Source organism: Ovis aries, chromosome 1 (genome assembly GCF_016772045.2).
Source record: "Ovis aries strain OAR_USU_Benz2616 breed Rambouillet chromosome 1, ARS-UI_Ramb_v3.0, whole genome shotgun sequence".
NCBI lineage: Eukaryota > Metazoa > Chordata > Mammalia > Artiodactyla > Bovidae > Ovis > Ovis aries.
This window is the reverse complement of record NC_056054.1, coordinates 237,121,253-237,193,341: the sequence shown is the minus strand read 5'-3', so window position 1 is coordinate 237,193,341 and position 72,089 is coordinate 237,121,253. Positions and strand designations below refer to the sequence as shown.

General features: G+C 38.7%; 1 protein-coding gene and 1 long non-coding RNA gene across 2 annotated transcripts; both read right to left on the bottom strand.

Moving 5' to 3' along the window:
• Positions 1–1,437: 1,437 nt before the first annotated feature.
• Positions 1,438–4,307, bottom strand: LOC114109980 (U3 small nucleolar RNA-associated protein 6 homolog). The gene has a single exon (XM_042235551.2). The coding sequence runs from the start codon at positions 4,138–4,140 to the stop codon at positions 2,518–2,520; it is 1,623 nt and encodes a 540-aa protein (XP_042091485.1). The 5' UTR covers positions 4,141–4,307; the 3' UTR covers positions 1,438–2,517.
• Positions 4,308–17,565: 13,258 nt separating this feature from the next.
• On the bottom strand, positions 17,566–61,277 carry LOC132657702 (uncharacterized). The gene is made up of 3 exons (XR_009596229.1): positions 61,042–61,277; positions 28,496–28,552; positions 17,566–17,883 (listed from the first exon to the last, which is right to left on the bottom strand). It is a non-coding gene; the product is annotated as an uncharacterized LOC132657702 (long non-coding RNA).
• Between the last annotated feature and the right edge of the window lie 10,812 nt (positions 61,278–72,089).

Here is a 72,089-nt window from a genome sequence, read left to right as displayed (position 1 = left end):
TGAGCCGCAGTCAGCTCCTAGTCTTATTTTTGCTGACTAAATAGAGATTCTCCATCTTTGGCGGCAAAGAATATAATCAGTCTTATTTTGGTATTGACCATCTGGTGACATCCATGTACAGAGTCTTCTCTTGTGTTGTTGGAAGAGGGTGTTTGCTATGACCAGTGCATTGTTTTAGCAAAACGCTATTAGCCTTTGCCCTGCTTCATTCTTTACTTGAAGGCCAAATTTTCCTGTTACTTCAGGTGTTTCTTGACTTCCTACTCTTGCATTCCAATCCTCTATAATGAAAAGGACATCTTTTTTGGGTGTTAGTTCTAAAAGGTCTTGTAGGTCTTCATAGAACCGTTCAACCTCAGCTTCTTTAGCATTACTGGTTGGGGCATAGACTTGTATTACCATGATATTGAATGGTTTGCCTTGGAAACGAACAGAGATCATTCTGTTGTTTTTGAGATTGCATCCAAGCACTGCATTTCAGAATCTTTTGTTGACCATGATGGCTACTTCATTTCTTCTAAGGGATTCCTGCCCACAGTAGTATATACAATGATCATCTGAGTTAAATTCACCCACTCCAGTCCATCTTAGTTCGCTGATTCCTAGAATGTCAACGTCCACTCTTGCCATCTCCTGTTTGACCACTTTCAATTCACCTTGTTTCATGGAGCTATATTTCCAGGTTCCTATGCAATATTGCTCTTTATAGCATTGGACCTTGCTTCTATCACCAGTCACATCCACAACTGCCTGTTGTTTTTGCTTTGGTTCTGTCCTTTCATTCTTTCTGGAGTTATTTCTCCACTGATCTCCAGTAGCATATTGGGCACCTACTGACCTGGGGAGTTCATTTTTCAGTGTCCTATCTTTTTGCCTTTTCATACTGTTCATGGGGTTCTCAAGGCAAGAATACTGAAATGGGTTCCCATTCCCTTCTTGGCATTCCTTGCTATAAATACAACCCTGAGAAATGGCTTGCATAATGGGTTGTTGGGGTTTCCTAGGTGGCTAGTGGTAAAGAATCTTCCTGCCAATGCAGGAGACACAGGTTCGGTCCCTGGGTCATGAAGATCCCTTGGAGAAGGAAATGCCAACCCACTCCAGTATCTTGACTGGGAAATCTCATGGACAGTGCAGCTTGGCGGGCTACAGTCCACAGGGTCACAAAAGAGTCCTATGTGATTTAGTGACTAAACAACAAACAAATGGGCTACTAAGACCTTACATTATTAATATCCCTGGCAAGACATATAAGGGCATGAGAAATTCTTGAAGGATTCTCTCTCTCAACTGTATAAGAAATTAAGAATAGTGCTATTCACATATTAAAAATTCTTGAGTAAACAACATGGACCTACTATATAGCACAGGGAAACATATATATAATTGAGTCACTGTGCTAGTAACCTGAAACTAACACATTGTAAATCAACTATGTTTTTTTTTTTTTTTCAATGGAATGCTATGGATTTATTTCACGTTTTCAAGGCTACTTATAACATGGACATAACATGGAAAACAACATAATATTAAGTGAAACACTGTAAGTAAAACTGTACTGAATCCTTCTCCCAGTATCATGTTACGCTGAAGGATATACAACTCAAACAACCGCTTCTTCTTCTCCAAGAATGCCCGTCTCTGCTGTAAGCTACCCTCCATCCTTGCCTCTGAAGCCCTTCTCTTTCTAAGCTACTCCCTACCCCTGCCTTTCCTTGTTACTGGGTCTCTCCAGTGCAAACATTTCTCTCCAGATCAGTCCCAGAGACAAAAACACTTTTGTAATTTCTTAAAATCTTCTTAAAGGATAACTTTCCCCCTAATACCTAGCATCCTACTCTGCTGCTTCAACCAACTCAGGACATCAGCTCTACGCCTTTAACCCCCACTTCCATCCCAAAAGCTTGTCTTCTTTCTTGCCCATGACAGGGACTCAATGAATGAATGATCTAACAGTGTAAATCCAATTCTAACAAAGGAAATCATACCAGTGAGTTTAAGTCCAGATGACAAGACTGCAAAATTACTCTGTCCCCTCCATACTTTCACACTAAATGCATACCACATATACTTTTATAAGGAGAAAATAAACAGAACTGTATTTTCGTCTCCATTTTAACTGAACCTGAGGTCTAGATTAGAGCTACTCAAGCCTGACAAGGTGTAGTAAAACAAGATCAGTTACATCGTTTCCATGTATTCTGAAAAACATTTAGGATCTACACAGGTCTGGCCTCAACAACTGGCTTCTGGCCATTAAGCAGCACTTCTCTTTTCTGGAATTCAAGATTAACACGTCAACAAAATTAAAGCAGGCCTCAAAATGAGACACCATCTCAGCAAACTGCAGATGACTGCATAAAACAAATCTGCCCGGAGGGCTTACAGCACTATTTGACAAAGGTGACTGTGCTCTTCCTCTTTTCACAAATGGCTGGCCTGATGCAGAGCATGTTTAGCCATAAACTGCTCTACTGCCTCTCCCTGCAACATTTTCATGGCTCGCCAGTAGAGCTGTCAGCAGTTCTCAGGTCTACCAAGCGGGTGGTTCAATTCTTCTTTGATGTAATCCATCCAGAGATCAGAATCATCAGTTCCAAATTCTCTCAAAGCCCTCTCATAATACTCTCTTAAGTTCTCCATCTTACAGGATTCTTGCTCCTTCTCAAACTGGATCATCTTCCTGAAAAAATCAACTGAAAATGGACGGTTTTCCTGTAAACTTTTAAACACATCTCTAGCCTTTTTGTAACCACCACTTCGGTAAGCCCAATTCAGATACTTTTCCTTCACAGGGACTGAGTCAGCTCCTGAGAGACGGAAGATAGCTCTCTTATAGATTCCTTCAGTTTCTTCTTGCTTTCCGGCATCTTCACTCCACTGGGCCCAAGTAAGCCACAATGGAAGACACATCTGAGGTTTCAGGTACGCAAAGGCTTGGTCAAAACCCTTGGCCATCTCGTGGTTCTCTGACGAAATCAGGGCCTCCAGCTTCACCTGCCACATCTCCACTGATTTCCTGAACAATTTCACCCCAGCATCTGCCACCTCCAGGGATTCCTTTAACAACTGGCGATGCAGCAACAACGTGCTCAGCTGCCTGTACTGGAGTTCTGGTAAAAGTTTGAGCTCATGTGCCTTCCGGAATGCAGCCATGGTTCTTTCCAGCCTCTTCTTTCTGAGGAGGCGACTGCCTGTCTTCTTAGTAAACCTCTCCATGCAGAAGTTCATGTAACACTTCCACATAGCCTCTGTGGGCACAGTTTTTACCGCCTCCTCATACACAGCACAGCACCTCTCCTCCCGGTGGCCCACCTCATTCGCTTTGGCTTGTTTGGTTGCAGGCAGCTCTTCTCCTGGCTGTGACTGAATCACCAATTCTTGCCGGGCTACATAGTCCCAAGTGAGGGGGTCGTCTGTGTGCAGAGCCTTAAGGTCATTGTAAATTTCTCTTTGCAGATCTTTGGCAAAGTCGAACAGCTGTGCAACTGAAAGCAGTGACACATGAAATTTTGCACTTTTAATTACACTTATAGCGTTCTTATAGATGATCCACGCCAACTCGCCCGTAAGGACTTCTTCAGCATGCTCGAGATTCCCCACATCCATGTTGGCTTTTTCAAACTCTTGCTTTTCCTTCCTCAATTTTTCAGCATGCATCAGCTCCATCCTAAAGTATTCTTCATAAAGGTTTGGGCAACGTGGGTGAAAGCGCAGAGCCCGAAGAAATAACTGTCTTGCACTTTCTGAAGACAAGCAGTCTTCCAGTTCCCATTTGGCCGCCAAAATCCACAAACCTGGCTTGTTCGAATGAATGGCCAACAAGGAAGAAAATATCTTGCTAAGGTGAACCTTGGCAGCCCACTTCCTACAAAAGGCTATAAAAGACAGCCAAAGTTGAACATCATCTTTCCACTTAATTGATGCACGTCGGAAGACACTCTGTATCCGATGTATTATAGGATCCTCAATCTCATCCTTCTTAAATGTATATCCAACGCGAGTTCTCCATTTCTCGATCAGCTCCAAAAGATGAATTTCATACTGAACGTATCTGATAAAGTCATCCTTTAAAAGACTCCTTCGCTGTATCCTGTATTCTAGTTCTAAAGCCTTCCTAATGATTGCCCTAATCTCCATTTGACTGAAGAGTCCAGTGCGCTCTAGCTGCTGTAATTCGGGAAGTCGATCCTCTACACGTTCCTGAATTATTTCCGCCCTGATAGCCGAACTTCACAACCCACCACAGCTCGTCTCACCGACGACACGCGAAGGAAATGGCCACCCTCTAATCCCGAGAACCGGCCAATCAACTATGTTTTAATGAAAATAATTTAAAATAGACTCAATGAGTGTGTGTTCAGTCATGTCTGACTCTTTGTGAGCCCATGGATTGTAGCCCATCAGGCTCCTCTGTCCATGGGATTCTCCAGGTAAGAATACTGGAGTGGGTAGCCATTCCCTCCTCTAGGGGATCTTCCCGATCCAAGGATGGAACTTGCATGTCCTGTGGCTTCTGCACTGGCAGCTGGATCTTCATCACTGAGACACCTGGAAAGCCCAATGTGTAGCATATATTCAGGTAAAAAGAGTTACAGGGAAGTATGTTTATATTAACAGATATTTCTCAGAGATAAACTTGGGGAAATTTGAAATTTTGTTTCTGATCAGTAGCACTTAACTACTTTGGGTCCATGGGTCATTTTAACAGAAGTTTAAACACTTTGTCAATATTTTATTAATTAACCCAAAGTATAACAATTAGAATGTACAAATGATCCTAAGTAATGTTATGATAGCTTTCTGTGAGGGAGTGAGTGGCTGTTACTACCTTTTATGCACAGCAGCCAGTGTCTGTTTTTTTTTTTTCTTTTGATTATTATGTTGCTTAGGACTTGAGATTTTTGCACTATTTCACAAATGCCGGCACATATGTAGATATGGAAAAGTATCAGGAAAAAATGAAAATTTCCGACAATAGGACAAAGACATTTCCAACAAATACTCAGAAAGAAAAAAGTCAGAGACCACTTAGGATAGATGAAAGAAATAGCATAGAGATAGATGGATGGTAGCAAATAGATAAATGATAGATAGGTAGGAAATAGATAAATAGGAAATAGATAAATAGATGATAGGAAAAAAATGGCAAGTATTACATAATATTGGTAAAGGAAGAATTTTAGAATGTTATTTCAGCCATTAAATGCAAGAAAGGGATGATATAAGGGAGATATTAATAGAAAAGACATCTAAAAGTTAAAAACTGTAACTGAAAAAGACTATTAAAATGCTTCTTAGGGTGAACTTGGCTTTTTTAAAAGAAAATTAGAAGAGGAAGGGAAAAGCAGTGTATTTGTACAAACTTCAATGAAAACATTGATAATACTCACAATAAATAGAAATTCTGGATAGATTTCATCTCAGAAAAAAAAAAAGACTGAGGAATCGGTTGAAGGAATTGATTTGGTAGATCAGAGAGGAATCGGTTGAAGGAATTGATTTGGTAGATCAGAAGAGACTTTTATTGCAGGCTACCTTCAAACTGGGTCAAGTATACTTTGCCTCTAGCCTGCTCTCTGGTTTCAGTTCTTTCCTGCTGTTAAATTTAAGTGGCTTCTCTTAATATGTGGTTTGTACCACTTCTGTTTTGAGCTGACTCATCATTAATAACACTATTTGGAAGCTTTGTACTGGAACTCAAAATCCTGAGAAGAAACATGTCCAGATCGAGTCTGTCTTTCTGGCTGAACAGGAAACAGTCCTTGAGTATAATGCCACACAGATTATTTTTTAAAGGGAACTGAGTTGGGTTTCTAAGTTTCCATTATGTAACTAAGTAAAAAACTCCATTTGCTGTTTCCGTGTACACTTGAGAGGCATTATGAGCAACAAACTAAAGAACTGAACATTCAAACCATGGGGTTACATCCATGGTTTAAAGGCTTTTACTCAGGACTTGTTTTTTCAGTTTTGTTTTTAGTGCCATTCTGCTTTAACTGGCTGAGCCATGAGTGACAATGAGCTTACTATAGTCAGTTATTAAAAACAGTGCCATTAATCAATAGACAAACAATGTTTTTTTGGGAGTGGGTATGCCATTGAATACCCATTTATGTGACTCAGATGGTAAAGCATCTGTCTACAATGCAGGAGATCCCAGTTCAATCCCTGGGTTGGGAAGATCCCCTGGAGAAGGAAATAGCAGCCCAGTCCAGTACTCTTGCCTGGTAAATCCCATGGATGGAGGAGCCTGAAAGCAGTCCATGGAGTTGCAAAGAGTCAGACACAACTGAGCGACTTCACTTTCACTTTGGTAGCCCCTATGTGTGATATTTTCTTATCATATTTGTTTACTTATTTTTTGGATACAATCTGCACTCTTGACAGACTGAAGAATAAACAAAAGGCAAAATGATGAACAAAAAATGTTTCTCGTATAATGAGGCCCAGACTAAATTAATTTAAAACAGAGATTGTGTGTGCACACGCACGCGTGTGTTTTCTATGCACGCCCACAGTTGCCTATGCATTTCTCATGCATCTATATCCTCTTTCACATTAGTGCATTCTTAGAAGGCATACACTCACAACCTTTAGGGTACCTTGTATTATACTTCTCCCTCAGGCCACATCTATCTAGGACAGAAATACAACAGGTTTTCTTTCAGTTTCAAGAATAGAAATGGACCTCTGAGAAGCTGACAGTGAAATAACATTAAACATGAAAACTAAATGGACATATTAGAGTGAGGACTGGTATAAATTACATGATATGCAAGCCAGATAAGATGGGGATTTTGAAACCGTAAGTAAGATTTGAAACTGCGAGTAAGATTTGAAATCATGAGGATTAGGAAGAACATCCAAGGCACAAGGTCCAGCTTTGGTAAAGGCCATGGAACTCCTTAACAATAATGATCAGAAAATATAATCACTAGGAAATTTTTATTGCATGCTATTTTATTGTAGGTGGAACATAGAAACCCAAACTGATGGGAAATACTTTGGAATATCATAGTCCCCCAAATTATACACAGCAGTGACTATCTATATGAAAACACAGATTAAAATATTTTGATGAAAAGCTCTTCCTGGAACCCCTAGAACAATAGCAATGACAGAAAATTTAACTTGTGCAAATGAGTAGTGATTCTTTTCTTGAGTGTGGATGAATTCTTTACTACTTTAAAAAGACTTATTCACAAAAGAATGGAACTAGACCACAGTTTTACACCATAGACAGCAATTAATCCCTAATGCATTAAAGTGTTGAATGTAAGACCTAACACTATAAAACTCCTAGAAGAAAACATAGGTGGTAAACCACTTGACATCAGTCTCAGCGATGAAGTTTGGAATCTGGCTCCAAAAGCAAAGGTAACAAAAATAAATATAAACAAGTTAGACTACATCAAACTAAAAAGCTTCTATACAGCAAACAGAACTATCAACAAAATGAAACAAATGAAAAGACAATCTACTGAGTGGGAAAAACATTTGCAAGTTATATATCTGTTTTATATCCAAAATATATAAAGAACTCATACAACTGAACAGCAAACTGATGCAACTCATACAAACTCATACAACTGAACAACAAAGCAAACATCTGATGAAAAATGGGCTGAGGATCTGAAGAGTAATTTTTCTAAAGTAGACATATGGGTGACCAAGAGACACATGTAAGTATGTTCACCATCACTAATTAATAGAGAAATGCATGTAAAAGCTACAATGAAATAGCTCATACCTGTTAGAAGGGCTATTATCAAAAGATAATAACAAATATTAGCAAGGATGTTGGAAAAGGGGACACTTGTGCACTGTTGGTGGGAATGTAAATTGGTGCAGCCACTATGGAAAACAGTATGGAGATTCCTCAAAAATATTAAAAGTAGAATTATCATAAGTGAAAGTGAAGTCGCTCAGTCGTGTCTGACTGTGACCCATGGACTGTAGCTCACCAAGCTACTCCGTCCATGGGATTCTCCAGGCAAGAATACTGGAGTGGGTTGCCATTTCCTTCTCCAGGGGATCTTCCTGACCCAGCGATTGAACCCAGGTCTCCTATATTGCAGGCAGACGCTTTAACCTCTGCACCACCAGGGAAGCCCTTAAATAAAAGATTTCAAGGGAGGAAAGGAAGCCAGGTTGAAAGAAGAAGGGGGAGGAGGTGGGAGAGCAGGGGCAAAAGGGGTGGCCTTACAGACATCTCCTGCCACCTACAGATACCCAGGCGTTATGGGACTTTTCCCTGGGCCTCCAGAGAAGGGAGGACTGGAACTCGGCCTTACCAGAAATCAGACCAGACCAGAATCAGAATTCGAGTTCTCTGCCAAGAGAAGGTGATCAGTCTCCAATCCTCAGCTCAGGCTGAGGGCCCTTTGACCAGATTCCTGTGTCCAGGACCAGGGGACTAGAAAAACAGGGAAGGATAGGAAGGGTTAAGGAGAGGAAAGACAGAGGGAAGGGGAGAGAGGTCGATAAAGTCTCTTGCTCCTCACCGGCCCAGCAATTCCACTTCTGGATATTTATCTGAAGAAAATGAAAACACTAATTTAAAAATATATATGCACACCTATGTTCATTGCAGTATTATTTACAATAACCAAGATAAAGAAAGAACCAAAGTGTCCATCAATGGATGGATGGATAAAGAACTTGTCCTATATACCTACATCTGTATATATCTCATATATTCACATATATATGAAAAGCCATAGAAAGAATGAAATCATGCCATTTACAACAGCATGAGTGTACCTTGGAGGAATTACACCAAGTGAAATAAGTCAGACAGAGAAAGACAAACACTGGATGGATAATCTCACTTATATGTGGAATCTAAAATAACAAATGAAAACACAGTCAAAATCACAGATGCAGAGAACAAAATCAGGGTCTTTGGATGGTGGTATCAGTGAGCACAGATTCAAGGAGTGTCATGCAAAGATCTGGTTGATTTAGTGACTCACTCGCTTAGTGTTTAGAGGATTGAGAGCTACTTCGATACATCGGGGTGATCCCTGTATGTTTTGGACGGCCACACTGCCATGACATGTGCTCTCCTAGAGGAAGCTTGGGGTATTTTTCTGTGGAAGCAGTGACAGACTTTTTTTCCCCCTTGGGCTCCAAAATCACCACGGACAGTGGCAGCAGCCATGAAATTAAAAGACGCTTGCTGTTTGGAAGAAAAAGCTACGACAAACCTAGATAGCATATTAAAAAACAATGACATCACTTTTCCAACAAAGGTCCGTATAGTCAAAACTATGGTTTTTTCAGTAGTCATGTATGGATGTGACAGTTGGACCATAAAAAATGTTGACTGCTGTAGAATTGATGCTTTCACACTGTGGTGCTGGAGAAGACTCTTGAGAGTCCCTTGGACAGCAAGGAGATCCAATCAGCCCATCCTAAGGGAAATCAGTACTGAATATTCATTGGAAGGACTGATGCTGAAACTCTAGTACTTTGACTACCTGATGCAAAGAAACGACTCATTGGAAAAGACCCTGATGCTGGGAAAGACTGTGGGCAGGAGGAGAAGGGGGTGACAGAGGATGGGATGGTTGGATGGCATTACATATTCAATGGACATGAGTCTGAGCAAGCTGGGAGACAGTGAAGGACAGGGAAGCCTGCTGTGCTTCAGTTCATGGGATTGCAAAGAGTTGGAACACAACTTAGCAACTGAATAAGTGGGTGGATGGAGGTTGTATTGTCAGTTGTATTCACCACCATAATTGCTTTGTAATTGATAATATCTCAGTTTACCAAAAATTATTGAGAAACTATTGTGTGCTAGGCATATTCTAGAGGCTAGCAATGATAAATCAGAGATAGGAAAGGCAATAGAAATCTACCACTAATAAAAACAATAAATTTATCCATTCAAGAATGGAAGTTCAGGCAAACTACAGAAGTAGTGAAATTGTTATTTTGCTGTGGATAGGGTAGAGAGAGGAGCAGCCAGTCTTCCCAGAGGGGTGAGTGGTGAGCACTCTGTGACTGGGAGCCCATCAAGGGAAGGAAGGGAAGACTCCAGGCAGTGAGGCAGCAAGTATGAGGTTGTAAAATAGCATGCGATGTGCTGGAAAGTAGTTCAGAGTTAGCAAAATGTGTTGGTATGTCTGGGATGAGAGCAGGGCTGATGGCTGGAAAGGAAGAAGATGAGGATGAGATTAGGCAAAGAGTGTGCTTGGAGGACCTAGCATGATGGGCCAAATGCTCAAGCTTTGTTTTCTAGTCTGAGTGGTGGGAAATTATTGCAATATTTCAGCAGAAGTGTGGGTGGCCACAGTAGAGGTTAGCATATCTTTGAGGCAGATTGGATCCACTTGTCAAAATACTAGCAACAGAAAGGTAGATTGGTAGGTGAAGACATTGGTCTTAAAATTAGGAGTGGAAAACTACAGCCCTTGGGCCCAAACTGACTTACTACCTCTTTTTATTTGGCTCAGGAGATAAGACAGGTTTTTATAAATAAACATTTTCAATTAACTTGATAGGGAACACTAACCTTGAACTCCAATTAAGCAAAATTCATCTCCCTGAAAAAAATTCTATTTTTCTCATTAGTAGGCCTACAGTACAATTTTTTTCTCAATTACTACATTTTTAATTTATTCAATAAAAAAGTAGAGAAATTTGTTTTCTCTTTTGTAGTATAAACACATAGATAAACCCTCAATTTTTCTCTTGGCCCACGAAGCCTAGAGTGTTTAATTTCTGGTTCTCTACAGAAAAAGCTAGCCAGGTACTGATACACATGGGAAATAATGAGGAGAGTATGAAAGGACAGGAGGAAACAAACCAGATGGTCAGGCCTATTCTGATGTAGGAGGATGTGAATTTCCTGACTATGCATGGATGTGGAAAACACAGGGGTGTAACAAACATGTTTTTGCCATGCAGACAAAGCAGTAAGTTGTCTAAATCATTTTTTATCTGTTGTAGTATCATAAAGTATAACTCAAAATCATTAATATGCATTTTCAAAGGATTTTATATCACCATTATCAAATTATAGCAGGTAAATAGAACTCCTTTATATGTACTGGCATTTTTTGTTTTTATTTTACACACCATCATGTAGCTAAGGGCATAAGTTTTCACTTTTTAAAAATGCTATTTAAAAAAAAATACAAGTATAGTGCTGATGGGTTTTTAAAAAATCCAACAGGAGAAAAAGACACACACTAAAGTGAGTTTCCATTCACTTTAGTCTCCTGGCTTCTCAATTTGGCAGTCCACTCGAGAGGTCATTTATTTTACCAGTTCATTATACTTCACATCCACACATAAGTAACATGTATATGTATATAGCACCATTTTCTTTTACTCACCCAGGAACGCACTCCACAAACTGCACTGTATCTTACTTTTGCTAGTTCATAAAACTTGAAGTTGATTTCATATCAATTTCTATAGCTTTCCCTTATTAATAGCTCCATAGTATTCCAACACATGGATGCTATAACAAGTAACTGTGTACAAACATCTCTATGTATGCATGACAGGGTTTCTATAAGAAAAATTTCTAGGAGTAAAATTTCAGTGCAGTGGACATTTGCATATTTAACTGATGAATATTGTTAAATTGACTTTCAAAAGTTTCAATAATTTATACCATCACAACCATATATCATAATATATGTTTTATCTTTTCCTCAAAACAAAGTAATAGCTAAATATCAATAACCTCACATATACAGATGACACCACCCTTATGGCAGAAAATGAAGAGGAACTAAAAAGCCGCTTGATGAAAGTGAAAGAAGAGAGTGAAAAAGTTGGCTTAAAGGTCAACATTCAGAAAACTAAGATCATGGCATCTGGTCCCATCAGTTCATGGGAAATAGATGGGGAAACAGTGGAAACAATGGCTGACTTTATTTTTTGGGGGCTCCAAAATCACTGCAGATGGTGATTGCAGCCCTGAAATTAAAAGATGCTTACTCCTTGGAAGGAAAGTCATGACCAACCTAGATAGCACATTAAAAAGCAGAGAACTTACTTTGCCAACAAAGGTCCATCTAGTCAAGGCTATGGTTTTACCAGTGGTCATGTATGGATGTGAGAGCTGGACTGTGAAGAAAGCTGAGCACCAAAGAATTGATGCTTTTGAACAGTGGTGCTGGAGAAGACTCTTGAGAGCCCCTTGGACTACAAGGAGATCCAACCAGTCAATCCTAAAGGAGACCAGTCTTGGGTGTTCATTGGAAGGACTGATGCTGAGGCTAAAACTCCAATACTTTGGCCACCTCATGCGAAGATTTGACTTATTGGAAAAGACCCTGATGCTGGGAGAGACTGGGGGCAGGAGGAGAAGGGGACAACAAAGGATGAGATGGCTGGATGGCATCACCGACTCGATGGACATGAGTTTGGGTGAACTCTGGGAGTTGGTGATGAACAGGGAGGCCTGGCGTGCTGCAATTCATGGGGTTGCAAAGAGTTGGACACGACTGAGTGACTGAACTGAACTGAACTGAAACTTGTAAATCTTTTCCAGACTGATAGATTAAAAAATGAGGCATTCCATTATAATATTTAAGTACATTTCTCATATAATCATGAACTTGAACATCTTTTCATCTTTTTAAAGGCCATTTCCTTTTCTTTGAATTGTCTGATCATAGTCTTGGCTTATTGTTCTATTGGGATCATGTTCTGTTTTATAAATAGAATAATTCTTGAAAGTATTTTTTCAAGGAAAGAAATCCTAGTCAAACCAAGTTTCACAAATGGAAAAAAGAAAGCCTTACAGTTCAAAGATTTCAATTACTTTACCAGAAAATAAGAATTGTCCCACTTAGCTCACTTTAACACAACATCCTGTGAGTCACACAAATCTATTTGATCTATAATCAATATTTTTTGTGACCTTACTTCCCTATTAAATAATGTCATTGACTCAAGGTGTAAATGAACAAGTTCAGAGTTGCAGATCCAGGGTAAAGAAAAAATAAAGTAAAATCCTTTTAATGTAACTAAGCCAATCCCAAGAGGACTGGAATAGTAATCAGAAGAGAAGAAAAAAACAGCCAATTTAAATTCATGCAGAATATCTCAAAGTTATGCAAAAACTACATTTGAAAGGAGAATGAAATTTGGAATAAAATAACACATTTTTATTTGAGTAAATTTTAAAGTCATGTTTCATATTGCGTTAGAAAAAGATGCTTACCAAATAAAATGCTGTTGCTTTGGCTCAAAAAACCTGTTTTAAATGAAAGAGAGGCTTAATGATCAGGCTGTTTGTCTTGTGTTCTTGTGTTCTCTGCCCATGTATGAAATGTCACGAGGTTTAGCACATAGGCTAACATCCAAAGTAAAGTTCCTCAGGGGCGTGAGTCTGAGCTCAGTACCCTTGTGCTTCTGTCAGTAAGTTGTTGAAAACCTATACGTGTATGTTCATAGACACAGAACCAGTAATGGACACACAAGAACGCAAGGGCATTGAACTAACTGCTCTAGATTCTGTGCTTATATGAAAAGGACACTTAAGGAAAGCTGAATCCAAGCTCCGACATATGTCCCCTTGGGGCAGTTAGTCACAGTCTTCAGAAACTTTCTTCCTATAGAAAAAGGCAGCTAAATACCTCCTCAGGTATCTCTTTTGAGGGATCATGGATGTCAAACACACTCGAGGAGCATTGCTATAAATCAAGATAAAGCCTTGCCAAGAATTTCCTACTTTTATCAGTAGTATTTAACTAGCAATCCTTAAAAATGCAAATAAAACTGCAAACAGTCTAGGGGCATATTTATTGTGACTTTCTCTAAGGCAAGGTTTGCTGTGGACCTTTTGATGTGTAGAGTTAAGAACAGGACTGGCTATTCTGGTATTTGTCCCATGATAGAACATTTGTTACCATTAACTACATATGGAGAATTTATTGGATTTTAAAATAAATTCCAATATGCATTTTAAAGTAAAAAACATATCTGTTGAGACTCCTTTAATGGTTTATATATGATGCTCATGTAAAATTTGGCTTCAATCCACTGTTTGGTTTCCTGAGCTTAATCATTGTATGTTGAATCTAAGAAGCTGAACTTTCCCTTGGAAAATTGCTATTCCAAATGGCCCAGTGCTACATGTGTGGCCTTTGGAACATTTCTGGATCAGCTGTAGACAGTGATGAAATTCTATCAAATTTAAATTATATTTAAATTTCTAAATAAGAGATCTATATTAGTTGGCTCATACATTTATACAACAGTTTCCTTTTATGATCTCCTATTTCTTTTTTCTTCATCCTTCATCATCCTCTGACCTGCTAGTCTTGATCAAGGTTGTCCCCTAACACTCTCCTGCATATCTCTTGTCTTCCTCACATACCTTCATACATCATTTTGCCTCATCTTTGCTCTTTTGAGTGACCAGGAACTTCTGAACATTCTTGGAACAGTACCCTGAGGTAACTAAAGGGAATGGTATCATAATTACCCTTTTAAGAAGACATGATATTAAAGATTTTCATATTGTATGAGTTTCTGCTTTGATATTTTCTGGAGTAATTTTTTTATTGAATGAAAAATTATTTAAATTCTACAATGTTTATAATTTTTGAAAGTTTTACACACATGATTTCATCTAATCCCTTAATATGGATTTTCTGGAGTAATTTAAACTATTCTTAAATATTCAATTAAAAGTGATTAAAAGAGAAAATCTTGTATCAAAGAAAAATCGCCTTGGACTTCCCTGGTGGACCAGTGGTTAAGAACCTGCCAGTGCAAAGGACACAGGTTTGATCCCTGGTCCAGGAAAAGTCCACATTCCTCAGGGCAAGTAAGCCTGCATGTTGCAACTACTGAGCCTGCCATGCACTATATGAGAGCCGCAACTACTGAGCTCCTGTGCTACAACTACTGAAGCATACACAGCCTAGAGCCTGTGCTCTGCAACAAGAGAAGCTACCACCATGAGAAGCCCGTGAATCACAAGTAAGGAGTAGCACCTGCTCACCACACCAGACAAAGCTGGAGCACAGCAGCAACAAAGACCCAGCACAGTCATAAACAGTAAATTAACAAATTACCCATCTTGCTACCTCCCCCATTCCATTTGCCTCCTGTGATTATTTCATGTCTTAAAGTCTGATCTGTCACTCTTCTGCTTTAAACCTTTCTTTCTGTGGTTCCCATTGCTTTTAGGACAAAGCTCAAGGCTTCCAAGTTTCCCTATGGCCTGGCATTTCTCTTTACTGCTTCCTCATTCTCCTCAGCCCCAGACAGAAGTGAAGGAGTCATAGTTAAGAGTTTGGACTCTGGAGATAGAACATTTGCCCATGTACCTTGGTCTTCCTGTTCCATCTCTGTGACCTTGAGCAAGTAATTTAAACTTTCTGTACTTCAATTTTCTCATTTGCCCTTTGAGATAATAACTGAATCTACTTCATAAGGTTGTTTTGAGGATTAAGTGAGGTAACATATGAAGGGAACTTAAAACAAGATCTGACGTACAGTAAATATTAAGTAATTATTTGTTGATGTAATTTTTATTTAAATTGTTTTAAGATGCTATACCTTCTGCTTCCAGATTTCTGTACCCATTTTTCTTTTTTCCTAGAAATTTCTCTCTTTAATTCTTATCATTACTTGTATAATTTCCACTTTTCCTTTTTATTAGTCTGAGTTCACAAGAGAAACAGAACTGGTATATATATATTGACTGGCTCACCTGATTATGGAGGCTGGCAAGTCCCAAGATCTGTAGAGTGAGTCAGCAAACTGGAGGCCCAGAAACACTGATTAACAAGTTAATTCCAGTCCGAGTTTAGAGGCCTAAAAACCAGGAGCACTATTAGTTCTATTTCTAGATTTTATTCTTCACCATTGAGAATGGGTATAGTCTACAGTATGAAAATTCAGTCAGTTCAGTTCAGTTCAGTCGCTCAGTCTTGTCCGACTCTTTGCGACCCCATGAATCACAGCACGTCAGGCCTCCCAGTCCATCATCAACTCCCAGAGTTCACTCAGACTCACATCCATCAAGTCAGTGATGCCATCCAGCTATCTCATCCTCTGTCGTCCCCTTCTCTTCCTACCCCCAAATCCCTGCCAGCATCAGAGTCTTTTCCAATAAGTCAACTCTTCACATGAGGTGGCCAAACTACTGGAGTTTCAGCTTTAGCATCATTCCTTCCAAAGAAATCCCACTGATCTCCTTCAGAATGGACTGGCTGGATCTCCTAAAATTGTGGTACAATTATTTTAAAATTTTTGATCACAAAGGCATCATGAATTGCTCCAAATTTGATTTCCAAAAACCTTATTTTCTATTTTAAAGACAAAAAAACTAAGGGCTGGACAGGTTAGGTGACTTGTTCAAGACCATAATACTTCTAGTAAAGATGATACCAGGACATAGCTGGGTTTCCATGACACACCCCATGGTCATTTCTTTGCCTCGCCTTTGTATGGAAAGTTGACGAGCTTATGCCAGGTCAAATTAGTGGCTATGGTCAATAACTTTCTGTTCTACTGTTTACAAAGTTCAGAATAGTCACAATCAACAAGAAGGCTGTTTAAAACAGATTTCTGGGTCCTCCCCACTCCCCACAGAGTTTCTGTATCTGTAGGTCTAAGGTTGGAGCCTGCAAATTTTTAAGTTCCCAGGTAATGCTGACGCTGCTGGTTGGAGACTATTTTCACTTCAGTACTTGAACCAGTTTCACTGAGCAATCTGTCTTGGTGAGGCTGGTGGAAGAACACAGGTTGGACTTACTGTGTTTTTACTAACTTCTGCCACCGGCCTCAGCACGCGTGTCTATTTTCTCTGTGATTGTGCCCTTGATGCCCTTCAGCTTTCAGCTATTTAATTTAAAAAAATTTTTGGAAGTAACAAAAAAATCAGTTTCTGGAATAGAGCTTTCAATATGGGACTGGGCAAGAACTACTGCTGTTAATCTCATGACATAAAATGAGTCAAAGAAAAACAGTTAAGATTTTGTTATGCAAAGTTTGCAAGTTCCATTGTTCTGCTAAGTGAAGTTAAGATTGTTTAGGATTGTGTCAGTAGATACCACATGTCCTATTTCTGAGAATTTCTCCACCAGCAGTAAGGTAATCCTGCGCCCATGTTTGTTTCTGCAACCTGATTTTGCTCTCTGCTCACTCCTGAAAGGGGAATGGGTGGATGCCTGACTAAGAGGGCTGATCAGATTCCTGCTCCTGAGACTTTGAAACAGAGGTATTTGCTAGATTCGTTTTGCTCTAGAAACTGAATGACATTTATATGCAGGAGCAGGAGGGTCAGTTACTTACCTTCATGTGCAAAGCGAGGGGGAAAAAGTGGCCTGAAGACACCCACACCCACACATAGGGTCAGAGAATAGGTGGGTTCTCGCCGCTTTTCCAATTGCAGGTTTCACTTCCTAAGGAGGTTTGACTGGAAATTTGTAAGATGCTCTTGATTCTGAGACTCTCTCATTTTTGAATAGGGTTTTGGTTTTCCCCTCTAAAATAACTTTGGAGTTTGTTGCAGGAAGGGCCACAGAGGGCTCTCATTTAACACTTGGAAAAAAATTGTCTGAGGAAACACATGTACTGACAAAGCAAGGAACTTTATTGGTTAAGGACTCCTGGGCGGAGAGCAACAGTAAGGAAACCAGGAGAAGTGCTCTGCCACATCACTCGGAATCTCAGGTTTAATGGTGATGGGATTCGTTTCTGGGTTGTCTCTGGCCAATCATTCTGACTCAGGGTCCTTCCTTGTAGCACATATATTTCTCAGTCAAGATGGATTCCAGTGAGGAGGATTCTGGGAGGTTGGTAGTCCATATGGACTGGTGTCTCCTTTTGACTTTTCCCAAATTCTCCTGGTTGGTGATGGCTTGTTGGTTCCGTGTTCTTTACTGGACCCTCCTGTCGTAAAATAACGCATGCAAGTGGTTACTATGATGTCTGGCCGAGGTGGGTGATTTCAGTCAGTGTTTCCCTAACAAGCCTGCTACAGACATACCCTTCCTAGAGCACCGCCTTTCCTCAGGGACAGTGTTGTAATTGTCAAGGAGTGGAGAATTAGCTGTGCCACCTATGGGAAAAAGTGGTTGCATGATTTCAGGGACATTACTCTCCTACCTCAAATCTGTCACTTGTAAATAGAGGAGAGTTAATTTAGATTATTTTTAAAGAGCTCTTCCAGCTGTATTGTTGTTATTTAGTTGTTCAAGTCATGTTTGAATCTTTGTGACCCTGTGGACTGTAGTTTGCCAGGCTCCTCTGTCCATGGGATTTCCCAGGTGAGAATACTAGAGTGGATTGCCACTTGGAAAACCAAGAAAATAGAGGTTTCCCATTCTTGGTCTGGAATTTTAAATGGGAGCCTCATAACTGTGGGGCTGTTTGGGTGCAGGCAGCAGAGTTCACATGACAGACCCTAAAGAGAGAACCAAGCTAAGAGGAAGAATCAACAATTGTGGCTTGAACAGTTACCCCTAAAAATAGAGAGCTTGGTTGTTCCAAATTTCTTTATTAAGGTTTTAAACAGGTGCCGGGAGCCAGTGTGAGGAATCCCGCCCGTGACAAGGTCATGAGGAAGGAAGCTGACATACGCAAGGCGTGCTCAGTCTTCAGGGGCCCCTCTGGAAATTCCTAAGCATGTACCCCAACAAAAATCTGCCAGTTTTTGTGCTCTGCTTTTCTACAATTCTGACATTTTCTGGAAAAAGTCAGTTCAGGGCTTTAGTCTTCTGCATTTGAAAGAGTGTTTCAATCCAAATACCCCTCTGATGGCTTTCTAGCCTTCCTGCAGGACTCGTACAGCTGCGCTGTGTGATTGTTTGAGGCCTCCTGACCGCAAGGAGGCACAGGAAGCTTAAAACATCCTAGGAATGTAGGGGCTTCCGAGGAGTCAAAATCTTTAGAATAGGACTGATTAAAGGTTTCATTTGTTGAGTCAATGCTTGCTGCCAAATTTTCATATCCTTTATTTTTAGATATAGTTGGTATATAGAAAAACAAGTAGTAGACCTGGTATTAGCAACATTAGATCTTTGAGTTAAGTACCTTCTTTGTTATAACCCACTGCACCTTTGTTCTATAGAGATGTAACTTTAATGCTTTAAGGAGATGCAGATTAAAGAAAAACACTTCAGGGGAAACAAAATTAACATTCATTAAGGAAGAGAGCCAAAAGTGTTAACAAGCCTCTTGGCCAGAAGATAATGTAAATCACCTGAGACCTTTTGTATAGAAAATGATACACAGAAAGAGTCTGGGCTGCGAATGCTACATAATTTTGTGTTACCCATTGATCTCCATGTTTTATCAAAAATATAAAAGGCCTTCTGAACAATAAAGGATGGGGCCAGCTTCTCGGACCAGTTTCTCGAACTAGTCTCTCGGCCTGGTTTCTTGGAACTCTGGCTCCCCCCCGTGTCTTTCTCTCTCTTTTCTTCTCTCCCTTTCCCTCTCTCTGCTCTTTACTTTAACTTCAGGCTGAATCTCCACCTGGGGCGCGGAGGCTCGCCAGGTATACTTATTTGCCCTGGCTGTTAAGACCCATGTGAAAGGGAGCTTAAGGCGAGGCACCCTTAGATATTCAAGCGGGCGCCGGTGGCCCAACGTAGATGGTGCAAATTCCTTGTCTGGAATTTTCTTGGTCTCCCGCGTAAACCAAGCTATTCAGCCCTCTTCCTCCACTTAATCTTCCTACTATGCTATAGTTTCTTAATCTAATCTTATATCAATCAATAAACAAGTCTTTCCACGCCAACGCCGTCCACCCTTCGAATTCCCTGGATCCACCCGGGCTGGACCCCAGCACACAGGGTTTTCAACGAGGTACATGTTAGAATCGCATGGGAACCAAAGCACAGAATCAAAGCCAAAACACAACTAATGCTCTGGTCTCACTCTTGACCAATTAAATAATAAATTCTCTAGTCTGAAGAGGGAGGCAGGCAGGCAGGCATTTGTGGGTGTTAAAGCTCTCCAAGTAATTACAGTCATAGATTGGAATTTGTATTTGTATTTGTTTATAATGAGTATGATTAACTTTAAAAGGTCACCGCTGAGTATAAGCAAGGTAAGCAATGAGGGCATGTAGGTAAAAGCCGAGCTGCAAACTTAGAAAATATAGAGCTTAAAAAAACTAAAGAGCCATAAAATTTCCCTCTTTCAAACACTTTTTAAAATGATTATATGGTTTATATGTTTAAAGATTTCGTAAGACTATCAAGGAAATATAGATAGCAAAATATCCGGCTTTGAAAATCCTGGATATAGACAATGTAAATTTCCTTCATATATTTTTTTAAAAGGTAAGTAAATGTAATATATTTTTAAGAAGGCTTCTAGTAAAATAGTTTAAATAAAAAGATAAAGCTTTGGATCTAAGATAAGACTTTTCTGTGTTAAAAATAAAAAATGAGATAGCCTTGATCTCAGCGTGTTAACAAAGTAAGCATTATTTGCATGGAACTGAGTTTGTGTGGAACTGAGCCAATTTACTTTCAGGTTTCATTGGAGAAAACAGGGGCCCAAGAGAGCTTTCTATAGTCCATGGTTTATGCTCATCTTTCATTTACATTACTCAGCTTCTCTTTGGTTTCTTCATCTTTTCATTCTTACTCTTATTCTATATCCTCTCTACTTAAATTCTCCATATTGTACTGTCTTTCAGGTGCTTAAAACTTCTCTACTGACTTGAAGGATGGATATTCAATCCTTCCTTTATTGACCTACTATATATGTTGGGCATTGGGAGTACAGCAGGAATTTCCCTGCCCTCATGGAATTAACATTTTAGTGAAAGAAAAAGACAACTGACAGGAAAGCAAGTAAATAAGAATTACATAGGATACATACTAAGAAGCACACTAATAGGTGGATATGATGGGGGAGGAGATGATGAGATTCTTCATTGCTGATTCACAAGTTGGCTGCAATTAGAATCACCTGTAGAGGTCTGGTTTGTTTTAATTCTGCTGCTACGGTCCTACTCAGAATAATTCTTAGTAGTGGGACCCCATCAGCTGAAGTTTTATAAGCTTCCTAGGTAATTTTGATATATGTGTAAGGATTGAGAACTACTATTTTAGAGGAAGACCTCTTGAAGATGTTTGAACTGAGACCTGAAGGAAGAAGTCAGCCTGCTGAAGTGGAGAAGAGATTGCTTCAGAGAGAAAAGAGCAGTTGCAAAGACCTAAGGAGGGAGAGACTTTGGCATGTCCCAGGAAGAGAATGGAGTGTCACAGAGCTGGAGCTCAGTAGGAGAGAGAGAGAATGGGTGTGTGTAGAAGCAGGTAGACAGCAGTTCATGCTATAGTTGGAATATTATATATCTTATATGTTTGACATTTAAACGAAATGAAATCACTGGAGAATTTTAATCAGGTGAGTGAGATGATCTTAATATTTTCTAAAAGAACACCCTGGCTGTTATATGGAAGATGGATTTTTAAGGGGCAATTGTTGCAGAGGAGAAACCAGGTAAGGAGACTATGACTTCAGGCCAATAAAGAAGATGGTCTCTTGGATAGTGTGGTGGCAATGGAGTGGACGGAGTGCATGAACATGGAGAATATTTTAGAAGAGGAACGGGTGGGACTTGCTATGCATCTATTATCCATTCCCTAAGAAAGAAAATCTGAGCAGTGAGCCACTTAGTTGACAAACCCACTCCATTTCCATTGCAGAACATCATGCCATCTTATAGGCTACTAATTTTCCTTGTGTCCATTAATGGATGGTTGTCTTAGTATTTGGAGCTCTAATGAGTCATGGCCCGTGGCTTATATGGGACAAACCAAGTTAATTCATACAGGAGGAAGAGCTTTATTTTGAGAGGGGTTACAGGTATGATAGTTACTCAGTCTTTCTTAGATTCCCCATTAATGATAATTTTTTACAAATTTGTCATTAGTGAATGACATAATGGTCAAATGTATAAATTATGAAAATAGTGAACTTCTCAAAGGTATGTGTAAATGTGTTTTAATTAAACTTAGGTAAGACATGCATGTTTTCAAGGCCAAGATGTTTTTAAAATGAGTTTTTATTCTGCTGGCCTCAGGCTGGCCAGCTAAACTGATTTCATCTTTAAAAAAAAAATATAGTAGGTTGGTTATAAAGGTGGAAGAAACTGTTGTGATTTTTGTTAGACTGTCATAAATCAAGTTTTAGAGAAACAACCAGGAATATATATTTTCTTATGTAGCTTGTCATGTGCAAAAATTTGCAGAGTTTAAAGAAACATTGTAAATGAGAATATCTCTATAAAATTGTTGTAAACATTTCTCAAATTTCTAATGAAAAAGTAACACCTGGAAAAAGTACTTTAATGTTTTCAATGAAAATTCACTAAATGTTTACCTTAAGTTCCCCCAACTTTAAGTATTTGCATTTATTATTTATACATGTTGAATGTAAAGTCTGTTATGTTTGCCTGTGACCAAATGGGCAAAACATGCATTCTGAGCCTAAACATATCCAATATCTTGATTCATTGACCTGTAAAGTAAGAACTTGATTTTGCTTCTATAAAAAGGAAAAGGGAAAACTTGTGTGCCAGAACAAAAATAGTGTCTTAATGTTTCCCTTTCCTCATGGATTTCTCAATTCTCTGTAATGAATACCTCCCATGAGTCCTTAAAAAGGATTTTTGTTAGGCAGAGAAACTTTCCAACAGCTTTCTTGCTTGCCAAAATTATTAAGACCTCCTGACATGCTATGTTAGCCCAACAATAACAAACTCTACCTCTAAAATTTCAGCTGCATGTAGAAAAGCAGCTTAAATCATATGTACATTTTGCCACTTGTATTTTAACCTGAATTCTGAATTCCTTTCTTTTCTAAAGATTTATTACTTGAATAACTATACTAGATACTGTATTGGAGAGGAATATTAAGTAGTTAACAAAAAACTATGCAGGAATTCCCTTCTAGGCTGAGCCACTAACCTTTAAGATAATTATGTTAGTGAATAGGAACATTGGTTGGATGTGAAAAGTTATGAAAGCTCAGATGCTTTGAAAAAATGTTGGTACAGTAGAGAAATCAACAGCATTGACCCTAGGACTATTTCCTTTCTTATCCTCTCTCCTTCAGACTTCTTTCCCTGTCTCCAAATGAACGTCTTATAATTCTTTTGTTCCAAGCTGCATCTTTCATTTTCTTTTTGTTTACTCCTGTACCAAGTATGTAATTCTTATCAAGTTCTCAAAGCATCTTTTTTCTCTTTCACAAACTCCCTGAAATCTCAGCACCCCCAGAGAAGCCCTGGAAATGAATTGGTAAGCATTTTCTTTCTCATTTAATTCCCCTGGATGTGGCCCACACATCGTGTGAATAAGATGCACAGCCTAGCACAATCCTAGGCTGTTCTACTCACATAAGATATCTGATTGTGTGATTCTCACATACCACAGAATCAGTGACTTTAGCATCTTGGGAAATGCTTTTTCAGGTGGCAGCTAACCTTCAAGTTTTTCTCTTCCAAAATGACCCAGAAGGAAAGAGCAACACAAGAGTGTAAAAAGTAGAAAAGAAGGATTCCTTCACTCCCAAAATAAGCCATTCCCAAATAACAATTATTTGCACCCAACCCTTTGCTAATAATTCAATTGAAGGATATACAGAAACAAAAACAATTAGAGATATGGGCATATAGATTCTAAGACCTATAAGGAAAAGACTTAAAATTCTCTTCAATGAATGTTAAAGATTTGCTATAAGGAAACGAGTTCTAGAATAGATCTTGGTGGATCTGTGAATCAAGACCAGTGCAGAATATAATAGAGGATTAGGAAGTCACATCCAACCAATATAAAAGGAAGGAGAACCTGAATTGAACCAAGAAAAATAGATTAGTTTCTCTTTCACATTAATTTCTTATTGCTGGTATAAAAATTATTACACATCTAGTGACAATACAAATTTATCCTACAGTTCTGGAGGCTAGAAGTCAGAAATGGGTCTTCCTTGGCTAAAATCAGGTATTGGAAGGAATTTAGGGCTCCATTCTCCAGACTAGAAAAAAGTCTGTTCTTAACTTTTCTACCTTTTAGAGGTTTTTAGGGACTGCCATCCTTCATTTTACTCCATAGTTTTCATAGTGATTGCAGTATTTGGTGAGAGGGGCCTATGCCAGTGCCTGTCCTGGAATTATTGGAGAACAAGAGTAAATGGAAGTGGTTGTAGAGATTATCAAAGGAGTGTGCTACTGCTAAGTCACTTCAGTCATGTCCAACTCTGTGCGACCCCATAGACAGCAGCCCACCAGGCTCCCCCATCCCTGGGATTCTCCAGGCAAGAACACTGGAGTGGGTTGCCATTTCCTTCTCCAATGCAGGAAAGTGAAAAGTGAAACTGAAAAGTGAAAGTGAAGTCGCTCAGTCGTGTCCGACTCTTCGAGACCCCATGGACTGCAGCCTACCAGGCTCCTTTGTCCATGGGATTTTCCAGGCAAGTGTACTGGAGTGGGGTGCTATCGCTTTCTCAAAGGAGTTTAAGCATTTGCAAATTAAGCATTCGGGGTTTTCACAGAAATACTTGCAAGTCATTCAGCAGAAGATGGATATTATTGTGGAAAATGCAATTTGAGCTGATATTGCAATCTTTGGGTCTTGGTAAAACTTGGGTTACATATAGTCCATTCCTGAGTTTTGAGTTCAGACATTCTTGGCTAACCTTTTTTTTTTTTCAATATCTAAATACTATGATCCAATTATAAATTGCTAAAGATAATTACTTGTACCAGATAAATCTCAATTGAATTTTCTGGTACACTTTGGTATGAAGTTGAGCAATCTCAACACACAGCACCGCTCACAGAAAGGGTCTAGCAATTATTTTTGTTTGGGTGAATTACACATGACATGAATGACTCAAAAGTGTTATGACATAAGAGCCACAATTGTTCCAGTTTGCCAACATAGAAAAAAAAATTCCATACTTGATTTACTGTTCTTTGTGTAATTTCAAATTTGTGCATGTATTCAATTTAGGATATTGTTTCTTTCTATAAAGCTGTCTAATTTTCATTTTAAAGCATATTTATTGCAATAAGGAACTGTACATACTTAACATGTACAATTTGAGCTTGAACATATGCAAACACCTGTGATATCATCGTGACAAGGTAAAAGACATACCTAATACCTAGATAGCATATTAAAAAGCAAAGATATTACTTTGCCAACAAAGGTCCATGTAGTCAAGGCTATGCTTTTTCCAGTGGTCATGTATGAATGTGAGAGTTGGACTGTGAAGAAAGCCGAGCGCCAAAGAATTGATGCTTTTGAACTGTGGTGTTGGGGAAGACTCTTGAGAGTCCCTTGGACTGCAAGGAGATCCAACCAGTCCATCCTAAAGGAGATCAGTCCCGGGTGTTCATTGGAAGGACTAATGCTGAGGCTGAAACTCCAATACTTTGGCCACCTCATGCGAAGAGTTGACTCATTGGAAAAGACCCTGATGCTGGGAGGGATTGGGGGCAGGAGGAGAAGGGGACGACAGAGGATGAGATGGCTGGATGGCATCACCGACTCAATAGACATAAGTTTGGGTAAACTCCGGGAGTTGGTGATGGACAGGGAGACCTGGCATGCTGCGGTTCATGGGGTCACAGATAGTCAGACACGACTGAGTGACTGAACTGAACTGAATACCTCACAAAGTTTCCTTGTGTCCTCTGTTTTTTCTTTTTTTTTTAAATTTATTTATTTTCAATTGGAGGATAATTGCCTTACAATACTGTGTTGGTTTCTGCCATACATCAACATGAATCTGCCATAGGTATACATAAGTCCCCTCCTTCTGAACCTCCTTCCCATTTCTCACCCCATCCCACCCCTCGGGGTTGTCACTGAGTACACATTTGAACTCCCTGCATCGTACAGCAAATTCCCACTGGCTATTTATGTTACTTATGGTAATGTATATATTTCAGTGCTACTCTCTCAATTTGTCCCACCCTCTCCTTTCCCCCACTGTGTCCACAAATCTGTTCTCTATATGTAATCTCTATTGTTTCCCTGAAAGTAAGTTCATCAGTACCATCTTTGTAGATTCCACATATATGCATTAATATATGATACTTGTTTTTCTCTTTCTGACTTTCTTCACTCTCTATGGTAGGCTCTAGGGTCATCCACCTCATTAGAACTGAGTCGATGCATTCCTTTTTATGGTTGAGTAATATTCCATTGCATATATGTACTATAGTTCTTTATCCATTCATCTGTTGATGGACATCTAGGTTGTTTTCATGTTCTGGTATTATAAACTGTGCTGCAATAAACACTGGGGTACATGTGTCTTTTTCAGTTATGGTTTCCTAAGGGTATATACCCAGTAGTGGGATTGTTGGGTCATAGTTTTGCTCCTAGTTTGTTTTAAGGAATTTATATCCTTTTTTTTTGTGGAAAGATGCCCAGCATCATTAATTATTGGGAAATGAAAATTAAAAATACAATATGATATCATCTTACATTGGTTAGTGTTAGTTGCTCAGTCGTGCCTGACTCTTTGTGACCTGTTGGACTGCAGCCCACCAGGCTCATCTGTCCATGAGATTTTCCAGGCAAGGATACTGGAGTGGGTTGCCATTTCCTTCTCCAGGGGATCTTCCCAACCCAGGGATTGAACCCAGGTACCCTGCACTGCAGGCAGATTCTTTACTGACTGAGCTACAAGGCTAGGATGATTATTATTAAAAAAAAAAAAACAACCCAAAGATAACAAGTGGCAAGGATATGGATAAATTGGAACTCTTACACACTGTTCATGGGAATGTAAAATAATGCGATTAAGAAAAAGAATAAACTACCAGGATTCAGCAGTCCTACTTCAGGGTATATATTCAAAAGAGGTGAAATCAATCTTGAAGAGATGTCTACACTTCCATGTTCATTGCAGTACTATTCAATGATAGCTAAGATATGGAAATAATCTAAATGTCATCATTGATGAATAGATACAGAAAATGTATAAACATACAATAGAATATAATTCAGCCTTTACAAAGAAGGAAATCCTGCCATTTGCCACAACATAGATGAATTTGGAGGACATTATAAAAGTGAAATAAGTGTCAAAGAAGAGGAAATATGGCATGATTCCACTTATGAGGTATCTAAATTAGGCAGACTCATAGAGGCAAACCCTTCCCTGTTGGTTCAGTCAGTAAAGCGTCTGCCTGCAATGTAGGAGACCCAGGTTCAATCCCTGGGTTGGAAAGATCCCTTGTAGAAGGAAATGGCAGTCCACTCCAGTATTCTTGCCTAGAGAATCCCAAGGACAGAAGAGCCTGGTGGGCTACAGTCCATGGGATCGCAAATAGTTGGACATAACTGAGTGACTAACACTTTCACTTTCAGAGAGACAGAGAATATTTAATTTTCAATGAAGTGCTCATGGACACAAGGTTAAATTTTGCAAACATGATCCTTAATTTGGTGGGGCAATAAGTTTACTGTCCATCATCTATAATACTCTTAGGTAATCCATTGTTATAGATTCCTTTGTTTTGAGACATTTTCTCTAAAATGTCTTTTTATAATGCATACACTCCTAAGAAAAGTAGCTCATTTTGTTTTCAATAATGATAGGTAATATTCTTGAAGACTTAGTTTCTCAAACAGTAACTACTTTGCAATGAAATTATGAATGAAATGTGAATGTGAATCTTATATTAAGTGGGAATGTACTTATTTAGAGCATTGAAGAAATTCTTTTGGAATCTAGAAGGGCACAATACTTCTTAAAAAGTGGTTGATATTTGAGTTGGAAAAGGATGTTATCTAGAAGAAAAGAAGTATCAGAAAATATCACAGTGGATAGACTCCAAAGACAATCTTTAATTTATAATTTTTTTTTTTTTGAGCATCCCTGTGGGAAGGAGCATACCATAGTATTTTTGAGTATATTCTCAGTATGCTTCTTTAAGAGCCAATGATATAATATTAAAATTTTGTCCTGCGAAAAAGCTAACTATCTTCTGGAAGGGATGTACATTTGGTTTGGTGTTCCCTGGCCCAATGATTAAGGGAATATCCACAAAGACCCTTATAAAATTGTTTAGGTATTCTCTTCAGTATGACTTCTGGCTATTTGCATTCTTTAGTGTTATAATTTTTCAATGCTGAAAAAAATATCTAAACTTCAGACCTGGTTCTGAGAGAACTAAACTTTTCTCGATGTCATTAAGTTGATAGATGATGTTGGAGGCCATTATAAAGTCTATTTGTAAGTGGAGGGAGTTGGGATTGTGGAACACATACAAACAAAATCCGTCTGGTATTTATGTGAGCGTGTGTTTATAAAGGCAGTTTCTACCTTACAAACTGATTGTATTTTAAAAACTCATTCCGTTGCTTAGAATGCAGATACATTTTCTCTTAGAATTAAACGTTTTGTATAGTGGCTAGGTTCCCACACCACCTCTCATGATTTCTGAAGTGTCCATGTATACCAACACCATTAAGGAAATAGCTATTATATACAATACTGCTCTTTGGAAAAATGAACTTACTTGCCAACTCAGGATTCTGGAGACTTCTTTTCTCCTTACCTTCTGTAAGTCATGCAACTGTAGACAGAAAACAAATTAATCAGAAGAGTGCTAAATGCCAGAGCAAAGCAGAGGGCAATTAATTAAAAGAAGAAGAAATAATAGAGCAGTCATAAGAGAAGGAAAATAGAAAGGTTTCTAGAAAAGATACAAGAGAAAAATAACAGAATATCAGAGAAGCAATATAATGGAGAGTATTTCTAGAATTCTTTATATGGAAGAACAAAATGCCAAGAGTTGCTAAAACAACTTTGAAGAAAAATAAGGTAAAATTATGAAACAGTAGTAAATTATAAATGACAAATTTACAAAATAATGATAATCAATGTAATATGGTATTGAAGCAGCCTAGATAAAGGGACCAATCAAATAGAATGAAAAAAATACCTAAGAAATAGATCTACTATATATAAAAATTTGAATTTGATATAATAATGAAATTGCTATTACTTATTAGTAGAAATGATACAATAAATTGTACAGAGTAGCTAATATTGAAAAACATAGTTATATCCCTTCCTAAAACCATATACAAACAATAACTCTAGGCATTATATACTGCTAGTAAACTTATAAATTAGCATGAGCTAACATTGTATGGCAATATAGACATGTACTAATTTTCTATTGGTGCTGTATTAATAATAAGTCAAGTAGCTTAAAACAACACAGAACTATTATCTCACAGTACTGGAGGTCAGAAATCTGAAATGGGTCTCTCTGGATTAAAGTGGGCCAGCAGGGTTGTATTCCTTCCTGGAAACTCTAGGAAAGAGTCTGCTTCCTTGTTTTTTTCTAGCTTCTAGAGGCCCTCTACATTCCCTCCATCTTCATGTCAGAAACATTGAGCTGAGTCCTTCTCATACTACCATCTCTCTGATTCTTCCTCTCACTTTTTTCTTCCTTCTTGTACTTATGAGGACCCTTGTGAGGACACTGGATCTACCTGAATAATCCAAGGTAATCTCATCTCAAGGTCAGTTGGTTAGCAACCTTAATTTCCTTTTGCCATGTAAACAAACATACTCACAAATTCTGGGGATTAAAACATGGACTTCTTTGAGGAGCTATTATTCTGCCTACAATAGGAACTATCTATTAAAACTGAGTCTTTTATGTCTAATGACCTTGCACTTTCATTTCTAGGTTGAGTCCCTTCAGAAAATTTGGTACCTTTTCAAAAGAATTTATATAAGATAGTTGCAGCATTTTTGGTAGTTAAAAATTAACTGTGAGACAAAAGATTTGTGTTGTTTCAACACTTATCATCAACAGCAAGGGAAAACTGGTCCACTGATAGAATAGAATATTATTCAATTGTCAGACATAATGAACTAGAGGCCACAAGTGTCAACATGTGCATCGCATGTTGACGCTTGCGCATTGCTCAAAAGCAAAATGTTGGAAGCTGTTTGTTCTATGGTATCATTTATATAAAGTTTAAAACCTAAAGACAACCATATTTTACTTAGGAACACATGGCATGCAGTGTAAGTAATTTTCACCTAAGCTACAGTGTTTTAGACTCATCCCTTAGCCTTCAATTTTGTGTTTATGCCTACCCTCCTATAGCAGGTGTTGGTAAATTAATGGCACTGTGGGTAGCCCACATTTTCTGTGAATAAAGTTTTATTGAAATATAGCATGTCCACCTTTCTGTAAATAAAATTTTATTGAATGAGAGCCATGCTCATTATAAAAAAACATTTTATTTATGGCTAATTTCCTACTACAGTGGCAGAGTTGAGTAGTTGTGACAGAGATTGGATGGCCCTCAAAAGTCTGAATTATTTACTACTGGCCATTTAAGAAAAAGGTTGATAGTACTGGTTGAGTTAACACCACTTGTTCAGTCTTGGGCATTGAGTTGGTTCCACGAAGATGCTTAGAGGGTCCTGTGCTCAAAGAACTTAGACTGATAGAAAAAAAGATATAAAATAAGTTCAATAAAATGGCTTACTCTCTGGAAGGAAGTTATGTAAAACACAATGAAATGTGAGATTTTTCCTCAGGGATCAAAAGGACAAATAAATGAAGATTAAAATATAGAGAGCCTGGCTCATTATTATGAGGACTTCAGTGCTGTGTGTTTACTATTGGAATTCATAGGCTTGTCACTGTCATCCTCCTATGAAACTGCATGAGTAATAGTATAGAAGTGGAGGAAAGAAAAAAAAGGCAGAAATAGAACATTTAGATGAGAAGAGAATGTTGAAAGGGTGTTAAATAATGAAAGATAGGGACACTAATTTTTGTTTTATTTTTGGCCACAAACCCATTCCCCCTGCATTGGAAGTACAGAATCTTAACCACTGAATCACCAGGGAAATTCCTATTTCTATTTTTAAACAAGTTAACAGTTCAAAATACAGAGTCAATAAAGCTATCATTTATCTTTTTTATATTAACAAAATGCAAATCAGTCATTTTTATAAGAAACATAGCCTTTTGATTTCCCTAGTGCTAACTGTAAATAAAGTGAATAGATTTCTCAAATTATATTGCCTGGGTTTTCATACTAACATTAGATTTAATATACATGCCTATAAAATATGAATGTGGTTCATTTAAAGGATACCAAATAAGTTTTTGAGGTAAATTCTTTCTTGTGAGAGAACACATTTATTTTCTTTATTGGATTCTTAAGGTAATAAAAAAAGTAGATAAGTTGTCATCATGATCATTACGCATTTTTCCTGATGGAGTTCCTAAGGCCTGTTCTGTTCTCTGGAGAGCATGTTTCATTCTGCTGCTTAGTCAATCATGTTTTCCCAAATGGCCATTAAAGTTTATTTTGGCTCATGCCATCTGTTTAGAGAAACCACTTTTATCTGTCTCCAGAATAAGAATAATTTACATGTAATATATTATTCTCTTCTTCAGTTCTGTTTGGTTATTCCGTGGCTCCAAGTATTTGTTCTCTTAGGAGTTCTGCTAAGGAGGAGCTGGGCACTTGTACATATATATTTACAAATGATATTTGAAAAAATGATATTTAATCAATACAAAACTGTTATTACTTGGTTTTCCTTCCTGAATAGTTTTTCAAATTTTCAGTTATCAATGAATGCCTCTTAGCTATGAGATTTTAAGAATTACTTTGATGATAAAGCTTTTTTAAAAGGACATTTTGTTTTTTTTCTCAGGTAGAACCATACTAGGCTATAATTTCTTGCTTAGCTCTGTTATGTATAACATCAAAATGGTATTTCTTTAACAAATAGGGAACAGAACTTTTATTTTTCTCTAATAAAGTTGTTCATTTAAATCGAATTTAATAATACTCCTGTGGTTTTTATTAGACTTCATTCTTTTCTTCAGCTGGCAATGACTTTCTTAAGAAGAGGCAAGAGTGAATTCAATCACAGGAAAGTATTGCTACATTTGGGATGGTAAAGAGATGGGAAACCTAGCTGGTGCTGCTGGTTGAACAGGAATGGAAGTACAGTAATGGCTAAGAATCTTCCTAGTCATGTGTGAATAAAGATCCCTCAAGGCCACAGTTATAACATCAAGGAGATACAGTTTTGAATTAGTGAACTATATGGCTGATTCATGTTGATGTTTGCAAGAAACCAACACAATTATCCTTCCATTAAAAAATAAAATTTAAAAAAGGAAATAGTGACTAGTATAATACTGGGGAGATTATATGTTTATTCTGACTTTGACTTCAGAAACATGTTTCAATTTTCTCTTAAGAAATTTGTTTTGTATTAAAATAATAAAATATATTTAGAATTCTAAAATCTAAAGAAGTGAAATATGTTTAGATTTCAAAATGGTTGTCTTACCATTGGTGCATTTTACAACTATTTATCCATTAATAATATGCTTTATTATTATAATTATACAGTGGAAGTAATAAATAGATTCAAGGGATTAGATCTGATAGAGTGCCTGAAGAACTATGGATGGAGGTTCATGACTTTGGACACCAGGCAGTGATCAAGACCATCCCCAAGAAAAACAAACGCAAAAAGGCAAAATAGTTGTCTGAGGAGGCCTTACAAATAGCTGAGAAAACAACAGAAGCAAAAGGCAAACGAGAAAAGGAAACATATACCCATCTGAATGCAGAGTTCCAAAGAATAGCAAAGAGAGATAAGAAAGCCTTCCTCAGTGATCAATGTAAAGAAATGGAGGAAAACAATAGAATGGGAAAGGCTAGATATCTCTTCAAGAAAATTAGAGATACCAAAGGAATATTTCATGCAAAGATGGGCTCAGTAAAGGACAGAAATAGTATGGACCTAACAGAAACAGAAGATATTAAGAAGAGGTGGCAAGGATACACAGAAGAACTAGACAAAAAGGATCTTCATGACCCAGATAATCATGATGGTGTGGTCACTCACCTAGAGCCAGACATCCTGGAATGTGAAGTCAAGTGGGCCTTAGGAAGCATCACTATGAACAAAGCTAGTGGAGGTGATGGAATTCCAGGTGAGCTATTTCAAGCCCTAAAAGATCATGACGTGAAAGTGATGCACTCAACATGCCAGCAAATTTGGAAAACTCAGCAGTGGCCACAGGACTGGAAAAGGTCAGATTCATTCCAATCCCCAAAAAGGCAATGCCAAAGAATGTTCAAACTACCACACAATTGCACTCATCTCAAAAGTTAGCAAAATAATGCTCAAAACTCTCCAAGCCAGGCTTGGAGTACACGAACTGTGAACTTCTAGATGTTCAAGTTGGATTTAGAAAACAGAGGAGCCAGAGATCACATTGCCAACATCCATTGGATCATTGAGAAAAGCAACAGAATTCCAGAAAAACATCTACTTTATTGACTATGCCAAAGCCTTTGATTGTGTGGATCACAACAAACTGTGGAAAATTCTGAAAGAGATGGGAATACCAGACCACCTGACCTGCCTCCTGAGAAATCTATATACAGGTCAAGAAGCAACAGCTAGAACTGGACATGGAACAACAGACTGGTTCCAAATCGGGAAAGGAGTACATCGAGGCTGTATATTGTCACCCTGCTTATTTAACTTCTATGCAGAGTACATCATGAGAAATGCTGGGCTGGGTGAAGCACAAGCTGGAATCAAGATTGCTGGGAGAAATATCAATAACCTCAGATATGCAGATGACACCACCCTTATGGCAGAAAGTGAAGAAGAACTAAAAAGCCTCTTGATGGAAGTGAAAGAGGAGAGTGAAAAAGTTGGCTTAAAGCACAACATTCAGAAAACGAAGATCATGGCATCCAGTCCCATCACTTCATGGAAATAGATGGGGAAACAATGGAAACAATGACAGACTATTTTTGGGGGCTCAAAAATCACTGCATATGGTGACTGCAGTCATGAAATTGAAAGATGCTGGCTCCTTGGAAGGAAAGCTATGATCAACCTGAACAACATATTGAAAAGCAGAGACATTACTTTGCCAACAAAGGTCTGTCTAAAAGCTATGGTTTTTCCTGTGGTCATGTATGGATGTGAGAGTTGAACTATAAAAAAAAAGCTGAGTGCCGAAGAATTGATGCTTTTGAACTGTGGTGTTGGAGAAGACTCTTGAGAGTACCTTGGACTGCAGGGAGATCCAACCAGTCTATTCTAAAGGAAATCAGTCCTGAATATTCATTGGAAGGACTGATGCTGAAGCTGAAACTCCAATACTTTGGCCACCTGATGCAAAGAACTGACTCATTGGAAAAGACGCTGATTCTGGGAAAGATTGAAGGTGGGAGGAGAAGGGGATGGCAGAGGATGAGATGGTTGGATGGCATTACCGACTTGATGGACATGAGTTTGAGTAAGCTCTAGGAGTTGGTGATGGATGGCTCATGGTAGTCCATGGGGTCGCAAAGAGTCAGACATGACTGAGCGATTGAACTGAATTGAATATATTTTAATGCATAAGCTTTGGCATACAACTTCAAATGCATTGCTCTCTTGGCTGGGGTAGTCCATGTAAGAAAAGATTACATGATACATTTTTGATAATTTTGGATGCGTTGAACAAGTGAGATAAATTTAACATCAGTCTGAATTGAATTAAGAATTTAGAGGAACAAAGTCTGGAAAGTCACTGATTTAAAAATGTCTTGTTGGCCTGTTGAAAATGTAGTAGTTTTGGGGTATGTGTGTTTATAACAGAAATAATGTAGCATGATGGTTAAGGTGGAAATTCTAGACTCAGCTCTGATCTTATTTCTAGTTATTAATCCTATGATCTTATGAAGTCTCTTAATGTTCATAAGAGTCAATATTCTCATTTCTAAATGGGATTGAATATAAAGAGCTTGGCCTAATGTTTGTCAAATAACAAGGACACAATGCGTTACACAATGTGACAGAGTTACAGTGTATTTTAAAATAGGTGGCGAACAACAAAGCAGTATGCAAATGTGAGGTGCTGTTGCCACATAACTCTCTTGAGAAACATGTCGAATCCTGCACAGGGCTGAAATGGGGAAGTTGTCAACCAGACATTGTATTGCCAGTGACTCAATAAGTGGGAGAAAACCTTAGTTACAATTAATAAAATTAAGAATGAAGAATATTAAAAATGAGCTCATTACAAGAGTTTTTGTTGTTTAACCTGAGAGCATGAATAAGCAACCAAGAATCAATATTCTGAAAATGCATCAAGGAGTAAATGAGTCTTAGAGAGTATGATCTTCCTGAAGCAATTCTGGTACAGCTAAGATCTCAGCTACTGTTGGAACATGTATGTGGGCCAGAGAGTGTAAATACAAACTCCTTACCATGATATTCAAGGCCTTCACAGTCTGGTCCCTCACATCTTTCCACTTTTTTGTTTGCCTTATTTCCTTTTAAATTCCATAATCTTCACCATCACTGACAGGGCCACACATTTGCAGACATCTTTGTCTCTGTTTAGCCTAAACTATCTTCTCTTTCTCTCAACTATATTTGACAAAATACTTAATCAGTAACTAGAAAATCCTGAAGGTTTTCCTACTCTTACTTTTGGAGATCATAACCTCTCTTCTTATGTCTCCTATCATATTTCATCTCCATTTGTAAAAATATGACACTTTAATTTGAATTAGTTATTTGTACTTCTTTTACTTGAAGTCTAGGCTTCCCTGATAGCTCAGTTGGTAAAGAATCTGCCTGCAATGCAGGAGACCCCAGTTGACTCCTGGGTCGGGAAGATCTGCTGGAGAAGGGATAGGCTACCCACTCCAGTATTCTTGCCTGGAAAATCCCATGGACGGTCACTTCTTACAAGCAGTTTCTAAAAAATATACTTTTTCCTTTATTTTTACATGCTGTATTTTAATTCTTCTACCTTTTTTTTTTAAAACTCCAAGGAAGTGAAGAAATGTGCATTAAGGGGTAAATAAAAGTTGAAGTTATGCTAAGCATGTACAATAAGCTTAATGAGAATATAGCAATGTGGAATTAATAAAAATTATTTTATAAGATCTTTATGGATCAAATAAACTACAAAGAAAAGCAAATAAGTAATGCTAAAAGGAAACAATAAAGGAAATGGCAAATAAAACATATGGGCTATAAAAATGATTAAAATAGAACAGAAAGGTGGATGGAAATGAATCTTTTGAAGAATAAAAAATAAAGAAATACTGGCAGTCAGTAATTCTTTAAATACTTCAGCAACTGTGGATTCCTGGCATTATATCAATTTATAACCACTCACTTATCTATTTATTTATTTACCAAACATCTATTTTACTATAGTTTTTTTAAAAAAATTTGTTTAATTCATTCAGCATAGATTATAGGTTTCAGAGATGATGACAACTAGTTGTAATTTGATATAGTAAAGCAACTAAAATATATAAAATTTCTATAAACAACATCTTGTAATAGAGTGGTGACAGTGTCTTTTCTTTCTCATGGACATTCATTAGGTTAAAACATTTCCAAAGGAGGCAATGGTTTTATGTCTTGGAAATTCTTTCACAGGAAATGAATATTTCCTGTAAAAAAATACTTGTGTCCTAATAAAGCTGTTAAAAATAAATAAATGGTTATTTTTAAGGTAATACCAGTCATTAAAGTTCAGTATGAAAATATGAGTAAATAATTCTTATCAGAGGAAGCAAGTGAAAAAATTGATAACTTTAGCTGTTATTTTAAAAATGAGCAAAAATATGTTGTTATAAATTACTAAGACCTCCTTATATTTGAGGAGAAGAATAAAATTTAAGGTAAACAACGCAAAAATAGCTTTCCTACCTCAGATCTACTGTTCTTCAAAGCTGGGTATATGTCAAATTCATTTTAAGGTTACTATTGGTTTTTCCAGTGGTCATGTATGGATTTGAGAGTTGGACTGTGAAGAAAGCTGAGAGCCGAAGAATTGACGCTTTTGAAGTGCTGTGTTGGAGAAGACTCTTGAGAGTCCCTTGGACTGCAAGGAGATACAACCAGTCCATTCTGAAGGAGATCAGCCCTGGGATTTCTTTGGAAGGAATGATGCTAAAGCTGAAGCTCCAGTACTTTGGCCACCTCATGTGAAGAGTTGAGATGCTGGGAGCCAGCACAGGAGATCCCACTCATGACAAGGTCATACAGAACTCGAGGGACTCCCTGGGCCATCCCATCCATGACAAGGTCATGTGGAAGAGACCTGATAAGCAAGGCCTCAGGACTCGACGGACCCCCTGGACTCTACTGAGGCTGGACCTCGGCATTGACTCATTGGAAAATACTCTGATGCTGGGAGGGATTGGGGGCAGGAGGAGAAGGGGGAGACCGAGGATGAGATGGCTGGATGGCGTCACTGACTCAATGGACATGAGTCTGAGTGAACTCCGGGAGTTGGTGATGGACAGGGAGGCCTGGCGTGCTGTGATTCATGGGGTCGCAAAGAGTTGGACATGACTGAGCGACTGAACTGAACTGATTGGCCTTTAGCTCGACCCAAAAGACCCCTAGAGACACATGTTGATCAAGCAAATCTGAGTTTGTTTAGAGTTAAGAGAGAACACCAGTGTAATAGATTTTTAGCCAGGTCTCTGAAGGTGGAAAGTATACAGAGCCTCAGGTAATTTTTAAGGCAGATGTTGCAAGGGAGGAAACGGATTGGCAGGATTTATAACAAAGTAACTTTGGTTTGGTGGACACGGAAAGGAGAAGGTCTTGAAGTGAGCTGAGTCTTTGTAAGTAAGGTATTTTGGTTGGTTCAAAGACTTATCTTCCAAAGCAAACATTTACTATAGCAAGCTGCTAAATTGCTTTTGCCCAGTCCCAGTTTTGTTTAGCACAGAAACAGGAAAATATATTTGTCTTCAAAGTTTTTAGCCCAGGAATAGTCGAGTATGATTTTATTTCTCAGAGTGCTTGGTCACTCAGTTGTGTCTGACTCTTTGTGACCCCATGGACTATAGCCTGCCCAGCTCCTCTGTCCATGAAGATTCGCCAGGCAGGAATATTGGAGTTGGTTGCCATGTCCTCCTCCAGGGGATCTTCTAGACCCAGGAATTGAACTGGGGTCTCCTGCATTGCAGGTGGATTCTTTACCAGCTGAGCTACCAGGGAAACCCTTATTTCTCACTGCAATTTACTTAAAATCAATTCAAAGACTGTACACAGCCAGCTCTTTGTCTTTTAGAATAAGCATGCCTCTAGATCTAGTTTATTCATTCCTTCAGCATGAAGGGCTCAAAAAGACTCCTGTGCTTCTCTAGTTCTTTTGGTCCTTACAATATTGTATTCTGCCTCCTTTTTAAATAGTCAGACTCCCATTGTTTTATTCACTTATTTGCTTGACCTCTTTTGTTTTCAATGTTGTGTTAGATGTCAGGAACATAAAGCTGAATGAGTGTAATCATGGATGAGACAAGCATGCAAACAGGTACAAGCAAGAATTGACAGCTTGTGCTGTTGAAACATTTTGCAGAGGCTACACAAAGAGGATGTCATTGGTTGGACAAAGTTTTATACAGGAGATAATCCTTAATCTGAGCTTCAGAGAATGAGGAGGAATAGAAGGAGAGAAAGGAAGGAAATTGTGGATTAAAGGAGAGGAGTGGAAGTTTGGGGAACTGCGAACTAAACAGAATGAAAATTTAAAACATATATAGACATAAGAGATGCAAGTTCAGTCACTGGGTTGGGAAGATCCCCTGCTTGGAAGAGGGCATGGCAACACACTCCAGTATCCTTGCTGGAGAATCCCTTGGACAGAAGAGTCTGGTGGGCTACAGTCCGTAGGGTCACACAGTTGGACACGACTAAAGTGACTTAGCACAGCACAGCATAATTATTACTTTTATAGAGATATTTCATTCTTGGCCACATTTTCTTTCGAATATAGATCTTATTTCCCTAATAAATCTAAAAGAATATTGTTCATGGAAAGTTTTTTTTTTAATATCCCTCATGTCACCTAAATCTATATCTAGAGATTGTACAATAAATATTCTGATTTATTTATATATGGAGAATCTTCTCCTGAGAAGGCTAGTAGGGAAAATATTGTGGGTTGAATTATTTACTTTAACCAGTTTAGCAAATTGCTATTATTTTAACAGGATTTTCAGTGGGTAGAGACACGTGGGTGATTCCTATAGTAACTCAAGCTCTCCTCAGCTCTACAGTTTATGATTGTTCCCAATATGCAGAGCCAGATTAATAACATTAATTATTAATAGTAACTCATATGAATATTTACCTGATACTTATATGCAGTGATTTTGTGTGGAAAGAATGGATGCATGTGTGTATCACATTAAAATTACCAAGCATGAAAGAAAGTCAACCAGGGAGTTGGGGGAAAGCTTTTCTTTATGCATTAAAAAGACAGCCCTGTGAGACGTGCTCTCCTTCTTCCTTGTGGTCTGTGTTGCTAATGTGATATAGTCATGTCTGAAGCTCTGATAGCTGATTTGTGTCATGGAGGTTACAATAGCATAAGCACCAAAAAGCCCCAAAATTGAAGATGGCTGAGTAAGAGGGTATGAATAGGTTGGATTTTTGATGACTTTGAATTGAGGACCAATTCTAGCACCAGACTTCTCCTTATGGAAGATTACTAAATTGCTTAAGGTACTGCTGGTCAGGTCCTAAAAATCTTGAAGGGATAAGCATTCCTTCCTGAAACAATTTTGGTATATCCCTCTTACTAGATTTTCAATGTAAAAAGTGTTACTGAACTCAGAAGGGCTTGTGGGTTTGATTTCTCGAGGTCCCTCTCCTTGCAATGTGGATGGCCACCTTCTTGCTGTGTCCTTATATGTCCTTTCATCTGTACATGAATACCCCTGGTGTCTCTCTGTGTGTCCTAATCTCTTTATAAGGACACCAGTCAGATTGGATTATGGTCCATCCTAGAGGATTCATTTTAACTTCACTGCGATTTTAAAGGTTCTGTCTCCAAATACAGTCACATTCTAAGGCACTATGGATTAAGGCTTCAACCCTATGAACATGAATTTGGGAGGACACAGTTAATTCTATTACATAAATATCATGATTCAGTGACTATTACTGTTTGTTTATTTCTTCATGTGAACTTGTGAATCAGCTTGTTTATTTCCAAAGAAAATATGTTCTTATTTTGTTGGGATGCTTTAGACCTGCTGACTAATTTTAGGAAAATTAGTAACGTTATGCTATGAAACTTGTGTAAGGATAAGTAGGGTTTTTTTTTTTTTTTTTTGACTAAGTGTTTTTTTGTCTCACAGGAGCACTCTAAAGTTTTCTTCTTAGTTTTTCATGTTTTTTGCTAATCATTATGTAAGTATACTATCTTTGTCTAAGCATTGTGTTTTTTATTGAAGGTTATTTATATTTGTACCTAAAACTTCACATAGCTTGTAATAGTTTTGATTTTGAATCTCATGGCCTTTTCTGTACCACAATGGTATCATGTGCAAGCAATGCTAATTTTACCTTTTCCTCTAAGTTTTACAACATGAATTTCTTTCTTTTCTGTCTCTCTTCTTTGTCTAAGTGTGTTAGCTAGAAGCCAGTTTTCATCTTCTAATGTTTTCCTATTAAGCTTGCTGATGGATTTTGTAACTTATAAATAACTAGAAAATATCCATTTGCTATTTCATGAATGGTTTTTAACCCAGAATAGATATTACATTTTATCAAATTTTGTTTCAGCAACTGTGGCAGTTATTCAGAAGCATGGGTACAGATCTCACGCAGTCTTTCTGTACTCAAATGGAATGTGTCTAATTGTAAGTAACCCACTCCAGTATTCTTGCCTGGAAAATCGCACGGACAGAGAAGCCTGGTAGATTACAGTCCATGGGATCACAAAGAGTCGGACACAGCTGAGCAACTTCACTTTGAGCTATTTCAGCTCTTTAAATAGGCAGGCAGAAGTGTCCTGCTTCCTGGGCTCACATTGGTTGCCATTTCCTGTTCCCTGCCATGTGTGTGGCAGGTTTGACTTCTGTACCTACAGTTCCTAAAGTATCATCTCTAATACATATATGTGGTTATACCTCCATTTGGGTTATAATACTTTAATCCCAGCTATTGCTCTGGGCTCCCCCTGCTTCTGCAACATAAAGATTTTCACTTTCTATTTCTGAGTGTAGTCCTATACCTTTTGGGCTTCCCTGACAGCTTAGTTGATAAAGAATCCATCTTCCATGCAGGAGATCCTGGTTTGATTCCTGGGTTGGGAAGATACCCTGAAGAAGGGATAGGCTATCCACTTCAGTATTCTTGGGCTTCCCTGGTGGCTCAGATGGTAAAGAATCTGCCTGCAGTGTGGAAGACCTGGGTTTGATCCCTGGGTTGGGAAGATTGCCTGGAGAAGGGAAAGGCTACCCACTCCAGTATTCTGGCCTAGAGAATTCCATGGACTGTATAATCCATGGGGTCACAAAGAGTTGCACATGACTGAGTGACTTTCACTTTCTATACCTTTTAACACTTAAATATCTTACCCCTTATTTCTCTTTCTTATTAAGTAATTAATAATTGATTGTGCAGGATCTTCATTGCTGCATGCAGGCTTTCTCTAGTTGCGGCGAGTGGGGGCTAACTCTTCACTGCAGTGTGTGGGCTTCTTATTGCTCTGGCTTTAGTTGTAGAGCAAGGGCTCTGGCTACATGGGATCAGCATTTGCAGCACATGGGCTCAGTAGTTGTGGTGCAGAGACTTAGTTGCTCTGTGGCATGTGGAATTTTCCCAGAACAGGGATCGTACACAGGTCCCCTGCACTGGCAGGCAACTGCTATCCACTGTACCACCAAGGAAATCCTATCCCTTATTTCTATTTTAGTAGGAAAGAGAGATCCAAATGGGGAACTTCTCCATGTTGACCCAGGCATTCTGCTCTCTGTGGATTGTCAAGTCATTGAGTTATTAAGTAGCTTTTATCCAAAAGTGGATAACTCTAAACTACCCCAAAATTTTAAGACAAAATTTTCTCTTTAGTCAGATCATATAGAATAGTGAATGGTTCCTAAACTTTGAGGCCAGCAAGACTTTATATTGAATCCCACAATTTGACATTCATCTTCTTTGTAATCTATTTTAGGACAAATCATTTATTTCCCATGATAATAAATTATGAAATAAAAATGATGATAGATACCACTGATTAAAGGACTGAAACAAAAAAAAATGCAAAATGCTTCTCAAATAGTAGAGGTTCAAAAATTTATCATCAACCCTTACTCCCAAAGAAGTATTAATTGGAGTGTATATGATATATAATTTCATTTTAACATATATCCATTTCACATTCTTAGGCAAGGGAAAATATTTCAATTGGGGGATTGATTAAGAATAACATTGATAGTCATAGGTCATAAATCTACTCTTGATAAAGTTTCTTATTTTGGCTAATATCTTTTGGGATGTTTTTTAAATAGAAAGCTTAATTTCATTTCATTTGGAGGAAGGAGTAAGAAGTTACTATAAAAATCTGACTGGAAAGATTAGCAGTAGAATTAGCACATCCAAGAGATGCAGGCCCTTCAGAATTTGTTTCTTCTATAACATAAACATGTTAGACTAAATGAGTGCAAATCTCCTTTAATTCTAACATTCTCTGATGCTCCTGTAACAATAGAATTCATTTGTTTCCTTTTATATAAATAAAAACTGAATCCCAAAGAATGCAGATTGGCCAAGACTGCATGCAGTAGATTTTTTGTACCAGAACCAATATGGAAGGCAGGGGTCTTAATTCCCCAGCACATTTTGAGGTTTCTCAGAGCCAGTTATTCAACTGAAGACAGGAAACCCAAATATTTGTCTTCCAGAGTCAGCTAAACTTTCCACTTTGGCATGGAGACAGTGAACATATTTATTAGAATAGTTAGTTCTCATATTTCTTGATATAGATATACTATAATTTATAATTCTAGGGTCATTTAGTATTTAGGGACAGGTGTATAGATAGATCCCTATTATTTTAGAACTTTCATAGAAAAATCTGAGCTATATAATTTGATTATGAACAAGTTGAAATAGTGGACTAAACCTTAAACTGAAAGCTAACTTTATTTTTATGGAACTTAAGACATGTTAAGTGAAGAGGAACTAAAAGCCTCTTGATGAAAGTAAGAGAGGAGAGTGAAAAAGTTGGCTTAAAGCTCAACATTCAGAAAATGAAGATCATGGCATCCGGTCCCATCACTTCATGGGAAATAGATGGGGAAACAGTGGAAACACTGTCAGACTTTATTTTGGGGGCTCCAAAATCACTGCAGATGGTGACCACAGCCATGAAATTAAAAGATGCTTACTTCTTGGAAGAAAAGTTATGACCAACCTAGATAGCATATTCAAAAGCAGAGACATTACTTTGCCAACAAAGGTCCGTCTAGTCAAAGCTATGATTTTTCCTGTGGTCATGTATGGATGTGAGAGTTGGACTGTGAAGAAGGCTGAGCACTGAAAAATTGATGCATTTGAACTGTGGTGTTAGAGAAGACTCTTGAGAGTCCCTTGGACTGCAAGGAGATCCAACCAGTCTGTTCTAAAGGAGATCAGCCCTGGGATTTCTTTGGAAGGAATGATGCTAAAGCTGAAGCTCCAGTACTCTAGCCACCTCATGCGAAGAGTTGACTCATTGGAAAAGACACTGATGCTGGGAGGGATTGGGGGCAGGAGGAGAAGGGACAACAGAGGATAAGATGGCTGGATGGCATCACGGACTCGATGGACGTGAGTCTGAGTGAACTCCGGGATTTGGTGATGGACAGGGAGGCCTGGCGTGCTGCGATTCATGGGGTCGCAAAGAGTCAGACACAACTGAGCGACTGAACTGAACTGAACTGAACTGAAGACATGTTAAATTATTTTTATATTTATGGATAAATTGTTTTCATAAGATCAAGCCATAGGAAAGTCACAATTGCCTTTCTCCATCTTCTCCCCAAGATGAAGTCAATGGAAGCATATCTATCCAAGTGTTTTCAAACACTGGATAATATTCAATATGGGCCAATATTTTCCTACATCAAGTGTTAGATGTTAACATATTGCCAAAGTACATAACTTTATTAACAATAAGTATAAAACTGAGCAGCAATAATATCTAGTGTTTATATTTTTCAAAATGATTTTATTTTACCCTTTACTTTTACTCTCACAGTATCCCCTTTCCAGAGATAAAGTTTTACAACTTGAGAAACTCAAGCACAAAATTTTAGAGTGATTTCTCTCCATCCTACAGTGTTTTTCCTACATTTTCACACAAAACTACTCTTCCTAAGCTCCAGCATAGAAAGTACCATGTATCTGAATACTCAAGTTGTCACCTCCAGCATCTACTTGAGAGATAATGATAAAAAAAGAAAGGATAAATTTCTTAAGTTATGTTTTCACTTCCAAAACATTCTCCTTTTTCACAGGTTCCCAACTGGGTGAACTGTAGGCATATACATTTAAAAAAAGCAATCTGTGGTTTTATTAAAGATAAGGTTCTGGCCCATAAAAATTATAGGAAGAGCTATTATTGCCTGACATCTCTGGATTTATGGCTTCACTTTTAATAAGACTCCAAGCTTAGATTATTGGCTCACTAACACATTCACTCAAATACTTACTGAATGCCTATATCTGACAAAGTAACTATTCTAGGCATGGGGGATATAGCAGGAAAAAAAATCCTGCCCTCATGGAGCTTGCATTTTAACTGAGGAAATCAGAGAAGCTATAAAATAGTGAAATATGTAGTTTGTCAGCTGGTAATAAATACATTTGAGAAAAGCAAATAAAGCATATGGTAGTTGGAGAAGTGTTACAGTTTTAAATAGGGTTGGGGGTAAGGTGTCATTGGAAAGGTGACTTTTAGGAGAGGCTTGAAGGATGTGAGGCAACCAGGCTTTCAGATTTCTGAGGGGGAAAAATGTTCTCCTTATTTGAACAAAGCAACAACAACAGATATTTCTCTAAACCTCCAGCCTGATTCCCTTTGACAAATATGTTTTTGAGGTGATTACCAAACCATTTGAAGTTAATTTCCTTCTTTCTGAGAGAATTGTCCAAATGAATGAATGCTTATATATCCTGGCACTGAGGCAGACATGAACAATCACTGATGGAGTTTTCACCTGTAGTATTTCCAGAGAGAGAAATTGGGCATATCCTGACATTTAAGGAAGAGTAGTGCTAAATGTTTCTCCAGATTTTCAGACTCCATAATTTTTATTTAATGTAGATTAAAAATTCATCTTGATGGTCTGCTTGTCTGAGACAGTGAATCATAGCCCAAATGTCAGCTCATCAAAAGAGTTCACCCTAATTTTTGATGCTTAAGGATGAAGAATTTGAGACAAATTTATATACATCCTCAAATATATTTGACCAATGAAGGATTAAGCTGTTGGTGCTGTAATCTTATTTATTTCTTCAGGAAACAATGAAAGCTTTTCATTTTGTAGAGGATACTCTGTTAGCGTGGGTTTATTTCCTCCCATTGAAAATGGATATTCAAATAATGCACTTTTGCCATCTTTGAAGCTTTGGTACTTTTACGCTGAGCTTCCAGGGAAAAGAGTAGATACCTATGAACACTAAAGGAAGAAAGGCATATGGAGATTAAATCCAGAAAGAGATCTGCCTTAACCAGAATTTCCCTTAAGAAAAGCTACAGAAGAGACTGAACTGATTTGATGAAGGTAATAAACAAGTTTTGAAACCATAAAGTTACTTTAGTCTTCTTTATCAAATAATTAAGATTAAAAAGATAACATCATCTAGAAGTTTTTGCTGATGCCTAGTCATACTAGGTCTTGCTTCTGTAAGTGGGAGGCCAACCTCAAAGATTGATAAGAATGAGCACCAAAGGAAGTATAAGTCATCACTTTTTCTCATTTCACTAGCAAATTAAAAAAAGAGGTTACCTATTTGCTTCCTGTGAAAGCAAACATCTGACTAATTCAGATGCATCCTGTCATTTACTGATTTTCAACAAGTGAAGTGCTGGAGTCACAGATTTAACTTTCATTTCTTTGGGATGGCTTTCTGGAGGGTAGTGCTACTGACTTAAAACTATATCTGAGCTGTTACAGCACTCAGAATGGTACCAAAACTAGAGTAAGCCAACCACTGGTCTTTAGGACTTTACAGTGGAATGGTAGGTAGGGAGGAGAGGGCATTTGTAGGTTTCATTCCAAAGTACCCTCTTTTCTAACTTGCAATGAGGTTCAAGTTATTCACGAGACTGCCTGTAAGGCACTTGGCATTATGTCCAGAACAAAGTGGGTGATGTTGCCATTGGGAAAGGTGAGGAGGAGGGAAACCTCACAAGCTTGAAGATAAGAGTATCTAGCAATTGGAATTATGAAATCTAGGTTAAGACTGGTCTCTTCTACTAGTGAGTTTGGTGCTAGAGAAACAAACAAACAGCCTAGGTTGGATTTAGTTTGCTGGTAGAGTGCTAGGTGTGGAGAAGGCAATGGCACCCCAGTCCAGTACTCTTGCCTGGAAAACCCCACAGACGGAGGAGCCTGGTGGGCTGCAGTCCATGGGGTCGCTAAGAGTCGGACAAGACTGAGTGACTTCACTTTCACTTTTCACTTTCACGTACTGGTGAAGGAAATGGCAATCCACTCCAGTATTCTTGCCTGGAGAATCCCAGGGACGGTAGAGCCTGGTGGGCTGCCATCTATGGGGTCGCACAGAGTGGGACACTACTGAAGTGACTTAGCAGCAGCAGCAGAGTGCTAGGTGAGTGATAATAATCACTGCCCAGACTCACTGTGATATCATAAGTGTGATTATAAATATGAAAGCACTTGAAGAGGCAAACAGGTGCACAAATCAAGAATACTAGCAGAGAGAAACTTGAAATCCATATTTCCAGGATATATGCACTATAATGTTCATTGCAGCACTGCTCACAATAGCCAAGACATGGAAGAACCTACATGTCCATCAACAGAGGAATGGATAAAGAAGATGTAGCCCATAAATACAACAGAATATTACCCAGTCATTAAGAAGAATGAAATGATGCCATTTACAGCAACATGGATGGACCTAGAGATTATCAAACTGAGTGATGTAAGTCAGAGAGAACTATTATATGATATTGGTTATAAGTGGAATCTAAAAAGAAATGATACAAATGAGCTTACAAAACAGAAACAGATTCACAGACTTAGACAAGGAACTTATGATTGCCAGGGAGAATGATGGAGGAGGGGTAGTTAGGGGTTGACATGTACACATCACTATATTTAAATGGATAACCAACAAGGACCTACTGTATAGTACAGGGAACTCTGCTCAGTATTACATAACACTTAAATGGGAAAATAATTTGAAAAATAGATACATGCGTGTGTATAACTGAATCACTTCCCCATACCCCTGAAACTATCACAACATTGTTAATCAACTATACCCCAAAATAGTTTTTTTGAAGTATATTTTGCATTATATAAAAGTGTATTTTATACTTTTAAAAAAATAAAACATTAAACAAAAGTTTTAAAAAAGAAAAAGGGAAAAACGTATTCAGGTGTGTACAGTAGTGAAATCTATATAATATTTCTCTATTAGGAGACAAGAACTAAAACTTTTGATGAAAAATTAAAGTATCTGAATCAAAGACCACAGGACTAACAAGCAGCAGAGCTGGGATTTGAATTCGGTTTCCTCCCTTGGCAAAGCAAGGACACCTGTTTACCTCTCAGCCTTGGCACTTAACTTTGATACTGAAACAGTTTCCAAAGATGTTGATGTTGTATAAGTCTACAAGGTTTGAATTATGACTGTGAATTTTAAATTCACATTCTACAGGGATTTAGCTTGGATGCAGTCTTTCAGAAAAATGCTGTTATTAAGATTTAAGAGCAAAAATAAATTAGTCTTCATTTAGTAGTTTAGGTAACCTCCCTCCCTGACATTTAATGTTTCATCAAAACTTATTTATAGAGAATAACCTAGGTTATAAATACTTTCTAAAATTATTATTCAAAGCAGTAGTTTTCAAATCAGTGGATAACCATATAATTGATGATGATCAATTAGCATTAACCCCCTCCTTTAGGAGGACTTCCCTTCTTTTTGACAGAAATAGCACCTCCCTCCTTGGTGTTCCTACTGAACTTTGTTCCTCTTCCATTGCAAAGTCACATTGCTTTGTCTTCACCTCTCATTAGGTTATCATTTCCGTCTAGATTGTAAAGTCCACACTAGACCATAAGTTCCTCCACTAGACCATTCTCTTCATTAGTAATATCTTAAAGATGGTAGGTTAGGATGTTAATAAAGGACAGAAATGGTAGAGACCTAACAGAAGCAGATGATATTAAGAAGAGGTGGCAAGAATACACAGAACTGTACAAAAAAGATCTTCGTGACCCAGATAATAATAATAAACAATGGTGTGATCATTTACCTAGAGCCAGACATCCTGGAATGTGAAGTCAAGTGGGCCTTAGGCAGCATCACTGCAAACAATGCTAATGGAGGTGATGGTTTCCAGTAGAGCTATTTCAAATGCTGAAAGATGACTCTATTAAAGTGCTGTACTCAGTATGCCAGCAAATTTGGAAAACTCAGCGGTGGCCACAGGACTGGAAAAGGTCAATTTTCATTCCAATCCCAAAGAAAGGCAATGTCAAAGGATGTTCAAACTACCGCACAATTGCACTTATCTCACACACTAGTAAAGTAATGCTCAAAATTCTCCAAGCCAGGCTTCAGCAATATGTAAACTGTGAACCTCCGTATGTTCAAGTTGCATTTAGAAAAGGCAGAGGAACCAGAGATCAAATTGCCAACATCCGCCGAATCATGGAAAAAGCAAGAGAGTTCCAGAAAACATCTATTTCTGCTTTATTAACTATGCCAAAGCCTTTGACTGTGTGGATCACAATAAACTGTGGAAAATTCTGAAAGAGATGGGAATACCAGACCATGCGACCTGCCTCTTGAGAAACCTGTATGCAGGTCAGGAAGTAACAGTTAGAACTGGATCTGGAACAACAGGGAAGGAGTACATCAAGGTTCCAAATAGGAAAAGGAGTACATCAAGGCTGTATATTGTCACCCTGCTTATCTAACTTATATGCAGAGTACATCATGACAAACGCTGGACTGGAGAAAACACAAGCTAGAATCAAGATTGCAGGAGAAATATCAATAACCTCAGATATGCAGATGACACTACCCTTATGGCAGAAAGCGAAGAATAACTAAAGAGCCTCTTGAGAAAGTGAAAGAGGAGAGTGAAAAAGTTGGCTTAAAGCTCAGCATTCAGAAAACTAAGATCATGGCATCTGGTCCCATCACTTCATGGCAAATAGATGGGGAAACAGTGGAAACAATGGCTGACTTTATTTTTCTGGGTTCAAAAATCACTGCAGATAGTGATTGCAGCCATGAAATTAAAGGACGCTTACTCTTAGGAAGGAAAGTTATGACCAACCTACATAGCATATTAAAAAGCAGAGACATTACTTTGCAAACAAATGTCCATCTAGTCAAGGCTATGGTTTCTCCAGTGGTCATGCATGGATGTGAGAGTTGGACTATAAAGAAAGCTGAGTGCAAAGAATTGATGCTTCTGAACTGTGGTATTGGAGAAAACTCTTGAGAGTCCCTTGGACTGCAGGGAGATCCAACTGGTCCATCCTAAAGGAGATCAGTCCTGGGTGTTCATTGGAAGGACTGATGTTGAAGCTGAAACTCCAATAATTTGGCCACCTAATGCGAAGAGCTGACTCTTGGAAAAGGCACTGATGCTAGGAAAGAATGAGGGGAGGAGGGGAATGGGAGGACAGAGGATGAGATGGCTGGATGACCTCATCAACTAGATGGGCATGGGTTTGGGTGGACTCCGGGATTGGTGATGGACAGGGAGGCCTGACATGCTGCGGTTCATGGGGTCACAAAGAGTCGGACATGACTGAGCGACTGAACTGAACTGAAAGATGGTAGATATTCCGAGTACTTATTAGCTTAATTAAATTCTATGTCAGTATTTTAAAACTGTTTCAGAGGAACTTATTTTTAACCATATCCAGTTTTTTTTTGTCAGATAATTCATGGATAAGAAAGAACATTAAAGCACTAGCCCTCATAATAAATAGACAGAAGGAAAGAATTTAGGGCAGGATCAGAGGGTTAGAAGAGAGAAGAACAAGAATGGAAAGACTTTAGAGGGGCGGCAAATATATTTTGAAGACCTTAATTTGCTGAATGCATTTCTCATATTAGGAATAGGGAAGTGTCAATAATTGAATCACATTGGGGCTTTTGGACAAACTATTAATAATTTGATAAAAATGAATCTCTGACTCATGCCTCCCTTCTCGGCTTGTGTGACCCATAATGGCTAGTAGAATTCATTTCTGTGGGAAAACTTGTAGCTGTGTAGAGCTTGTGATATGATCAATGTATCTTTTTCTTTCTCCCATTTTTGTTGTTGTTGTTGGTTTATTGATCTTATTCTCCATCTACTGAGAATGACCATTGTGACTTTAGGTCTCTGTCTCAGTGGGGGTACATGTGCTACAGTTAAAATTATCTTTAAAGTGCATCAACACCTTCAGTTCAGTTCAGTTCAGTTCAGTTGCTCAGTCGTGTCCAACTCCTTAAGACCCCATGAATCACAGCATGCCAGGCCTCCCTGTCCATCACCAACTCCTGGAGTTCACCCAAACTCATCTCCATACAGTCGGTGATGCCATTCAGCCATCTCATCCCCTGTCATCCCTTTCTCCTCCTGCCCTCAATCCCTCCCAGCATCAGGGTCCTTTCCAGTGAGTCAACTCTTCGTATGAGGTAGCCAAAGTATTGGAGTTTCAGCTTCAGCATCAGTTCTTCCAATGAACACCCAGGACTGATCTCCTTTAGGATGGACTGGTTGGATCTCCTTGCAGTCCAAGGGACTCTCAAGAGTCTTCTCCAATGCCACAGTTCAAAAGCATCAATTCTTCGGTGCTCAGCTATCTTCACAGTCCAACTCTCACATCCATATATGACCACTGGAAAAAGCATAGCCTTGACTATACAGACCTTTGTTGGCAAAGTAATATTTCTGCTTTTAAGTATGTTATCTAGGTTGGTCCTAACTTTCCTTCCAAAGAGTAAGTTTCTTTTGATTTCATGGCTGCAATCACCATCTGCAGTGATTTTGGAGCCCCCTCAAAAGTCTCCCACTGTTTCCACTGTTTCCTCATCTATTTCCCATGAAGTGATGGGATCAGATGCCATGATCTTCGTTTTCTGAATGTTGAGCTTTAAGCCAACTTTTTCACTCTTCTCCACTTTCATCAAGAGGCTTTTTTGTTCTTCTTCACTTTCTGCCATAAAGGTGGTGTCTTCTGCATATCTGAGGTTATTGATATTTCTCCCAGCAATAATGATTCCAGCTTGTGCTTCATCCATCCCAGACTTTCTCATGATGTACTCTGCATAAGTTAAATAAGCAGGGTGACTATATACAGCCTTGATGTACTCCTTTTTCTATTTGGAACCAGTCTGTTGTTCCATGTCCAGTTCTAACTGTTTCTTTCTGAGCTGCATATAGGTTTCTCAAGAGGCAGGTCAGGTGGTCTGGTATGCCCATCTCTTTCAGAATTTTCCACAGTTTATTGTGATCCACACAATCAAAGGCTTTGGCATGGTCAATAAAGCAGAAATAGATGTTTTTCTGGAACTAACATACTTTTTCCATGATCCAGCAGATATTGGCAATTTGATCTCTGGTTCCTCCGCCTTTTCTAAAACCAGCTTGAACATCAGGGAGTTCATGGTTCACATATTGCTGAAGCCTGGCTTGGAGAATTTTGAGCATTACTTTACTAGTGTGTGAGATAAGTGCAGTTTTGCAGTAGTTTGAGTGTTCTTTGGCATTGCCTTTCTTTGGGATTGGAATGAAAATTGACCTTTTCCAGTCCTGTGGCCAGCACTGAGTTTTCCAAATTTGCTGGCGTATTGAGTGCAGCACTTTCATAGAGTCATCTTTCAGGATTTGAAATAGCTCAACTGGAAACCATCATCTCTACTAGCATTGTTTGTAGTGATGCTTCCTAACGCCCACTGAACTTCACATTCCAGTATTTCTGGCTCTAGGCAAGTGATCACACCATCGTGATTATCTGGGTCATGCAGCTCTTTTTTGTACAGGTCTTCTGTGTATTCTTGCCACCTCTTCTTAATATCTTCTGCTTCTATTAGGTCCATACCATTTCTGTCCTTTATCTAGTTCATCTTTAAATGAAATGCTCCCTTGCTGCTGCTGCTGCTAAGTTACTTCAGTTGTGTCCGACTCTGTGCGACCCCATAGATGGCTGTCCACCAGGCTCCCCCATCCTGGGATTCTCCAGGCAAGAACACTGGAGTGGGTTGCCATTTCCTTCTCCAATGCATGTAAGTGAAAAGTGAAAGTGAAGTTGCTTAGTCATGTCCAACCCTCAGAGACCCCATGGACTGCAACCTCCCAGGCTCCTCTGTCCATGGGATTTTCCAGGCAAGAGTACTGGAGTGGGGTGCCATTGTCTTCTCCAGAAATGTTCCCTTGGTATCTCTAATTTTCTTGAAGACATCTCTAGTCTTTCCCATTCTGTTGTTTTCCTCTATTTCTTTGCATTCATTGTTGAGGAAGGCTTTCTTATCTCTCCTTGTTATTCTTTAAAGAATATCAAAACATTTTATTTTTTTGTGGGGGGGCACTATTAATATTTCTAGCAAAGGGAATCAAAGAACATATGGTGAAAACCTGTGCTTTTTTTTTTTTTTCCACAAACTGAGTAGGACTGGACGGGGAGAAATTGTGAGGCAAAAGAAATTGGCCTGAAGATTTTTTTGATTCCCTCACTCCCAGCAGCCCAGATAGTCAGTCATATTCCTTTTACCCCCATCATCTATTCAACCTCCTCTCTTTTGGTCTCAGAAACAGATATAATAAATCTCTTCACTCTGAGGTATCCCTGTTGATTGTAACACTATTACAGATTTTTACACAGACAAAAAGTCTGCAATAGTTTTAAGCCTACAAATGAACATCTAATTGTGGAAGGCATGCCATGAAGAAGTTAGCTGAAGGAGAATTTCTTTAGACCCAGTTTCAGGCTTCCTGCCAAAGTTTGCCTTGACCCTTGAAGATGATGATCTGAACTTTTCTGAAGAAAATATGTAATTTAGAAGATAACTGAAAAACAGTTAATTCAATGTGGGAAAAATTCCAGTTGTTTTAAGTTTTTGGTGTGTCTTTTGATTTAGTATTTTTTCCTTGACAGTATCTTGGAGGATGTTTTGTTTAGAAGAGCACCTTCACTTTTAGGATGCCTAAGAGAAAAATTCTCCTCCATCAGTTAAAATAGCTGCTGTGGTGGGGCTTAGGAAGGGAATGGACTAGCGAGTAAGAAGTAGCTGTTTGGCGAGGGAGGACCAGAAGGTATAGAAGCTCTCAGCTCAGGAGGACAAAGGTTAGCATAAGGAAAAGTCGCACTAAACCAGGTTATTCTCTCCATCTCTCTGTGGCTCCTCCAGTGCCACCACCAGTCATCTGATTCCCACTGACAACCTTACCTTTATGGTTTAGCGAAAGTGCTCTTAACAAAGGCATCCTACTCTCGCTCCCTTCGTTTGAAGAAATAGAGCAGATGTTAAGTTTAAATGCCACACATGGCTACTTTTGGATCTTGAAAAACAATGCTAAATGACATTAGGCATACATTTTTTAGCCTTATTTATAATATAACATTTACCATCTCCTCATTGTCAGTGTTACTTCGAAAGGATTTTGAAGGAGGATCTGACTTAAAGCCATGAAAGCCCCCTTGACTTTGAACATTACACGTATTTTGCATAAGGAAATCAATAGAATTTGGAGTAGATTCAAATAAAATTTTTCATCCTGAAGTAGTGTTTAGATGATTTGAAGTTACTCATTTAAAAATTTTGCAAAGTTACTTGGGTCTGTACTTCTTGGTTTTCTTCTTCATTCATTAACTCAACAAATATTTATTAGGTACTTAGTATGGATCAAGTATGGTGACAAATTGTTGGGGATATAAAGATAGCTTTGAAGAAGTTCATAGTTTGGAGAGCAAGACAGTCTTATGAAATAATAATTAGAAATACAGAGTCATTGTTATATATCAAAAGAGGTATAAACAAAGGGTGACTCCAAAGGATCCTCGGCCTCTGGAGGAAAATGCAGGAGGAATCAGGGAAGGCTTTACTAAAAGGTATTATGAGAGGGACATGGAAATTAGACAAGAGTACAAGAGGTATTCAGGCTGCAGGGCAACACGTGCACAGATTCATGTTGTAACATCATAGCAAATGCATGCAACTGTATTTAGCAGAGTTGTATGTGACAGCTGGTTTTCTTCCATCAGCACTAGATAGTTGTGGTGGCTTTTTTGATACTGCTGGATGTGGGATGGAAACACTGAGGAAGGGCTTGGGCACACAGGTTGGATACATAAAAGACCACTTCCCCCACCATCCTCAGGTGCTATAAACAGTTAAGTGATACCATGGTTGAAATAAACGGGCAAACGATGATGCAAGGACTCAAATGTGGCTCAAGACCAATTGTCAGCCGTGGACCCTATAAGCCCTGAGCCTGGGACATGGCCTGGGAGTGGGGTAAGAATCACTCAAGTCTGCCATTCTTGGGGTCTAGTCTCATGAGATCTAAGGAAAGCCAGAAGGAGTGGTTCACTTGTCCAGCCACTGTCCTGGAACCCACATTTGGGCCAGTCTCTTTTTACCCATAAGTGTCAATTTCTAAGATCCTCAAGATCTAGTTGATCCCAATGTAAGGTAGAGAGTTGGAGAGCACTTAGAAAAGAAGATATAGGTTCAGTATCCATCTGGTTCTCCACCCAGGCTCAGGGCATTTTGCCCAGACAGCAGTGCAGAACCCAATTTGTCGCACTCACTTGAGAGGAAGTTAGCATTTTGAAGGAGGCAAGGCTACCTCAAAAATCACAGGGACTCAAGCAGTGGCCCTCCTTTCTCATATCTGCCCATGTTCATAGTCCCAATTCCATTGCTTACAAACTCTGTGATCTTACAAAAGCTACTCAGCTGAGCCTCAGTTTTATCATGGGTAAAATGGGGATGATGCCTTACAAAGATGTGAAAACTATATAAACTAATTTATGAAGTGCCCCAAATATAGAAAATGCTTGGTAAAATTGACTGTTACTAGCAATTCTTCCTTGGCATGGCTAGGGTCAAACGAAGTTTCTTGAATACAGAAACAACTGGCTGTTATTTAGGAAATTCTTTCTTGCATATAGAAAATAATGTTTTTTTCTGGGTATACAAATGATTATTTTAGAAAATGTGAAAAATATGCAAAAACATTAATTTATTCAACAGATTATTATTAAGCATCTACTGTGAGCTGTAGTGCTGCTTTTAGACACTGGCAATCCCACTGTGAACAAATCCCACATAGAAAAAATAAAGTCCTTCCCTTCTTAGAGGAAAGTGTTAGTTTTTCAGTCATGTCTGACTCTTTGCCACCTCATGGATATAGCTTGCCAGGCTCTTCTGTTCTTGGAATTCTCCAGGCAAGAATACTGGAGTGGGTTACCATTCCCTTCTCCAGGGGATCTTCCTGACCCAGGGATCAAATCCAGGTCTCCCCCATTGCAGGCAGATTCTTTACCATCTGAGCCACCAGGGAAGCCACCTCATAGAGGAGTGATATATAATAAAATAGACATAAACAAGTTATGTGTATACATTTATGTAGACCCACATAAATTATATACAGTATATCATAAAGTCAGATGGCGATAAGTATGAAGTAAAAAATGCTGGATAGAGGGACGTGAAATGCCAAGACGTTCAGAAGTAGCAGTTAAAAATATGGTCAAGAAAGGCCTCACTAAGAAGGTAACATTTGAACAAGCTCATGAAAACATCTTGGAGGAATAGCATTCCAGGCGGACCAACAGTAAGTCCAAGAGTTCTGAACAGGATTGTACCTGGTGTGTGTGAGGAATAGCATGGAGCCCAGTATGACTAAGGTAGGATGATTGGTAGAGATAATTTGCGAAGAAAGAAAGACATGGACATAGAGGAATGCAGATAGTGTAGGGCCTTGTAGATCATAAGAAAGTCCTTGGCTTTTATTCTGGGGCTTTCCTGGTGACTCAGGGAAAGAAAGAATCCACCTGCAGTGCAAGAGACCTGGGTTTGATCCCTGGGTCAGGAAGATCCCCTGAAGAAGGAAATGGCAACCTGCTCCAGTATGCTTGCCTGGTGAATTTCGTAAACATAGGAGCCTGGTGGGCTATGGTCCATGGGATTGTAAAGAGTCAGACATGACTGACTAACAACTTATTCTGATTAACATGGGAAGCTACTGTTGGGGGAAACTATCTTTCATGGATTTCTTGTACTCCTACTTGTCTTGCCAAGTATGCCAAGAATGCAAGGTCCTGGCCATTCTTTATGCAAGCTATTTCTCAGGGTTGTCTTTGTAATTAGCAACCTTGAGGGATGATGTGACATCTTCCACCAGAACAAAGATCAGGCTTGCTCAGTACTTCCTACAAAATGATGGACTTTTTGACCTCAATGTTCCTCTTCCACAAAGGGATCCATTGTCTATGCACACAATCATTTAGGCCCATTGTATTGCCCTCTGGGAACTTGGAGCATATGAGAAACTGTTGCAAATATGCTGATACTCATGCTGCTTGCCAGTCTGTGAGTCATAAAATCCTTTTGGACCCAGGAGCCTTGTGTTTTCTGTTAACATCCATAAAATAGTAATAGGCTAATTTATCAACTTGTAAGTAAGAAAAATAAGATCTTGAATTCTTCACAGGTTTTGGCAGCCATTGGAAAGTTTTTGATCAATAGAATGACATGACATGACTCATGTTTTAAAATGATCACTCTGACTACCCCATAGACTGTATACGTATAGGGCCAGGGTGAAAACGGAGACCTTCAAGGAGACAACCACAGTAATCCAGCTGAGAAGAGGTGGTAGGTTGGATCAGGGTGGTTTTGTGATGTTAATGAAAAGTTGTCCTATTCTGGATATATTTGGTTAAGTAGGATTTCAGACAGGTTGGATATAATTTATGAGAGAAAGGGAATAAAAATGAAGATAAGATTTTGGTCCAAGCATTTGCCTAATGGTAAGATGGGAAAGAAAGGGGCCTAAATGATTATTGAGGGGGTCTAGAAATGAAGTGGTTGTATTTTTACATTTATATTTGAGTTGCTTATCAGACATATAAATAGATGTTGAGTGGACAATTAGGTATTTGAGTCTGGCGTTCAGGGCAGAGGTCAAGACAGGAGATACAAAATGTAAGAAGAAAAATACTCACATAATTCCACTTGCCAGAAGCAGACACTGTTAATTACTGGGTTACTTTTCAGACTTTTTATGCACATATATTATTTGAGCAGAAAGAATATTTAAAAAATATATAGGATCGTGGCCAAAGGCAATGATATTTTATCTCTTAATATGATTTGGAAACATATTGTTGAAACTCTGACCCAGAGTCGCTTTTTCATAATGATAGATCTGGCAAGGTGTTGCCTGGGATTATAATGCAGACATTTGGGCAGATGGATTTGATATTTGCCACTCTGGAAAAGTTGGGTGGCTTTTTACCTGGACCAGACTCTGTGATTCAAAACACACTGCTTGTTGGCCAAAACCACTCCAGCTGAAATTTCACATGGGCAGATGTGGAAACCATGCTGGACAAGAAGTTGTATTTTTCTACTCCAAGCCGCATACTGACAGCTTATGCCATGAACATTACCCTGTTGTGGGTTTTTCAGTGAATTCCTTTCAGTAGAATTTAGGATCTAAGGCTAATACAGAAATTTTGAAACAACAGTTATCCCAAGTCCCAGGTATGGGGGTAAATTTGTCAGCACAGCCTTTTCAATGTCTATACATATTTGTTACTGCATTGTTACTTTTGAGCATGGTGGTATGTTGCTGTGTTTCTCAAACTGAGCCTGCTTGGAAAATGCTTGGTAAAGCTGATTCTTTGTAAAGGGTCTCCTAAGACCTTGTTGAAACACATATTCCTAGGCCCCACCTCCAAAGTTTCAGTAGATATGATGTGATGTCCAGGAATTTAAATTTCTAACAAGTTCCCAGAGAAGGCTGCTGTTGCTGGTCTGGGGACCATCCTGTGCAGACCACTGGTTTAGTGGTTAAGAACATATACCCTGGAGCCAGACTGCCCAGTTCAAATCAAGGCTACAGCTTGGGCAAGTTACTTCTCTCTCCATGCCTGGTTTCCATATTGATATAATGAGGGTAATGATTATATCTACTTCATAAGATCACCGTGAGAATTAGATAAATTGATCAGTATGGAATACTTAGAACAGAGGTTGGCACACAGTTGGTCAGTCAGTAAGCCATTTCAGTCGCTCAGTCGTGTCCGACTCTTTGTGACCCCATGAATCACAGCACGCCAGGCCTCCCTGTCCATCACCAACTCCAGGAGTTCACTCAGACTCACGTCCATCCAGTCAGTGATGCCATCTAGCCATCTTATCCTCGGTCATCCCCTTCTCCTCCTGCCCCCAATCCCTCCCAGCATCAGAATCTTTTCCAATGAGTCAACTCTTCGCATGAGGTGGCCAAAGTACTGGAGCTTCAGCTTTAGCATCATTCCTTCCAAAGGAATCCCAGGGTTGATCTCCTTCAGAATGGACTGGTTGGATCTCCTTGCAGTCCAAGGGACTCTCAAGAGTCTTCTCCAACACCACAGTTCAAAAGCATCAATTCTTCGGCACTCAGCCTTCTTCACAGTCCAACTCTCACATCCATACATGACTACTGAAAAAACCATAGCCTTGACTAGATGGACCTTAGTTGGCAAACAGTAAATATGTGTTATTCTTCAGTAAGACAATGCTTTTGAAAAAGTTATAGTGATTCTCAGTTTCTGGGAAAAGTCCTGTTTTAATGTAAGCAAGTCTTATTAATGTCCACATTGGGGGCATAATGAAGGATATGAAGAAAGCGCATGAAACAAGGTAAGAGGTATAAGACTTGAGGATGATCAGCCACATGGACATCCAGGCATGACTAGGCAGAAAAGGCGAAAGATCCAAGTTTAAATAAAGTGAATATGCCTCTTTTCCCTCAGCTAACTCATGTTGACAACTTCAGAATAACAACCACATTTGCGCGCACACATGCACACACACACAAGATGATACTCTGCCTTTTGCATCCAAGCTGTTCATATGGTGATCATTTAGTCATTTTTTCCATAACTTGTGGTTGAAGTGACTGGCTTCACTTTAAGATCAGGTTTGTTGATATTTAAGCAGTTAAGTAATTCTTTGGCTGTCCTATCATTGAGGCCTATGTTCAACCACTGTAAAGTCAGGAAATCTTGCACATCACGTGTAATTATTTCAGCACTGGATATTTAATGCCGTTTTCTGAGCACTGCGTATAGTAATAGGTAGGTTAATTTAGCCCCTGAAGTTTAGATTTCTAGCATATATCATCTTTTTCTTTTCCCCTAACACAAAATTAAGGAGGGCTTCCCAGATGGAACAGTTGTGAAGAACTCACCTGCCAATGCAGGAGTCGCAAGAGACACAAGTTCAATCACTGGGTCAGGAAGATCACCTGGAGGAGAAAATGGCAACCCACTCTGGTATTCTTTTCTGGAAAAATTCCATGGACAGAGGAGCGTGGCAGGCTGCAGTCCATGGGGTCATGAGCTAGAGTCCATGGGGATGCAAAGAGTCAGACAGGACTAAGCACTAGTGCTAATCAAGAGTTGCTCTAATGAGAATTTCATTGTGAACCACATTGAGAATTTGTGACAGAGATAGAATTGCCTTGATCGTTCTCCAAATTCCATGAAGTTCTTCATGGCTCAGTGTGCCTTTTGACATAAGTCTGGAAAAATTCAGCACCCACACTGACCCATCCGATCCCTTAGGAATTCCTTCAATCATCCTTCAAGGACATTTTTCTTCACTTAATTTTAGCAAGGTACTTTCATGCCAGTACTCTGGAGCTTTAATCAATTTTAATGGTTTTTATCACTGAAATCTTGTATTTTCACATTCCATCCTTTAATCAAACTCCGCTTAACCCATTTGCTTTTCCATTACATGGTGGTCTTGCTACCTGCACTGCATTTACTCAGTTCCCCCACGTCCTTCCCTCCCCAGCTGGGGCCCTGTAGTCAATCATCTTAATCTCATTCCCAGTAACTTGTTAAGCCTGTCTCACCATCACTGTGATTCACCCAACCATCCTTTCTCCTCAGATTGCTAGGTGTTGAAGCAAGTACATATCTGGGCTTAACCGGTGTCACCACAAATCTGTGATTTATAATTTTGACTGAACTCCTATTAGTGCACAAATGCAGACCTGGATTGTCAGTCATGTGAGCTGCTCCATGTCATGAGCTACAGGGGAGGAGCAGCAGGGCTTATTTATTTAATGATGACTAATACTTCTCCAGAGGAGAGTTCTAGGAAGTCATCTAATGGAACAATAAAATTAGTCACAAAAGGCACAATATTTTTGGACATTTTAATAAAACACTACTTTCACTGCCAAAATTCCCTCTGCCGCCACATAGGGATGTGGCAGCAGCCTTTCTGGAATCTGAACTTCAGTCTTCTTTGCTTCCTTGTGTCTTTCTTACTGCTTTCCAGCAACAGGGTGATATTTTACACTGCTTAGAAATCATCTAATCATTTTATTACAAGCGTGAGGCTTCTCAGGACCCAAACACTTACTTGGTGAGGTGGTGAAGTCGCTCAGTCGTGTCCGACTCTTTGCGACCCTGTAGACTGTAGCCTACCAGGCTCCTCCGTCCAGGGGATTCTCCAGGCAAGAATACTGGAGTGGGTTGCCATTTCCTTCTCCAGGGGATCTTCCTGACCCAGGGATCGAACCCAGGTCTCCTGCATTGGAGGCAGACGCTTTAACTTCTGAGCCACCAGGGAACACTTACCTCTGGGTGAATTGAAGGGCCCTGTGTCACGGCTGCAGATTTGGGTAGCCTTGATGTTTTCAGTCATTTGCCTGGGCCCCATCTCTTCCCCACTCACATTCTCGATTGTTCCCGCTTTCCTAATGCAATTCCCAAGCTGAAGTCAGAATACTACCTTTAGGATCCCTTTTGCTGAGGAATCTTGGAGGAATTGTGGCTCCTTCCTTGGCTGACCAACCATCTTCATTTGCCCAGGACTTGGAGAAGACTCTTGAGAGTCCCTTGGACTGCAAGGAGATCCAACCAGCCCATTCTGAAGGAGATCAGCCCTGGGATTTCTTTGGAAGGAATGATGCTAAAGCTGAAACTCCAGTACTTTGGCCACCTCATGCAAAGAGTTGACTCATTGGAAAAGACTCTGATGCTGGGAGGGATTTGGGGCAGGAGGAGAAGGGGACGACAGAGGATGAGATGGCTGGATGGCATCACTGACTCGATGGATGTGAGTCAGAGTGAATTCCGGGAGTTGGTGATGGACCGGGAGGCCTGGCGTGCTGTGATTCATGGGGTTGCAAAGAGTAGGACACGACTGAGCGACTGAACTGAACTGAACTGAACTGAGAGGTTTCTCAGGATGCAGGACTCTCCATTCTGAAACCTGGATAGTCCTGGGGAAACCAGTCTGTGCTGGCTCTGTGTTTATGTCTTGTTCCTCCCAGTTATTCCAAACTCACTTGCATCAGAAAAATATTCTCATAACCTTAAAAAGCAGCTCTCTCCAAGTGCCTGTCACAAGTAACCTGTTTTCTTGTGGAGCTGTCAATTCTAAATCTGCAAACACTTCACTCCAGTCAAATGACTCTCATGAAAAAATCCACAAACAATGCTGGAGAAGGTGCAGAGAAAAGGGAACCCTCCTACACGGTAGGAATGTAAATTGGCACAGCCACTATGGAGAACAGTACAGAGACTCCTTATAACAGAGTTACCATATGATCCTAAGGGAAAGCCCAAGGAAAATCAGTCCTGAATATTCATTGGAAGGACTGATGCTGAAGCTGAAACTCCAATACTTTGGCCACCTGATGCAAAGAACTGGCTCACTGGAAAAGACCCAAATGCTGGGAAAGACTGAAGACAGGAGGAGAAGGGGATGACGGAGGATAAGATAGTTGGATGGCATCACTGACTTGAAGGACATGAGTCTGAGCAAGCTCCGGGAATTGGTGATGGACAGGAAGCCTGGTGTGCTGTAGTCCATGGGGTCACAAAGAGTCGGACAAAACTGAGTGAACTGAATTGACTGAACATTATGATCCAGCAATCCCACTTCTGGCCATATATCCAGAGAAAAACATAGTCTAAAAGGACACATGCACTCCATCGTTCGTTGCATCACTGTTTACAAGAGCCAAGACATGGAGGCAGCATAAATATCTATCAACAGAGGAATGGATAAGAAGATGTGTACATATATACAATGGAATATTACCCAGCCATTAAAAGGAATGTAATAACGCCATTTGCAGCAATGTCAATGGACCTAGAGATTGTCATAGTGAATGAAGTAAGCCAAAGAGAAATATCATATGACATCCCTTGTATGTGGAATTTTAAAATAAATGATACAAGTTAATTTATTTATGAAATAGAAACAAAGTTACAGACTTAGAGAATAAACACTGTTGCGGAGGGGAAGGTTGGGAGGAAGGGATAGCTAGGGAGTTTGTGATCCACATGTACCTGCTGCTATATTTATTAATAAAATGGATAATCAACAAGATTCTACTCTATAGCACAGGGAACTCTGTTCAGTGTTATGTGACAGCCTGGATGGGAGGGGAGTTTAGGGGAAAATGGATACATGTATATGTATGGCTGAGCCCCTTTGCTGTCTACCTAAAACTATCACAACATCATTAATTGACTATACTCCAATATAAAATAAAAACTCAAATAAGACTAAATCTGTTTAAGCTTTTGTAAAAACTTACTAAAACTAGGTTAGTTACCAGTTAGCTGTGTAGCAGCAAGCACCCTTTCTTCAAACATTTTACTTCCGTTCTGCTGCACTCCATTTAAGAGTGTGGCATTCTCACAACAAAGTTGCATGTTCTTTGTCCTCTTGCATGCATGCCTGCTAAGTTGCTTCATTTGTGTCTGACTCTGTGCAACCTGATGGGCTGTAGCCTGCCAGGCTTCTCTGTTCATGGGATTCTCCAGGCAAGAATACTAGAATGGGTTTCTGTGCCCTTTTCCAGGGGATCTTCTCAAAACAGGGATTGAACCTGTGTATCTCATGTCTATCTGCATTGGCAAGCAGGTTCTTTACCGCTAGAGCCACCTGCGTGTGTCTTCTTACCACATTGCAAACTGCCCTGCTTTCCCTCTACCCACCTTCCACAGCTGAGAGGCCCATCTAGAAAGAACAGCAACAGTTGCGTCAACATGGTTTCTCCTTCATCTCTGCTCCGTGTTCTGTAGTATCAACCTGCGACTCTTTTGGTCCCTGTGACTTGATCATGCCTTTATTACTCATTTTCCTATGAATTCTGAAAATTATTGGATAAGCTGGGTCATGAGATCCATTTTGGGAGGGAACTGTATCCTCCTCCAAGTCTGATGTAGAACACATTTTCTTTTATTATCCTTCACAGTTTAGCAGATTCGTATCCTGACTCATATATTGAAAACATGGCCATTTTCCTGACCTATTGAAGATGATATTTCCTTCCCTATTTTTTTTTACTGTTTTGACCCATTCAGTTGCCCTCAAGAGGAGTGAAGGACAACACCTTTATTTGCTGTCTTCATTAGAAGAAAAAAAATTACCAGTTACACGTTTTTTTCTATTTCTTCCTCAATTTTCTTTTTCTTCTCTTGGTCACATGTAGTGTACTGAGAACCCATGCAGACAGGAACCCATGGGATTCCTGGGGACTCTGTTGGGGCTTTCATCTCAACCTGACAACATAGAGACAGGCTAAGCATAGGTCAGTCTATTTGTTTTCAGTAGTTTTTCTTTTTATTCTGCCACTTCCTTTTTTCCTATGTCAAAGAAAAGAGGTATCAAATAAATGACACTTGGGAATTCTTTAAACATTAGTGTGAAAGTCTTTCACAAAATTCTTAGTAGTCATGCATTAAACATTTTTTCCATCTCTTTTTGAAAGAGGACAGGTTAAAAATCCAAGATCTCCCTGACTCTAATGAAAACATTTTGTGGAAAATCAGTGAAAAGTTTCTATACTGGAAAACATAAGACATGGCATTAATTTGTGGTGCTGCATATGTATTTCTTTGGTTCCCAAACAACTATAAGAAAGAAACGTTTCTGTGTGGTTGAGTGCACATCTTGAAGTTAATGAAATTGCTATAATTAAAAATCTACATGTTCCCCTTATAAATCTGAAATTTACAGTTCTATGGACTAGCTTTCAAAATGTCAAACATTACTGAACATTTGTTGCTTTATGATTTGGTAGTAAAACTCTTTCAAAAGTTAAACTCTGCTCTGTAAAAAAGACCTAAATTAATAATTCAAGCTATGTTAGCAGAACTGAAGATTTATTTTATTTGACTGGTATGGGAATGGGGAAAAACAAAGTGAGGAGAGCTTTATGAAACTAGTCTAATTCTGAGACTGCAAACTTTGCAAATCTGGTGACATTAAAAATAAAAAGAAATTAGTAAAGTAACATTATTTTCCTCAAAATTACTTATCTTCTACATGAATCTTTCCATGCTCTGTCCAATATTATCAAGTCATTTTTGCGTGTCTACTGTGTCCCAGGCTTGGGAAGTAAAAGGGAAACTCCTTTCTTGAGGGAGTCTATACTCATATGCCTTGTGTGATTATGGACACTGTGCGTTGGAGTTTTTGGAATACCCTTAAATTTAGTTGTCCAATAAATTCAACTATGTATTTTGGAAACTATAATTTCTAAATCTAAGCTAGACATACAGCTTTTCATCTGAAAAATGAGGCCCTGACTTGTTACCTGAGACTTAAGATTCTACCCCTTGGCCTCTGATGTATTATAAGCGTATTTGATTTGATATTTTTATACATTTCTTTCCTTTCCCTTTCCTTTTTTTCCCCTTTCTCCTCCTTTCCTTTTCCTTCTCCTTTAAACAAAGCCGACCATTGTGAACACACAATGACATTGGCAGGGCGTCAGATCCCTGAGTTTTCTTCCTACAGTTTTGGTCTTTGTCCTTCACCTTCTCTAAATCCTCCTTCTCTAACTGCCCTTAACTCATTAGCTTTCCACAGGACTTGCATTCTTCTTTAACAACATGCTCTTCTTAAACTGTGTCAATCCATTTTCATAGTTATAAATACCATTTATTGACTGACTCCACCATGGATTTCTCTGTATGGGATCTCTTCTCTGAGCTCAATTTAGGAACCACCCAAATTTAAACCCTGGCTCTTCCCCTCTTCAGCTACATGATGAACTTGGGCAAATTTCTTGACCTCTGTATTTCCTAGTTTTTTCATGTGTTTAATAATAGTATAGAACTTGTACATTTGTTTTGAGGGTTAAATGAGTTAGGGCAGGAAAATTGGCTTAATAATAATATATAACACCAGGAGTTATGTAGCCTGAATTACTTACATCTTAGATTGTGCTGCTATAATAAGATACCACAGGATGAGTAAACAACAAACATTTCTTTCTTACAGAACTGGTGAAAGGTATGCTTTCTGGAGGCTGGAAATTCCAAGATTAAGATACCAGCAAATCTACTGCCTAGTGAGGGACACCTTGCTGGCTTGCAGATGGCTGTCTTCTGTATCTTCCAGACCAGAAAGTGAAGGCAAGCTCTTGTGTCTCTTATAAGGGCACTAACCTCATTAATGAGAACTTCACCCTCATGGTCTAATGAACTCTTTGGTAATTTAAAGGGTTTTGCTCTTTATACCATTATATGTGGGCTTCTCAAGTGGCACAGTGGTAAAGAACCTGCCTGCCAATGCAAGCGATGCAAGAGATGAAGGTTCAATCCCTGGAGTAGGAAGTGGCTACCCACTCCAGTATTCTTGCCTGTTAAGTTCCATGGACAGATGAGCCTGCAGGCTAAAGTCCATGGCGTTGTAGAGAGTCAGACATGACTGAGGGCACACCATTACATGAGGGGTTAGGACTTCAGCATATGAATTTTGGGGGTGACATAAACAGTCAGTGCATAATGATATATAAACCTCTTATACATATAAACCCACTTAGATCTAGAGTGCAGTTAAGTCATCAATAACTATTGGCTATTATACCCAAACACCTACCCTACTTCCCTGCCAGGTTTTATCAAAGCATCTCAATCTCTGGGTGTCCCTCTGCCCTTTTGTGTCTTGCTTTTTCCCATATCAGGAAAGCACCAACTTCCTTGTTGTTATCAAGCCAGAAGCCACGGATCGTAGTTCTCCTTGACAGTTGCCCCTGGTGTTCTAGATATCAGTGACTTCTCTTAGTCTAAAAAATTTAGAAATTCACTCACTTTTCATTTTCTCCCTCATCTCTCTGGCCAAGTTCTTATTTGTCGTTCTCTGGATCTTAGTAGAAGAATTCTAACTGACTTTACCACCTCCTCTTGTATCTCCCACACCTGATCTTTGTGATCCACTGTCTATACTGTACATGTCATTGCCCTGCATGAAATTCTCCTCTGAATTGAGGAGAAGACATCTATCCCTAGGGAAGAGGATTCTTCCCTAGGAATTGGAGTGAGAAGGGGACTGCCTGCTCGAATACCTAACTATTCTGTAGACATAGGAATAGAAGGTGGGAAACTGAGCTGGGGCTAGGTCAAAGGGACGCTCATGAGTAATCCAAGGTAGATGATGGGATAAAGTACTGCTTGTGTGTTTCAAGAATGTAGATGAGAATGAAGCTATCACTGGAGGGAGTAAACAAGCTGACTTACAGACCTCAGACAAGCCAGCTTAAAGTAATCAAGAAGCAGGAGCAATGGAAGTCATTTCAGCCAGGAGAGCTGAAAGAAGGCCAGCCAGTAATGGAGCCAGTCAGGGACAGTAGCTGAGAATGTGTATTTCAAGATCACTGTTTTAACAGACCAATTTGGCATTTCCTGGACAGCTCTGCCTTGAGTGTTGTCTCTCTTCTTTTTAAAGAGGCTGTACCCACCGCAGCATTCTTGCCTGGAGAATCCCAGGGATGGGGGAGCCTGCTGGGCTGCCGTCTCTGGGGTCGCACAGAGTCGGACACAACTGAAGCGACTTAGCAGCAGCAGCAGCACTGTCTGAAAAACAAGCTGGTTAACCCTCAGGCAGGAGTAAGGTGCTGGTTTTTAGCATTCTGATTCATTTTTTCATTGAATAAATATTATAAAAATAAAAATATTCAAAGCCATATATAATGAACAGTAAAATTTCCTCCCATTCTTTCTCCAAAGCCACTTAACCTTCCTCCCAAGAAGAAAGCACTAGTACCAATTTTGTGTATACTTTGGAGATATTCTATCTCACAAAAAATTATATATGCTAAATGAAAATAACAGAATAAACACAGTTCTTGGCACCTTGATTTTCCACCATAACAGTCTACATAGATACATCTTATTCTTTTAAATAATGACTGACTATTTCATTGCATAAAAGTGTCCCCATAATTTATTTAGCTAGATTCTCAGTAATAGAGATTTAGGTTGTTTTCAATCTTCTGACGGAGAAGGTGATGGCGCCCCACTCCAGTACTCTTGCCTTGAAAATCCCATGGACGGAGGAGCCTGGTGGGCTGCAGTCCATGGAGTCGCTAGGAGTCGGACACGACTGAGCGACTTCACTTTTACTTTTCACTTTCATGCATTGGAGAAGGAAGTGGCAACTCACTTCTGTGTTCTTGCCTGGAGAATCCCAGGGACAGGGGAGCCTGGTGGGCTGCCGTCTATGGGGTCGCACAGAGTCGGACACGACTGAAGCGACTTAGCAGCAGCAGCATCAGCAGCAGCAGCAGCAGCAACCTTCTGATCTTACAAGTAATGCTAAAATGAATAATGTGTGCATATATTGGTTCCAAATATAAATCAGATTATATTTATAGAAGTAGTTTTTCTGGGTCAAAGGATATGCACATTTTTTATTTGAATTGCCATTGTTAAATCAGCCTTCTCAATGACTGCTTCGATTTATACTCCCTCTGGTAATATATGGAAATGCCTGTTTTTTTCCACACTTTGGCCAGGCTTTTTTTTTTTTTTAAATAACAGTTTGTGATATTTGCCAATCTGACAAGAGGGAAAGATCTGTAGCTGCATGTGGTTAAGAGTTATTTGAGGACTTCACATTGTGATATGAGTTGTAGATAACTTTCCTAATTTTATTTTGCCTTCTATAGATTTTCTTTTTAACCTTGATAAAATTTTTGGTAGTTGAAGTTATCAATCTTTTATTTGGCTTCTCAGTTTTGTGTTACATTTAGAAAATTTTCACTCCACGTTTATTTTTATGCTTCTTCCTATTTTCATCTAGTAGATTTATACTTTTTATTGTTGATGACAGCATTTATGAATAAACTGCATTTTCTTCATTGATTTGAAATGTTGCTTTTATTGTATTTAATATACAATGTCTCTTTGTGTGTTTCACCTATTACTGGATTTCCTTTTCCCACTATTAGTTTTCTATTATTATAGCAAATTATATGCTTTTAATTGTAGCTTTATGACATTCATGTACTGGCTTAATTATTATAGTTTTATAATATGCTTTTACTTCTGAAAAACTGATAATCCCTCAATACTTTTGAGTTTCCCTAGTGATTTCTCTTTGTTACTTTTCTATATGAACTTTAGAATCAGCTTGTTTATCTTGCTGGGTGTTTCCATGGTGTTGAATCTTCCTTCCAGAGGACACGGACTTTCTAGTTGTTTCTGTCTTATTTTGTGTCCTGCAGGAGAATTTTAAAGTTTCTTCTAGAGAGATCTTGAAGGTTTCTATTTAATTTTATTCCTAGATTTAAAAAAAATCATTTGTTTTTATTGAAGTCTAGTTGATTTATGATGTTTCAGGAGTACAGCAAAGTGTTTCATATATATGAATGCACAGATAGATAGATTCTTTTTCCGATTCTTTTCCATTATAGGTTAAGATATTGAATATAGTTCCTTGTGCTATACAGTAGTTTGTTATTGTTTATTTTACATATAGTAAAGTACCCTGTAACTCTAATATTTTTGTTGTTATTTTATTTGCTTATTTTACTTGTGACAATGTATCTTAAAGATGTATGAAGTTTTAAAAATTTCTATACATTAATTTTATATCCACTTATTTTGCTGAATTCTTTTACCTTTTCATTTGGTTCACTGAATTTTTAGTAGCTCTAGGTTTTTAAGCAAGATGTAATCTGAATCCTTTGTGATTTACTTTTTCTTTTTTACAATATATGCAATAGACATGTAAAACTTGTGGTTACCAAAGGAAAGAGGTTGGGGAGTGATAAATTAGGAATTTGGGATTAACAGATATACATTACTATAAATAAAATAGATGAACAACAAGGACCTACCATGTAGCACAGGGAACTATATTCAATATCCTGTAATAACTTAGAAAGGAAAGGAATTTGAAAAAGAATTATATATTTCTGAATCACTTTGCTGTACACCTGAAACAATATAAATCAACTACAGTTCAGTTAAAAAGTTAAAATAAATAAAAAATGAAACATATATATATGTATATAAATTCTTATTTCTTATCTTTGGAGATTCATTAATCTTGGAATGGGTTTTGAGATCTGCATTTTACATAGCTTTGTAAGTAACTTTCAGTCCTACCAAGGACAAGAAAAGATCAGCTAAAAATACTGAGTCCTAGCTGGTTGATGTAGCCATGTATTCTAGGAAAACAAACTCACTCGGAAGGACAATGCAAATAGTGGAGTGCAGTTTATTACACTGGTGGGCCCAAGGCAGAGTCTCCTCTTAGCCAAGGACCCTGACCAGTTTTCTGTGAAAACCATATATACCCTAAGTGTACATACCCAAACCCACCTCCCCAAATTCCCTGAAACTAGTCTGAATAAAGGAAAAGAAAGATACAATCAAAGTTAACACATGCCTTAAGCCTAGGTAGTTAACAGTAGATAATTATCAATAGGCCTGTGGTCATACCCCAACAAGCATAATAGAATTTATGATTCTATTCAGTTACACAGATTATATAGGTATTCTTTTAGGCAATGGAAAATCCAGGTAGGAGCCCTGGGGCTCTTCCATCGGGGTGGGGGTGGGGGTCTGATTTTCTGGTTGGTGTGTCGTTTCCTTAGATACTGGGCATATGGCTCAAAGTCCACAGTCCAGCCCAAGATGGAGTCCTCCTTTCAAGATGGAGCCTGTTCTGTCTGTTTCCTCCTTCATTGATATTAGAGTTAGCTGTAAAATTGGGGATCCATATTTTTCTGAACATTAAATGTGTGTGTGAAGTTCTGGATTACAATCATAACAGTTTGTTACTTCTTTCTTTCTAGTTCCTTATTTCCTCCCTCTCTCCTTCCCTCCCTCTCTTAAAGGGAAACACTAATAATACAACATTGATATAAATCAGGGCTAGGGCACACGCTCTGTTAACTTTCTCTTCCTGAGAGTTTATTTTTCATCAATGTGTTGGTTTTATGCTCTGATAATTTGTCTTCATGTCTTTATAACAATGGAATAAAAAATTGTGGAATTTTTGTTTATTGACAAATTTTATGTGAAAAAGAAAAGGAAATCCAGGTCACTCAGCTTGCTTTGGTACAGGCTTTGCTGTATTAGAACAGCTTTTGAAACGTTTCTCTTTAAACATGGCTTAAAAAAAAAAATCAGGTGCATAATTTCCTATTCAGCAATAAATGCTCTGATATCTGCACCTATTTTTTCCTATTCTAAAGCCCTTAAAAATTATTATTCTTCCTTTCAAGGGGAGAGACTGACTCTATAGATAAAATGCTAAACTGCAGGGTATGCAGGAATTTTAACTCAGACCAGAAGAGAAATCATGAATATATTCTTGAACCCTTAGTTGTTCAAAATACTGGAAACAGCAAGGCAACCCTAACAGGGACCAATAGAAAATAAACAGAAGTGTTTCGCATTCCTGGGACTACCCTGTTGCACTTTCTCTAAATTTTAATGAAGGGTTTTCATTTTCCTTGACATGTGTTACCCTTTTATAGTGATGTTTTAAAAAATATTATTTCATATGGGAAGTGAGTAATTTTGTTAAAAGTCAAGTAGGTCTTTTGTGTTACAGATTGAATGATTTTTTCATAGATGTTGAGAGAAGTTGAGAAGTGGTTCAACTAAGGGGAGTTGAAATTAATCCGGTTTTTTTCAGACATGGTTTATTTATGAAGATACAGGAAAACTGATTATTTCCAGACCCTTTTGAGTGTACTTTTTATCTTTGTTTATTGATTTTCAGTCTCAAAGTCTTTATCAGTCTTCTGTGTGGCAAGTGAGATTGTTCCACATAGTTTGGATGCTTTAGGTTTTTAAAGGACTTTAGCATCTTTTGGAAGTTTTAGATAGCCTCTGTGTCAGGCCCCTCTAAGTATACTGATATCATCTTGGTATACTTTGCTGAGTAATTTAACATTCACATATCTTCTTTTTCTGTAATGAACTAATCCTGGGTTGCTTGTCATTGCCTTCAAAGTATCATTTTAAGACAGAAATGAAAGTCACGTCTTTTTCTAGTTGTTAGAGAATAGTGATTGAGTCAAATGTTAATTCTTAGAAGGAAGGGGAGGAGAGAAGAGATGAAAGGAAAAAAAAAAAAGCTTAGCAGGATCCAAACTTTAGCCTGAAATTTCTAACTAAATCCACTTGGATTTAGTGTTCTGAAGCCTTGAAAATTGTAAAAAAAAAAAAGAAAAGGGATCAAGTACTGAAAATTACACATTGAAAGGGGATAAGTAGGAAACTCATTTCATAAAATAGCCCTAAGAAAGACATTTTAAAGTGGATTTTGAAGACTTAAATTAACTTATGTGCATTTCTTTTCTCTCATCATTTTTCTTTCACTTTTTTCCTGAGTATTAACTGTTCATCATCATCCATTTAGACAAATATGGTACAAATACAGAAGCTAAATGGATGCAAATCAGTTTACAACAGAATAGATATGTAAACACAATTAAAATGAATGAATTCCAGGATTGAGTAATAATTTTTTACTTCTTTTAAATAAAAGTTTTCTTTCTATTTTCAAAATTT

Coding starts and splice junctions, on each gene's coding strand:
- LOC114109980 (XM_042235551.2), bottom strand. CDS start 4,140: ATGGAGATTAGGGCAATCATTAGGAAGGCTTTAGAACTAGAATACAGG.